The sequence below is a fragment of the Tasmannia lanceolata genome, unplaced genomic scaffold (assembly GCF_043159265.1).
Source record: "Tasmannia lanceolata isolate RefF3 unplaced genomic scaffold, GAP_Taslan_0.1 ptg000023l, whole genome shotgun sequence".
NCBI lineage: Eukaryota > Viridiplantae > Streptophyta > Magnoliopsida > Canellales > Winteraceae > Tasmannia > Tasmannia lanceolata.
The window spans coordinates 27,876,716-27,948,804 of NW_027518700.1; the positions used below are offsets into that span (position 1 = coordinate 27,876,716).

At 38.2% G+C, this 72,089-nt stretch overlaps 1 pseudogene across 1 annotated transcript; it reads right to left on the reverse strand.

The window, feature by feature from the left end:
• Positions 1–10,103: 10,103 nt before the first annotated feature.
• Positions 10,104–23,519, reverse strand: LOC143856526 (cucumisin-like; annotated as a pseudogene). The gene is made up of 9 exons (XR_013238258.1): positions 23,434–23,519; positions 22,949–23,040; positions 22,581–22,821; positions 21,387–21,900; positions 21,197–21,300; positions 11,592–11,810; positions 11,210–11,321; positions 10,902–11,115; positions 10,104–10,633 (listed from the first exon to the last, which is right to left on the reverse strand). The product of XR_013238258.1 is annotated as a cucumisin-like (transcript).
• Between the last annotated feature and the right edge of the window lie 48,570 nt (positions 23,520–72,089).

A 72,089-nucleotide genomic window follows, 5' to 3' on the forward strand; every position in this document is an offset into this window, starting at 1 on the left:
AAACCCCACATTTGTTGTGGAGCCGACTCGCGGTTGGTATGCCATCAAACATCCAAGCTGCCTACGTACCCAAGCCTCACTGGGATCAGAGTCGACGTAGTTCGGTGCACCTAAGCTAAGCTACTTATGCCTAACTCAACTAAGACACCGACCTAGACGCGATTGACTGTTTCAACAGTTTTAAGAGAAGTTATTTAATTCAAGTTGAGGATTTTATTATCTTAGGATTTCATCTAGGATGCTATATGATCTTATCTAAATGCAAATTGTTCCTTAGACTAATGCAGGTTAGCATACATCCTAGTTTACTAGGCTTGTCCTAGGGAAAGATTGGGTGACTAGTGTAACTAGACCTATGGCACGGTTGCTATCTATAGCAAACGTCCGTGATGAGGCTGGACTCCTAACTCTAGGACTCCCTAAAACCTAGGACTCCCTAAAACTTAAGACAAGACACGACACCAGTGTTCCTAATTTGGGCTCTAATGGTTCTTATATCGGAAACCATAATCCAATGGTTCCAAAAGACTCGAGACAAATCGATTCAAGCTCTTGAAGTTAATTAATTTCAGATTTCAAGGATTTTCGGTTTCTGGACATTCAAGGATTACCAATGGTTCTAGGGTTCACCAATTTTGGCTTTGAATGGCATCTAAGGGAGGAAATCGTGTGTTATTTCCTTGTGCAATTTAGTACTTAGGTTATAGCATCTTATTGCCTGACATATCTCAGGATTTCCGTGGACAGTAACCTCGGAGCCAATAACGTGCTATAACTTAAATATTCAAATTGTCAAAGATCGGTTGCAATTGGGATACAATTATGGATGCACTGGCCATTTTTCCAGGGAAATCTAAAGATCCTTAGATTTCTGTTTCAATGGATTAAGGAATTAATATGTGACAGAAATTTAAGGTTCTTTAGAAACTTTATGGTGATTTTTAATTAAATTCAATTTTTAAATGGATTTTATCAATTTTAAACCGCAGGAGTGATTTTACAAGTGAAATTATTGCGAACGAATTCGAAATTAATTGAAACTTCTACAGAAACAAGACGTGATGAGATGTAGCTTATTGAAAGAGTTTTATAGATTTTTACATTAAGCTCATATTTAATTTTGATTTAACAATATTAAGACCAGATTATAAAAATAACACAGAAACTACTAGAAATAGAAATCTAAATTCATTGAAATTTCTACAGTAGTAAACGCTAAGTGAAAATAGCATGCTGTGAGAGTTTCATGAATTTTAGAAACTATTTACTATTAATTTCGGATTTTTCAATTTTCAGACCAGATTATGAATTAACACTACATCCCATATGAAACAAGATCCAAATCAATTTAAAATTTTACAGAAACAAGAAATATGGAATAGAAGACTACTGTAAAAATTTTGTGAATTTTAAAGGTGAGCTGATGTCAGTAAAAATTCTCACAAAATCTGATAAGTTTCAAAGAAAGCATAAAATAATCTACCAAACAAGATCCAAAAATTCTCACAACTTCAAGGTAGAATGTATCAGCATCATATTATTTTCCCACGAAATTTCATTATTTTTGGAATCTGTTTAGTATATATTTTATTTTTCTTCGTCGAAAAGATATTTTTGAAGAGTTTTCCATTTTTAAAACACGATTTTCGAGAAAATTACGACTCCCGAAAACATCCTTTAATCTTGTTCTGATATGATGAACACAAGAAAAATTTTAAATTCCAAAAAATAGATCATCCTGAGATGGCTATTTTTTCGAATTTCGTAATTTCTCAGCCATTATTTTAAATAAAATTCCACTCTTCACTCAAATTCTAAAAAACCTTTGATCCAATGTCCGATCCGATCCGATGATTATTTTAGTCTATCTAAATGGATCAATGTATTAAATTTCGAGACGAAACGGAATTGAAACACTCATACAGATCATGATTTTGAGCACACACATTTAATATTGAATTAAATTCATTTAAATGCTTAAAAATCATGCAAAATACATAAAAAGTGCCAAATAATCCTGGAAAAATCTGAGAATAGTGCACCTACCTGTAGTCGATATCCTTCCTGAATCCAAGAGCCGAAGAATCCAAAAAAAAAGCTCGCCGACGTGAAATCCGATCCCTTTTCTTTCTCTTTTTCTTTCTTTGTTTTTTCTTCACCACTCTCCCGTTGTTTGATGTCGATCCTCTCTCCTTTGCCTCTTAAAAAAGTGATAGAGATTTTGGGTATCCTTTGAATAGGACAAAATTTGAAGGTGGGGATATGGAGGATTTCTCTGGTAGTTTTCTTTGAGTCTTATTCCTCCTCTTTTTTTCTCCTTTTTTGAAAGAAGAGAGCATGGGTATTTATAGGTGAGGGATGAATCAGGTTGCCATCTTTAGGGCCTAGAGGTGTAGGGTGGAGATTGAGTGATGGAAAAAGGAAGGGGAAAGAATGGGAAAGAATGGCCAAGATCGAATTTTTCTAGAATATTCTCCATCTTCTTTGGCATCTTCCATTTAAGCCATGGCTATGTTAAAAATGGCAGGCACTTATGCGCCCAGGATCAAGTACTAAAGATTTAGGAACAATTCAAGGTCCAAGATGATGCCATTTGTCTTTGGAATCTTTGTAGATTTGGAAGCAAATTTCAAGGTAAGGGAAATGTCCAATTTGGTTGCCTTTGTAGAGAATGGCAACGATTTGGATGGTTGCGATTAACTGCAATCTCCATGTGATCGAAAGAACGGGCGAGATCGGGTCTCCAAATATCTTGAAATCTTTGCAATGATATGGAATAAGATTGGGTGGTTGAGATCAATTTGGATCCAAAGAATGGACGAGATAATGCCTCCAAATCTCCTAGAATCTTGTAAAAGATTTTTCAAATATTTTGAATGTAAAAATCAAAAAATGCGGTTTTCAGGAGATTTTGAAGTCCGATTTCGATAATTCTTTCGCCATTAAAATCGTTGATTTTTCCTCTTTCATTTAAGCCCAATGTTGCCATAGAAATATTATTTTTAGAATTTTTGACCAATGCGAGCCGTCGGTTTTTAACAGCGAATCGTTTTTCCAACCGTTGATCAAATTGACGATTCGATTGATCCAACCAACTTAATCAATTTTTTATGAATGATCCTAACCTTTGAAATATGAATTTTGACAACAATTAAAGTACTGAAAGCACTGTTGTTGATAATTTGGTTAAATTATTTCGACGGCTCTCATTCACCCACATTGATCCGTGATTTTTCACTGGGTTTTTGCTCAATTAAGTGACACAATGTTTAATCTGAATTTGAGATTAACCTTGATCGATCCTATTTTGACTAAATGATCACAAATTCTTAGTAAGGAAAGACACCCAGGTTAAGATCTGCCCTTGATCTAACGATTTACGGAAATCGGGTCTTGGAATGGAATCAGGTCCCGGGCTGTGAAGTGACCCTGGCTTATTTTGTCCCGATTGATGATCCGTAAAGTCAGATCGAGATATTAATGACCTAAAACATATAAATCCATGATAGAGTGGCTCTCACATGGATTTAACACACTAAATTCACAAAATAGGGTATTTTTCAATTTTTCGGATCTAATCATCTCACCAGGTACATCTCTTTATCATTTCGGTTTTCAGAAAATTTGAGGATGCATACTTTACCAATGAAATTCCACGGATCAATATATTAGGTTATTGTTGGTTAAAGTGTAGCAAAATGAGGGTGTCTACAGAAAGTTACAATCATCATTGTGTATGTTTGATTAGGCATCCGTTGCGTAAAAGAAAAAACTTACATCGCAAACCAAACCATGCCATCCATCACATGAAAAGCAAATCAACAAACCATGGAAATAAAAACACATCATCCATGAAACCCAATTTGGCATCTTGGATCATAGGGACGACTCTCCTACTAATCTAATTTGAATAAGGGAATCCCTACAACACCATCTTGCAAAATTGAGGGTGAATTATGGGCAACTTTGTGCAACGACACAAGGGGAACTTCGCTGGCCTCAAAGTGAATTCCCAAATGAGTGTAATCTGATTTACCTCACTATATGAAGCACAATAACATCAGCAACATCAGGAAGTTCGTCCCTCTTTGGTTGGATCGAATCCGCCTCATCTGTCAGTCAATCTGGATCATCACCATGCTGTAATATCCACGATCCATCGATTAAGTATCAAGAGAATGATCTCATCTTCAATTAGTCTTGGACAAACAAATATAAACTACCCTAGTGTCCTACACTAACCTAAGTAATCTATACATCGTAATATATCTCCATGGGAAACCAGTTGTCCGCCCAACTGCCCAGAGGGAGTAATTAAAAACTAAAATAATTAAATTATATTGCGGACTTTAATATTACAAACCATGAAATAAATCATCATATCAGATCATAACATCCGTAAAAAGGTCATGTATCTCATGCATGAATTGAGGTCGAAGCTCTTTTTTGCCCATCTTTCACCAATACCGATCAATTCGCACAAAACCGGGTTAATTCAATTTTGATTAACACACAACCATTCTGATTTTAATTAGAAACCTCATAAAACCTTTTTATATGGTCTAATAAATCAGCGTACAAAATTTTGCATAAAAACAAGATCATGTGATTTGTGAAAAATAAAATTGTTCTATACCGGGAACACAATCCGGATAGCATGACCTTTCGAGTAACCTTGACTGGGATATAGTTACTCGAATGCTTTCTCAAGGATTTGATCATGCTACGTACACCTCAAGACATTATTAGAAAAGTCTATGCTTGGGTTATAAGTTTTTCAAATCTTTGGGGTGAAGAAACAAAATTCTAAATCAATTTTCGGAATTAATTTTCTGAATTCCAGCAACTTTTTCCAAACTTTGTAAAATCATATCTCCTAAACCGCTCGTCGGAATTTGATAAATCTTGATGCGTTGGATTCTTATTCGAGTCTACTTTCCAACCATGTAGGACAATTAGTCCAGAAATCCACCATGCGGTTCAGTTTTGTTATTTTCTGACGAGCAGCCCTTTGTTTATTAAAACACACAAAGACTAGGAACCTCGGATAGCCGAGATAAACGTCCGGACTCAGAGCGGATCACTGCATAATCTATCTTTGGTTTGTTAGCCTCCTAATCTATTCCCTAGTTAGCTCTGATACCACTTGTTAGATTGGTTGTAAACCCCCGAGCAACACGTTGTGGAAGAATAAACCACGTAGAACAAATTTTTTGCTCTAACCCAGGATTCCTAGGGACTAATTGATTTTAATGTGATTTAATAAACATAAATATAAATACCTTATTTTGCTGATGAGAATAAAAATGTCTGCTTAATCTACTCCTCGAAAATCCGCCAACGATCTAATCGATGCGAAATCGCAAGTTGAACCGATGGATTCCTTTATTTGCACAAATGATCTTATAAACAACTCTTTATTTACTTTATAACCTGATCTAAATCAGATTATAATGCGGGAATATGTATTTGGATCAATGGAGCTTCGTTGGATGTTTGTCTTTGACTTAGAAAAGACAAAACTAGTTGATGGAATTGAAGAAGAAGAAGAAGAGAGACTTTGGGATTGTCTCTACCAATTTCCAACACACGGAATTATTGAAGAGCTCTCTCAAACTCTATTCCTTTATCTTGTACTTATAAAGTTCTCACTTTCCATATACACAACCCAAAGCTTCTAGAGAAATCTCACAAAATATGAAAACTAGCTACAATTAGAAGCTCCAATTTGAAAACAAGCTAGTAGGCTTTTTCAAAATAGAAATCAAACAATGTGGGAGTATTTTTAAAAATTCTTGGACTTTTAGAAATCCCTAAATTGAGTTTTTTCCAAGTAAAAAACGTGGTTGCTTTGTTGGATAAAAACAATTCCAAAAATATCTCACATATTGTTTCCTTTCTCAACATTATCGCTATAAGGAAAAGTCATTTTTAGACAAGTAAATGGCTGAATTAGGAAAAGTCATTAAAACCAAAGTTGTAGATCTTTCAAAATCCTTCAAAACGAGTACTTACAGATTAAATTTTGATTAGCGATGAGTAAGTTATGACTTTTTTAGTAAAACTAGTCTATACGCTAAACTTACAATTAATTATTTAATTATTTTAATTAAATAAATATATTTTCTCACATCCAATGGGATAAAAAGCTCCATCCATATTTTTCTATAATTCTCAAAATACCCTTATGGTTTATACCTAACCATTTTGGTATTCTCAATGTATCACATAGTGCATATACACTATGAGAAAACAGTTTATACCCACAAGTGTAGATAAGTTATCTACACACTAGCTTAAAATACGGTGGAGGCCCACATTGTTTGGGTGATCCAAACCATTCATTTGTTGGCCCTCACATAGATAGGGTGTCCACAAAAAATCAGCTCCATAGGATCATCCGAACCCTTCGAACCGTGGAGGAAAAAACTGGACAGATTTGTGAAGGTTTATATACGTCCATTTTACCTCCACAAATCGTAGGGATGGGATGATCCTATGGAGCTGATTTTTTGTGGACACCCTATCTATGTGAGGACTAATCAAATGAACGGTTTGGATCACCCAAACAATATGCCCTCCACTGTATTTTAAGCTAGGGTGTAGATAACTTATCTACACTTGTGTGTAGAAACCGTTTTCTCATACACTTTATACATTGTATATATCCTTTCAATGCATCCAATGCCACATAATTAGTTCGTGTAAGCAATCAAATAAATGCGGGACCTCTATCTAATAGATAATAATAGGTCAATCGAGTAGTGAGTAGGATCGTAGCAGGGATTCAACGGTAGATCATGCAGAACCCACAAGTGCGCCCCACTGCGATTATTGCTCCTTAGCCAATGCTCCAATCGCATTGAGTTAGTGGCCTCCATCGAGACGTAACCCTGAAGATAACCGTGAAATCATCATACCCTTAATCACATCAAATGTGCAAGTCCTTTCTCCAAGTCCACATCTACTGAGTTGAGTCCTACAGGGGGTGGACATCAACTACCCCCTGAGCTCACTCACGGTATACCTTTCAGTCAAGCAATGTTGGCCCGCAAATGCATTTGCTGAAAATATTTCAAAACTTATTTAGTGAAAATCTTTTGATAAACATTTTATCAAATCCACCTGGCCAGGTATTTTTCTAGGCCTACTGCTCTGACCAAAACAGTAGATGTTATCCTATGAAATAGGTGGAGAATTCCATGTTGGGTATCACTATTGACCTTGAAGGTTTGTCCAACACTCCAGTACTACCCTCTAGTGAATCCAAGAGAATCACGGTTAGATAGACCAAGAATGAAAGACTTGCCAACAGACTAATATGACCCCTCAGGTCAAAGGACATGTAAAGGGTCATGTTTGGTAGAATAGCTCAACTGTCTCCTGTCCACAAGCTATTCTAATGTGATCATGTTCAGTACGCAAATCTCATTGTCATACCTATTCTATCTTGCTTAGGGTCTTCTACCCGAGTGATTGAGATAAGTCACACTACATCTCGTGCATGCCAAGTAGATGCTAGTTGTATACTGAAAGAGGTGTCCAACCTCAACCCCAACTAGGATCTATTAAGGTATGCAAAGAACCAGAATCCCATATCTCCTTGTTCCCTAGGATTTGGGAATCCATGAGCATGGGTTTTCTATTTTGCTACCTAAGAACAAATACGTGTCAATAACAAGTTACATGTCACACATATTTAACTTATAGTTACTCATTAATTGTCATGAAAAGAAACTTTTATTGATTAACATGCGAAATATACTGAGTTTTAGGGCACCTACTCTAATAGTAAATTCCGAAAAATATGAACTTTCACCCTTGCACGAACTTAAAGTCACAAGTTACGTGAAAAAACCGCTGCTAATGTTCACCTCAGAGAGGTGAAACTTTACAAAGTCCATGCGTATTTTTGCGCAACCCTCTCGCAACCCTCATCTCTGCGAAAATGAACGAACCCTAATCTGCAGCAAAAAAGAACCGGTCTCTCTCTCTCTCTCTCTCTCTCTCTCTCTCTCTCTCTCTCTCTCTCCCCTCTATGGTTTTTCCATTTTTCGGCTTTCGAAAAGTTTTCTTTGTTCTCCTTCTCATTTTCCCCTCTCTGGAGAAGTATTTTCTGGGCGGAGGATTTACCAGGAGGAAAATGAGATTTAAAGCTTGGTCTTGAAAAAAGAAAGGAAGAAAGGGATTTGTTGTGGTTTTCCGCTTCTCTTTCTTCAATCTCTCATTTTTACACTCTTAGGTTTGAGGGATTTCCCTCCCTTTTTTTTTCTTTTTGCTTCTTTTTTTATCTCCACTGAACTTTCTGCTCTGCAATTTTTTCTTATTCTTTCTGCTATTTTTTTTCAATCATGGAAGGATATCAGAAATAATGTCGTTTCTACAACTTTTTGTGCTTGATGGATTTCTTCTAGGTTTGCTGAAATATAGGACTGGCTACATTGAACTTTATGCTCTCTTTAGGGTTGTTTATCTTAAAAAAAATAAGTTGTTTTTTTTTTTCAATTTTCTTGCACTCTGAGTTGAAAATAATCATATATGGCTCAGGTTCATATCTTAGTGAAACAGGGTCAGATTAGGAGAGCCTTTATAGCTGCAATTTTTCTTTTTTCTTTTTAATCTCTAGATCTTGATTGTCCTCTACAGTATAAAATTCCTAATGGGCTCAATTTCTCTTGAATCTCCTTGTATCCATTTATAAAAGGGTACTAAATCCAAATGGTCATGTTCTTATTTTTTCTAATTCAAGAGGACAGAGAACCCAATATTTCAATCATCTTACCAGAGAACCCTTATGTCAATCCAATTTGATGCATCCTACCTGTTTGTTTAATTGTATGGCTAAAAAACCTTGAGCCTCAGTTCAGTTTGCTTGAGTTTTCTGCACTGTCACAGGAACCAAGAGATATAAGATTGATTTTGGCGGTTTTCTGTATAACTGGATGTTGATGAATGTTTAATTGAAGTTGATACCCTCATAATTTTGTTGTTATAAGTTTGTCATAATGTTTGATTTCAGCACTAGAATTAGTAAACTTTGGCAACCAATTGAGATTAAATCAGAAAGGTGATGGTTTATGCTATGTGAGCTCTGTTGCTCTAAAATCACCCATTCATTTACTTTGAATCCTGTTGAGATTAAATTCCCTATTTTTGAAGGTTACTCTATAAATGTGATAGGACACTTTCACAAGGGTGTAGTGTGTCCCACCTTGGAATGATCCGGCTATCCATTTGATAAGTCTTGCTTTGGATCTCTTGTGGCCTCCACAGGAGATCTAAAGCAACCCTATCAAGTGGGCAGTTTTAGATTGCCGCCATATTTGGCTTGATTTTGGGGCTATAGGAGATCCAAACCAAGCCGTATCAAGTGGACGGTTCAGATCAATCTAACAAATAACTTAACATTGGCCTAGATAGATGAGCCTATAAGCCTATCCAAACTGAAATAACTACTTTAGTAGAACCCACAAATGCACAATATTACTTAGATATTTTAGGAGGCCCACAAATTCATGGGATCATAGTAAAAATTGATTATTAAAACTCTAGGACTTCAAAATCATGTATTTGTTGATGACTAACAGGTGATTTCAATGTCCGCATGACTCTAAAATGTCCCTGCCAGAGTCCCAAAAGTCCCAAGTGTCCGCACATTAAAGTCCAGGTCGCCAAAGAGTCATGGACAATATGGAGAAGTCCGCACATTAAATCCCGCGCGACTAACTCCCCCTTCGAGTCGCTCCGTGGAATCTCATACTTCATACGCTTAAAAACAAGAATTTGTGGAATCGGGCTTCCTGGGCCATTCATTCCGAACGGGATTTTCGCTAATTTTTTGCTATACTCATTCTCCCCACCTAAAAGGTCGGTAAAACTCATTTTATAATGGTTTCCAAACACGCCCTAAAGAGCCTCTTAAAAATTCAAAATGACCGAAAGAATGTCATAAATACCATCAAATTTCATGAACAGGCACTTTCAACTCATACCAAACCAACATCTCAAAGACCTGTTGTCAACTACAGTAGAGAACTTTATTAAATAAATAAAAAAAGCAAACTTTCACTTGATAAACATTTTATTGTTCCTCTCCTGGAATTTCAGTTAAAGGATGAATAATACACTACAATGGGACTTCGAACTTGGTGAACACCATCCTTCCACACCAATGAAGCTGATACCGTATTGTCCACAATTTCTCCTGTAACCTTTACAACAAAAGATTGCTTCTCCCCTAGGGACTTAAGCAACAGAACACTCGGCTCGACGCTTATATTTAGTCCAGACGGAGAGTTCACGGTCACTTCATAAGTAGATATCTGAGATCCAACATTGGTAACTGTTCTTTTGAAGTTAGCTGAGATAGATCTTTTGCTCACGGTAGAGAGAGCGATGGAAGGATAGTTAAGATCCCAGACAGATCCATTTGCCACATTTGAACAACTACTGTCATCTCCAGTCAGAAGTCTTAGAGTCGAAGTATTGTAGCCTACGCTACATAGCATTTCAACATAATCGGCCTCCCCTGCATCATATACTAAGCCGGGATTTAGAGCCTGAACTGGGTTTATGTGACCCGCACCGTATGCAAATTCTGCATCCGTGTTAGTGGCAACGCTCATGGGGTAGGCTGAAATACACAGGTATGAAAGTGGATTAGTTAAAACCAAAATTCTGCCAACACAAGCATGCACAACATTTTCCACGATTTTATTCATTGCTTCACAAGTCTTCCCTCCATTTGTTTCAATATTTGTTTTGTGGCTCAATGAGATTTTTGAATTGGATATGTGCCTTCTTTATGTACTAATTTGTCATAAACTAGAGGTAAGCCAGAAAATTAGGATAGTTTAACTGATTGACAGAATATCTTGGGTAAAGGTAAGTTATGTTATTACCTGTAGTCATTAGGGCAGACTTTATTGCTGCTGGAGACCATGTTGGATGAAACGATTTGACATAGGCGGCAACGCCACTTACGTGGGGGCAAGACATGGATGTTCCAGAGATTATGTTGTATGATACTGATCTTTTGTCTCCATCGTACATCGACATTGATGCAACTGGTGACCATGCAGCTAATATATCTACTCCAGGGGCAGTTAGGTCAGGCTGCACCAGATTAGGTGGTCGTAATCAAATTGAGTTACAAAAGAAGAAGAAAGGAGAGAAAAAAGTAAACAACAGACAAAAATATGGAGTTTACCTTTAGGATGTCTTTTGTGATTGGATTTGGCCCTCGTGAGGAGAAGGAAACTACAAACGGTGCCGTTGGGTCTTTAATCGCATCACTTTTGAAAATGATTGCTGTTGCATTACTGCTTAAATATCAAGAAACCAATTAATATCATAACAAATGTTCGAGGTTTGAGGAAATTTTCTAAATTTTCTCCTCCTACTGATGGGGAACGAGGCTTTTAACAAAAGTTGTATGCAAAACGGAGCAGCTTTCTCACATATCACTAATTAAATGGAGCTAATATAAATATATTAATCTACGGGCATAGTTACTTGCAATGTGATGACATATGTCATTTATAAAGTGAAAAATAAATTGGGAAATGAAGTGAGGAATTGAATAGAAATACCTTGTTGTGTTTATATAGTTGAAAACATCGCTGCCAGTGGATAGATTCAGAAGGCTCGCAGCGAGTGGATAAGAAAATGCCAAGTCACCATAGTTTGGATCTTGCATTATGGTGCCAAGAGCATTAGAAGTGAATTGGCCCTCTCCCGAAGATATGTCATCACAGAAAACTATATTTCCCTTGACCAAGTTCTCATCCAATGAGCCAAAGCCGCAATACCTTCATTGTTCGATACCCCACGAAAATTTTCAATTAAAACTTACTGCTTTTACCATTGACACTAAAGCTTCCAAAGAGAAAGAAAAATGACACAAAAATGAGTAATTTGATCATCATGTATTGAATAGTCTCTCTTTAGTTCTCATTGGCACAGTCTTGCTATCTACTTATGCAAAGAAACTGATTATTGAAGATTATAAGGTATAATTGAGGAATATTTTTTGTGGGTTTTGATCTTAAGTAGTTCACTTGACTTTACCTTGAAGCCGAGCATTCAAAACTACGAAGAATTCAATTAAAAACTCAATTTCTACAATTACCTTCGACAGTAGGGCTTCCAAAGAGAAAAGAAACAAGACTCATTAATATGGTAAACTTTGATCAGGTAGTGAAAATTAATTTTGGCTTAATACTTTTCAGTACATGATCAGTATATGCAGTAGAAGAAAATGATGTTTACACTTTGTTTTGACAGATTTTCAAAGAAGTTCTTATATACATATTACATTTCACCTTCCAGTAAAAAGAAGAAGTGATAGAACAAATAGAGAAAGATCAAACAATATATGCAATTTTCACAATGATAATACTCAATGTCAACAAGAGTCCTGTAATCCCCAACATTTCATACCTAGGCTTTCCATCGCTGTTGTTATGGATTCGTACTTGGAGGCTTTTCTGAAGAAAAGATGTCCAATGGAAGGAAAGCCTTGCAGAGAAATAGCGAACAGACGGATGAAGGTGGTGCTTGATGAGAAACGTCCTGAAAGGAGAAGACAATAGTTGGCAGGATGCGTCATAGGCCCATTAAGGCCTAATGAGAGATGAGACTCACGGTGGACTGGATTTCCATCCTATGGAAGATGGGTAGGGATTTATTCATCACTCATATCAGTTGTCATCAACTCTAGAATTAAAGAGGCGTGGAATAAGCGACTCGAGCATTAGGGGATCTTGATTTGGAGAATGAGTACCCAATTTGGTGAGGGGGATCAAGTGAGATTTTTGGAGGATGTGTACTTGTCTCAGAGGCCTTAAGCCACTGAGTGGTACTGAGTTCCCGAGTCTCTATTGGATTGTCCTAGATAAGGGTGTTAGAGTTTTCTATTACTAGTGATATTTGAGGGAACATTTTGGGGGGTGAGAATGTTGTTGCAACCTTACAGAGGAGGAGATGGAAGTCCTTGTCCGTCCTTCATAGGCTTCTTGTTCGTGTGGCCATTGCTATGTGCAGTGATGATCATAGGATTTGGACATCAGATCCTAAAGGTGAGTTCACTGTCCGTTCATTTTTCAATTGTTTTGATATGGGTCCTAATCATTCTTGGAATTGGTGGGGTTACTCAACCCTCGCCCTTCCCAATGTTTTGGATCGACAGTGGCCCATGGCAAGATTAGTACTTGTGACATCCTCAAGTGCAAGAGTTATTTCTTGTAAAATAGATGTATCCTTTGAAAAGTTCCTAATATTCAGACATTGTTTGGGGACAAGAGCTATTTGGAACCATATCCTAAAGTGGTTTGGAATACTATGGTTGTTTCCTTAAGCTTTTGTCAACACATTTGTAGGTTTAGGACTTGCAAACATCTTGGGGAGAAGGGTAGAATCCAGAAGAGTATGTCCTCTTTGCGGTTATTTAGTGGTTTTGGAGGGAAAGTGCTGGGAAAGTTGCCTTATTTCCCAAGACATGTGGGAAGGAAAGAATGGAAAAATAGAAAGTGCCTTTCTATTTTTTAAGAAAACCCAAAGTTGTAGAAGACGGAGAGTGTGATTTCTCTGGGTGTGGCAGAACGTGAGGAGAGAGAGAGAGAGGGAGGGAGGGAGAGAGAGAGAGAGAGAGAGAGAGAGAGAGAGAGTTTGTTCTTGGGTTTGTTTGTGCGTTTTATTCTTGGGTTTTCTCTTGGGGTTTCTCTTGGGTTATTCTCTTGGTCTTGGGTTGGGAAGCAAGGAAAGGTTTTCGGGTTTTGGGTTTGGGGTTAAATCCATTGTAATCTCTTGGCCTTGTTTTAGTGTTTTACTTTTCCATTTAATTTGGGCACGGTCGGATCGGATTTGCCTGACGGATTTTCTCAACAAGTGGTATCAATGCTATGTGGTTGGAGTGATCATCGAGACCGTGTGGAGTGATCGTGGGTGTTATGGTTAGATAGTAGCTAGAGCAATCTTTGGGACTAGAAAGATTGTCCAGGAAAGATTCTCGTTCGAGGCGGAGCGCTATACCAAGAAGTTAGGAGTAATCTGAGATGGCTATAAAATTGAGTTCTACACAATTCAATATCAGTAAGTTTGATGAAAAGAGCAGGTTCATCCTATGGTCGATAAGGGTGAAGGACATCCTAGTTCAATGGGGCCTAGCTATGGCATTGAAGGGAAAGGATGGGAAGCTAGAGAAGATGATCGATGCTGAGTAGGAAGACATTTGGTTGTTGACGGTCATCACGTTAACATTATGGATGAGTAAGATGGGCCTAAATTATGGGAGAAGTTGGAAAAGCTTTACATGTCAAAAAGCTTGGCCAACTGATTGTATCTTAAGCGACAGTTGTATGAGATGAAGATGAAAATCTTCTAGAACACATTACACTATTCAATAGGCTTGTGGATCAACTCCACAAGGTTGATGAAAAGTTGAAGGAAGAAGACAAGGCTCTTTTGATTCTTACTTCACTTCCTGATTAGTATGACAACTTGGTGACGACTTTATTGTATGGAAAGGATAAGATAAAGTTGGAGGAAGTCAAGGAGTTGTTCTTTGTCAAATGAGATTAAGAAGATACCTGTTCTTGGTGGAAGTGAAGGTCATGGGTTTGTTGTTCATGGTGGGAATCAATGAGGAAGGTCGTCTGATAGGGTATCAGGAAAAGGCATGTCAAGATCTAGGGTCGGTAGAAAGGGCATGCAATGTTACCGTTACAAAGAATATGGCAACATCAAGAGGGATTGTTCGAAGTGAGCTGGCCAAGCGGACAATGGATTCTAGATTCAGGGTGCTGTGTTCATGTATGCTCGAGGAGGGAATAATTGGATATGTTCCAGGAGACAAGGTTGGCTGCAATGTCCTTGGGTGATGGGCCTACTTGTGAAGTCACTGGAGTTGGAACGGTGAAGATCAAGATGTTCGATAGAGTGGTTCGTACTTTGGGTGGTGTGGCGTATGTCCCAAATATGCGAAGGAATCTAGTGTCACTTGACCGGTTGGACTCCAAGGGTTGACGGTTTTTAGTTGCAGGTGGAGCCACAAAAATCACTTGCGGTTGTATGATTATGATGAAAGGAGAGAACTGTGGCGGATTATAGTGTGGTAGGGGACATGGTGACTAGTGTTTCTAAGATCTCGATGGTTAGTTGGAACCATAGTGACTGTGTGTGCACACATAGGGTCTATTTTGCAGTTGGTGCAGAGATGGGTTTCCAAGTTGTAGACGATGGTGAGAAGGTAACAGTACCTGCGGGGAACGAGATCCCTCTCTAGGGTTGACTAGGTGAGTTAGAGGGTTGGCAGCTACACCTGTGCATTGGCCGTGTTGATCGAATGAGGAGGAGTCAGAAGTACAATGATTCGAGGGTGTGTAGTGGTACTTCGGAAGGCCAATGGTGGTTTCATGGCGATGGTGGACCGGTGGCGACATCAACGGAAAATCTTCAGGTGGATGGGAAATAAGCCAAGGTGGAGATTTTTGAGAAAGTTGCCTTATTTCTTCCCAAGACATGTGGGAAGGTAAGAATTAAAAAAATAGAAAGTGTGACTTTCTATTTTTTAGTAAAACCCAAGACAGAGAGAGAGTGATTTCTCTGGGTGTGGCAGAATGTGCAGAGAGGGAGAGAGGGAGAGAGGGAGAGAGGGAGAAGGAGAGAGAGAGAACATAGTGAACAGAGAGTTTGTTTTCTTTTTCTTCTTGGTTTTGCTTGTGGGTTTTCTTCTTGGTGTTTTCTATTAGGGTTTTCTCTTCGGTTATCTCTTGGGGTTTTTCTTAAGTTACTCTCTTGTACGGTCTTGGGTTGAGAAGAAAGGAAACGGTGACAGGTTTTGGGTTAAATCCATTGTAATCCTTGTATATTGTTTTCTCATAGTGCAAAATCGTGTTTCTTCCCATGGTAGTAGGCTTGGCCGAACCACGTAAATCTTGGTGTTCATCTTGTGGCAAGTTTTATTGTTTTACTCTTTCGTTTAATTGGTGCACGATCGGATTGGAATTGCTCGGCGGATTTTCTCAAAAGAAAGAAATCAAAAGAGTTTTTAAGACAAAGAATTGACCATTGATGGGTTGGTGCAAGCGGTTAAATGAATGATCATCTCTTCGTCGTGTGAAGGAGATTAGAGGGTAGTTGCATAGTAGCCTGAAACAGCTAGGGCAGGTGGGAAACTCGTTTCCCCTGAAACACGTTACAGAAAGGTGGGAAACTCATTTCTCCTAAAGCGTGGGAAACTCGTTTCCGAAATGCGTGAGAAATATATAAGAAACTTATACGAAACACATGAGAATCGTATGGAAAATCTGTAGAAAACGTATGTGAAACGTGTGGGAAATATGTGTGAAACTTATGAAAATCATTTTAAAAAAAAAAACACAAAAAAATTGTGGAATAGATATTAAAAAGGAAAGCAACAGCATGTACCATAGAAATTTGAACTTTACAAAATTTTAATCTACAAAACCATACATTTCATTTTTTTTCTTGTGTTTCACATGCATTTTCATTAACGATTCCCTATCATTTTTGAAACATTTCTAATGTGTTTCCCAAGACGTTTCTCGTACGATTTTTATTATTTTCCCATTTCTCGTTTCCCCTTTATTTTTTTTCACAAGTTTCACGTTTTCGTTTCACGTTTCGTTTCCCTTATTTGTTTCCCGACTTGGTAACTATGGATAGTTGTCTCTTAACTTGGTTCGTAGTTGGCATCCAATAATTATGGCCAATGTCCAAATAATATGGTGAGGGATGGGGGGTGGAGAGGCGGCTTTGTGGATCATTTGAGTGAGGTTTTGTGTGCCTATTCTGGTCTGATTGCGTGGTGTGACAAACCAGGCTGAGGTCCAACATATTCTTGTGGGAATTAGATTACGTGCGAGTAATCTTGCTAGCCTCTCGTTAGTGGCAAAGGGCGACTCAACAAATGCCTTGGCTAGGGCCAATGGAAAATCTTTAGGGCTGCAGTATTTTACAATCGTCATCTATGAGATCAGAGATTTCACTAAACCATAATCAATATTTTTTTCACCTTTCATCAATCAAATTGATGCACTGCCAACATGGCAGTCATGTCATGCCAGGTGGCTTTGGTGGTGTTCGAAGGTGTATTCACGCTACAATGTTTATACCTATTTTTAAAACAAACTTTCGGATTTGTAATTTGTAAATGGCAGAATCTTAAAAAGTGGTAAACTGTAAAGTTGAAGGTCTATTTTAGATGTTTCCAACAGGTATTTGTGCTCGAAAATTTGACAAGTGGTTACGAAGTTATGGCAGTGTTAGCGAATTGTGTCTGGAAGTTCCCAAGCTAGTCAAAGTTAGTGAGTTCTAATGCAATTAATATGATGTTAGTCCCTAAGTTAGCTTGTGGAGGAAGTTGGAAGAATTTTATCTTTTTGTATTTTATTTAAAAGGTTAGAAACCATCTTTAGAAGGGATTTTGGATTTAGAAAAACTTATGTAATTGATGGAATATCAGTTGGGTTGATCATTCCTCCCATTTTCTTCTTCTCTTAGATGTGTTCTTGTGTTCTTATTTCTCTTCTTCTTCCCTATTAACCACCCGCATTATTTGGTATCAGAGCCAACATTACTCTCTTTAGCTAGCTTCGATTTGATTTTATTTGAGAGATGATGAACTTTGAGCGCTTCCAAGACAAGTTGAGCAACTTACCATGCGACTTGAACGCCAAGAGGCTCATAGTGAGCATTGTAGATCAAGCCGTGGAGATTCTAGTAACGAATCCGATGTGAATCCCTTTGCCAATACTCGTGAGGAGGGTAGGTTGGGAAGGTTCTATCGTGATTTCGATACCATCAAGATTGATTTGCCGGAGTTCCATGGTCGTTTTCAACTTGAAGAGTTTCTTGAATGGATTAGTACCACTGAGAAGTTCTTTGATTACAAGGAGACACCCGAAAGTCAATATGTGAAACTTGTAGCTACAAGGTTCGTGGCTACGCTTCAACATGGTGGGACAAAGTTCAAGAATTAAGGATTCGCAAAGGAAAGCAAAAGATTTCTTCTTGGAAGAAAATGAAGTCAAGGCTTAAGGAGAAAATTCTTCCATTGGATTTTTTTCAAATTCTCTCTTCCCAATTCAAACACTTACACCAAGAATCCAAGAGTGTGTGGACAAGGCCGAAGAATTCTACAAACTCTGGCTCATAATAACATTCAAGAGAGTGAAGGTCAACTTGTGGCAAGGAATTTGAAGTTTTATACTCTTGATGAGGTTGAAATGCACCGACCATTGAGTATCAATGATGCATATCAACTAGCCTTGAAGGTGGAGGCTAAACTTGCTTGTTGTAGTGTCAAGAAGTTTGTGTATATTCGAAGTCTCTATCCTTCTTCCAAAGGTGAATCTTCACATGGTGGAGGTGCAAATTCAAAAGCCGTATATTCCAAAAAAAATTCTACAAAATCAGCCCCTACGTATCATGTTAGAAATCAGCCCAATCGTTCCAATAATCTAAATGCTTGTTTCAAGTGTGGTCAAGTTGTCCATCGTTACAAAGATTGTCCAAAGAGGCAAGTGGTAACCTTCGGTCATGAAGAAAATGACGAGGATCTTATTGATGATTCAAATCAGCTCATATATGATGAGAAAAATGACATACAACATGAAGAAATCAAATCCGAAGAAGGAAAAAGTTTGGTGATCCAAAGAGCATTTCCTACACCATTGGCTTCGATCCAATATTTTTAGGATTCGATGCAAATCTCATGACAAGGTTTGCACCATTGTGATCGATGGTGTGGGTTGTGACATCATTGTATCACCTGAAATAGTGAAAAAGCTCAAGCCCCAAACCGAACCCCATCCAAAGGCCTATCGGATTGCATGGTTCGAGAAAGGTAATGAGATTTGTTCACTTGAAGGCGGCCTGGCTAACGTCATTAGGGGAAATAGCGGTCTCTCCGTCAACATTCTGCAGATCAGTGACATAGTAGGGTGCACTATAGATTGGTTAATCTTTGATTGTGTTCTTGTGAATTCTTTCGTGGCATGAGATGTCTTTTCATGTCTTATGCAGGAGCCTTTCTAGTATTTACTTGTTATATGGACCATCCATGAAAGGACACTAGCTCTTCGTCTAAGACAATACAATTCAAATGGGCAGATTCAGCTAATCAATGATTGGAAATGTGCCTTCAGTCGAGCTAACATTTTTGTCTTCCCAAACTATGTGTTGCCGATGGCCTATTCAACATTTGATACTAGAAACTACTTTGTTATTCCAGGTTCTCCAGCCCAAGCCTGGGAAGCACATAACTTTATGGCCTTAAACGATGGACATTATCTAAGAGTTGACATGAGGGTGAATGGATTTCTTTTCCCAAAGGATAATAGTGGGCATGCTAATTCAGGTTCTATTCCAGGCAATTTTAAAAGGAAACCTATCTTTGTTGTCTCACAATATTGTAGTAATTGGAAAGGGGTATGATAGAAATCTAATGGTTTCAGAAACTGTTCAAGGCTATGCTTTATTGCCGAAAAATGTTATAAAGGCTTCCCTATTCAAGATTGCTAAAAGTGTTCTCTTAGAGGCCATCCAAGCACAGAGACATGGAGAACCCTAAACTTTTGGGTCCGTATGAACAAGGATCCAAGAAAGTCACTTCAACAAGACTTTTGGTTTTTCTGTGATGCTATTAATGCTGGAAATTGCAGGTTTTTTCTTTCTGAAGCACTTCGAAGGATGTTACGCATTTAACATGTTTGGGGTTCTGTGCCATTCATGCCCACATATGGGGGCTTGTGGTCTGCCATCCATAGGACCTATTATTTGGGTTTATCCAAAGATCGGCATTGTTACTCTCATGTACTTGAGCTTCTTGTGAAGCTGTGGGCGTACCACATTGCAAGGCGAATGGTGTATGTGGGCACTGACACCGGGGTGATGCAAGAACAGTACCAACTTAAGAGCCGAAGAGGTTGGGTGTGGTTCAGGTGGTTCTCCTTCACCACACTCAAGAGCATGGATGAGGAATTGGCAGAGGAGTTGGATTTCGACCGCCCTCACAGGCAGAGGTTGTGGCCAGTGGCTGGTGAATTCTTTTGGCAATGCATTTTCGAGAAGGGGCGGAGTCAATGCCACCGGCAGAAGGAAAGGAAGAAGCAACAGAGCAAGGATAAAATCCATAGGTGTGGGAAGCAGCAACACAAGAAAGCAATTTGGAAATTTGTGAAGCCACCGCCGGGAGAAATTGCAAGTTCAAACATGACAGTGCCCATGGAAAGTTTGATGAGAACTCGTGGGCGAGTTCTTTCTTACCCGGAGATGATGATGCAATGCCAACATGGCAGCCATGTCATGCCTAGGGGGCTCCAGTGGAGTTCCAAGGTGTATTCACGCTATATTGTTTCTGCCCGTTTTTAAATCTGATTTTTGGACTTCTAAATGGGATAATCTTGAAAACTGGTAAACTACAAAGTTGTATGCCTTTTGAGATGTTTCCAACAAGTACTTCTGCACAATAATTGGACAAGTGGTTAGAAAGTTACGGCAGTTTTAGTGGACTGTGTTTGAAGGTTCCCAAGCTAGTTAAAGTTAGTGAGTTCCAATGCAATTAATGTTATGTTAGTCCCTAAGTTAACTTGTGGAGGAAGTTGGATGAATTTTCTCTTGTTGAATTTTATTTAAAGGGTTAGAAACCATCTTTAGAAAGGATTTTGGATTTAGATAAACTTGTGTACTTGATGGAATATCAATTGGGTTGAGCATTGCTCCCATTTTCTTCTTCTTCTCTTAGATGTGTTCTTGTGTTCTTATTTCTCTTATTCTTCCGACTCAAGCACTTGCATTACAAACCCTTCAAAATGTAATTGGATTGGCTTATATTGTAGCCAAAAAAGGTTGTGATTAGATGCTTTTTTTTTGTAGGTATGCTGGGATTGAACCTACCTCATGGTTGAGGAACATAGCCTTTTACAAATGGAGCTAAGGGCTCGACCCCATGATTAGATACTTTGTAGGTGGGGAAAACTGTCCCCTTTGTAAAAAAATTTCCAATAGAATCGTTCTTCATTGTGTCAAAAAATGTAGTGAAAAGTATTCCTCTACTGATCAAAGGCAGCCTTCCAACGTACTAATACAAAAGAAACTGATTTCTTAAGATTGTAGTATATTTAAGGAAACTTTTTTTGTAGGTTTTTATCTTAAGGAGTTCATTTGACATTACCTTGATTCAGAGCCATCATAACCTGCTGATTTGTTAGGAGCATTTCCTCCATATATCAACTGGTACATGCCATCTTTGAGCTTAAAGGTATTAATCGCATTTCCCTATATCAAAACGAGTTTACTTTTAGAATTTATTTCTGAATCCTTTTCCTATATAAAAATAGAATTTATCACAGAAACTAACTCACCTCATAAGTCATACCATTACCCAACTGAACCTTGGCTACAAACCGCCGGTCAATTGTACTAGCGGCAACGGTTAGACTCCACGGTGAATAATTTGAAAGAGTGAATGGTCCAGGACCATCGTTGCCTGCGGAATTTGAGGTAAGGATCCCGATCTTCATTGCATGGAATGCTCCAATGGCAATGGAATCTTCAAAATAGTCTGCTTGGGGGCCACCTCCTACTGAAAGAGATATGATATCGACACCATCGGCAATTGCATCATCAAATGCGGCAAGGAGGTCAGCATCTTGGCATCCGTCCGACCAACAGACCTTGTAGACAGCAATCCAAGCTGAAGGTACCGCTCCTCGAGCTATCCCTTGGCCCAAGCCTAGCAGGCTCGCCCCATTGATTTGGGCCCCACCAACAGTAGACGCGGTGTGGGTCCCGTGACCCTCCGAATCTCGTGGAGAGTCAAAAATTACTTCCTGCACCTTTGCTTCACTGTGGTAGAATCTAGCTCCAATGATCTTACTGCAATTTCATTTCATATACAAAAAGTTAAATAATTGCAAGAGAAAATGTGCAATGGTGATTGATTCTGAGTAGAGGCGGTGTGGGTCTCGTGACCACATGATCAGGAAAAGATACACAAAGATGATTGATTCTGATTATAAACTATACACTAGAGCTCAAGGTAAAAACCATCTCTGTCATCTGAATCTACATCTCAACTGATTAGATTAGATTGACTTGATTAGATTTGAAAAACAAGCTACTAATTGAAGGGTTAGGCTCTCTGTTTAAAAACTCAGACTCAGACGAGAACCTGACCAAGGTAAGGAGGAGTCGACTCGGGCAAGACAATAATTGACTTGGTCATCTTTTCCTTAATTTGGGTGAATCAAAAGAGTTTATGATTTGACTTGGTTGGGCAAAGCTTGGACACTAGAGAGAACTCGGCCAATGTTGAAGGAAGTCAACTCAGTGAGTTCATGATTGACTCAGTGGATCTTTCGAACAAGTTAGAAACTTTCAATTGTAGTCATTTTCAAGTATGGACCCACATAAACAGCAGGGTACAAAATTGGTAGGACAATAGATATGGATTATAAACCAAGTTGATCAGTAGATAGTTTATATACCTGATTTATGAAAGCAATTGCTTAACTTTGTGATTTTCTTTGAAGTTATAGATGGAGGGTCTGACTTACTTATTGCATGTGAAATTGGCTGATGTGCAGCTTCCCTTTCATTTGCTCGGCGGCGGGCTGAGTCCTTTGTCGTTGAAGCTGTCAGACTCCGGCCAGACTCCGGTATCAAGCATTCCGATGATGACATCACTCTCAAACGCATTCCTACTCACTGTCTGAGAGAAGCCCATGAAGTCCCATGATCTTGTTGTGTGAAGCTTGTTCATTTTACTGGGGAAAACAGAGACTATCCCTTCCATGCCTGAATGTTCAAGTTCTTGCATTATCAGGTCACCTCTCATATATAATATATATACACTGAATGATATTATTTTGTTTATGTATATGATTGTTCCCTTCCAATTATTCTAAAACTTCGACATTCTTACCAGCAATTTTCTTCATTTCTCCCTCGGAGAGCCTCGCTGCAAATCCATTGAAGCTCCTCCTGTAACTGTAGACCAAAGATTCTGATGCCGCACTATAGCTTGCATTTGATAAAAGAATGTATGGTTAGACTATGTCCAGTTGATATTTATACAAAAATCATAACGATTTATCTAACTAGCAAGAATAATATCTTCAGGAAACTATCTAGTCTACAGTGCATGTACTGAAGATTCCATGTATACTTCATTCTCCACCATTTTTTGAGATCGAATGGTGAGAATAAGTGGGTCCCACTACTTTCTTACCGTACAAGCTTTCATTGATGGGCCCATCCTTACTTGAGTAGATGGGCCCCCACTCATCAACACTATACTCTATGTAAGAGATAAGAACTCTTCAAGGCTGATTTCATGTCAAAAGCTTCCTGAACAATTGGAGAAGAAGACTAAACTAAGAACTGAAGGAGGAAAAGTTGGGCTGAAACCTGCCAAGGACTTCTTCGAGCATGCCAAGGTGGAGTGGTTCTGCAGAGATATCACCTTTGGGCCGTTCACCCATGTACACAATGTAGACCTTAAAATCAATGAATTCTATATTAGTTTCCCTCCAAGCCCAATACACTCCAAAGGGTCTGATTTGTATCTATCTATTCGTCTTCACACTGCCTATGACTCATAACCCAAAAACCTTTATCGATCAAATCTTAGCTATTTGATCAATAGATATTTGATGTTATGGATTTTTTGGTCATATTCTTTTAATTAACCATCCATTTTATGCATCTAGAAAATTTTGGTGGTAGTAGTAAACTCCTTAGGTCCTTTTCACTCTTGATTGTGACAACTGATTGTGGCCTCCAAACCGATTGTTAGTCCAATAATGGGTTTGGGGCCCACAATCGGTTGTCACAATCTAAAACTAAAAGGACCTTAATCAAAGTGACACTAAACTCATTGCTGGTGCTGTTATCTGATCCTAATTAAACCCATATTGCGCACAAAATGCAAATGAGTAGCTCAAGCAAGACAAACCTTTAAATACAAAAACATAACGTGGTCGGTATAGACATCATTAAAATTCAATAGTTTAAAACCAAACCAATGATCGGACCAGAATACTGATTGAATCAGGATGTCGTTAATAAATTAATTTTTAAAATTTTTAAAACAACGATTAAAAAATAAGATAAATAACTACTTAAAATTAAAAATAAAGCAACTTATTGATGATCATATAAGAGATCTTTAAATTCAAATTAAAATTGTTAGAAGAAAATCATGAAATCAATCGCCTTGATTATTTTTACTATTAATTAATTAGATAACTTGCTAAATGATAAGTGTTAAGTTTTTAGCTTTTCATTATTTAAGATGCTATTTAAATGATCCACCTGATTTGCACAAAAATAGCCGATTAAAGCGGTTAACACTGCTTAATTGAAAAAATGGGGGTTTAATTGGTTTTTTGAAATTTACACCAGCTTGATCAAATTGAACAGGGAGAAATGGATGATTCAGGTCGAAGCGGATCCGGCCTGCATGATCTATCCAATTTTTAAAACATTGTTAAAACTAGTCATGGAACCCATGTTAGTTTGTCATGTATGTAAGAAAAAAAAAGGAAAACCAAATCTTATCAGAGAAGTTGACATTGTGCAATTTTCCCAACAATTTCCTGCAAATAAAAATTATACTACGGAATTGCCTTTCTATCCGATTCTGAATCTCCATGGGAAGTGTTTGGTAGTGCGAGGAAGAGTGTTATGAGGAGTGCAAGTAGCCATGAATGACACGAAGGTTCTATAGCCATTTGACAGATCCGAATAGTGAAGGTCATTAACTAGATTGCATGAAGATCTATATATGTAGTCAGAGGGAAAAGAAGCCAAAAAAGTTGGTTTCTCAGACCATCTAGCTATCACTAATTACAAACGAAATCATCCAAAAGGCCGGCTTATGGGCTTGACAGCTTCTCCATGTTTTATTTACGACACAGGGTTTTGTTAGTCAATAGACTCTTTGGTGTATCCAAGGACATCTTATTTTCTATATGTAGAAGTGATTAAGAGCCCTCTTTAATTACATCCTAAGGATCTGCTCGTTTTAGATTGTGACAACTCATTGGTTATATAAACATGGGCTTTTCAAAATAAAGGGGTTTCGAAAAATAGTACGTTTATTAAAATGAAAACATGTTTTGAAATATTTTATTGTGAATGCGCATGTCGATTGGTTTCGGCAGTACGACAGAAGTACCGGCCATGATATTTAATCCAACAGCAGCGATTTTAACAGTGAGCTGCAGTTGGATCAAATATCAAGGGCGCTACCACGTACACCGATCTACATGCACATTCACCATATAAACTCCGTTTTGAAAATGGGTGTTTATTCAAAGTAGTGATGAAATCTTGTGGGAAGAGTAAAAGTTTAGTCCACTACAAGAAACTTAATTTTTGTCAAAAAGTAAGATTAACTGGCAGGCAATTCTTTTCCGATACCATATGTCTGCCAACTATCTGATGCAGGTGTATCTCACAAGATTAAGAAGATCAACAGTCGGATCAGAAGATATAAGACAACTTCTCGATCAACGGCTCAAGTTGATTACTACTATTTCAGACTTTTAGAGTAATAGGAATTTTTAAATATTTAATTTATTTATTTGTTTTGGATGATTCTGAAAGAAGGTTATCCCCTTCCAGCAAGATCACGCAGCGGAGTAAAAACGCAAAGAACTTTAAATATTTCTTTTTGATCTTGCAATCATCCAAGATCCTAAAGTCTAAATTAATAATTATGTTAATCAAACATAAAGGAATACCTCTTTGAAGAAGAAATCAAGGAACCACGCTGCTTGATCTGCTCCTCGAATGGTTGCGATCGCTCTAAATGCTGCGAACCCCGCAAGTTGAACCGATGGATTCTTTTTCTTTGCTCAAACTATTGTGGATGTGAATAACTCTTATTCACCTCTTTAAGGTCTGACCTAATCAGTACCTTTGTTATAGTGAATAGAGAAATTGATTGAAAGCCTTTATCTTTGAAACTATTTCAATTGGAAGAGAGAGAGAGAGAGAGAGAGAGAGAGAGAGATGGAAAACAATTTTTCCATTGGGGGAAGCAAGGGAGAACGAATTGAGTATTACTTACCTAAATTTCTTTCAGCCCTCTCTCCTTTATATAAAGTAGAGTTTTGGTTCGATAAATCCTTGTTTCTCTCTCCCAATTCCTTTCAATTGAGAAACCAACTTGAATTGAGACTCCCCGAGTGAATGGGACTCTCAAACCTCCAAAGTTGTGTGGGGACACTCAAGATTGATGGGAGAACGTGTATGGAGGCTTCTCTCCAGCCCTTGTGGCCTTATCTCAAAAGAGTTGGTGTTGGAAAAAAATTGTTTGCTTTGTAGATCCTACAATTTAGCAATTCTTATCCAACAAGGAGTTTGAGTGCAACTCAAAGTCCTTGAGCAATTAGGACTCTTCTCCCCAGCTCTCCAACAGATTTAGGAGTGTTGTGGGCCCCACAAACCTTATCCAAATGTGTAGTACTATCCCAATTCCCAATTCCGTTCCAATTTCGCAACTTTTACAAAACCGGTTTGGAAATAACTATTCTCATTTTGATTACACATTATTATGCTTATTATTAATAAAATTATTAATAAAATTAATAATACGTAATAATGTATAATAATTAAATAATTAATTAACAAATTAAATAATGAATAACTCACATCCAATGGGAGTTATTTCTGCTCCAATTTGTCTTCGAAAAATTCTCTTACTGTCTCTTGTTACTTACTTAACAAAGACATGTATATATACATATATCAACATATATAAATATATATATATATATATATATATATACTCAATTAATATCCACATTAATCTAATGGATCATATCTGTCCTTGCAATTATATAAAATGCGTAACCCTGATCCGTTTGGATGTTACCTGGTCATTCAAGTTACAAGTGGGATCGTCGCAGGGATCCGACGGTCGATTCTACAGAACTCTATGGTGGGATCCACTGCAATCTCGCTCTGTAGTTAAACTACACCCGTAATAGGTCAGTGGCCTCCATAGAGACGTAACCCTGAAGATGACCATCGGATCATCTTACCCCTAATCACATCATGTATGTGCAAGTCCTTTCTTTGTAACTATAGCTACTGAGTTGAGTCATAAGGGATGTGAACACCATTTACCCCCTTGGCCCACTCTTGGTATACCATTTTGATCAAGCGATGTTCGGCCTCCAAATGCATTTGTAAAATCCTTTGAAAACAATTCAATGTTTTATAAAACTTTTCCAATAAATATTTTATCAAATCCACCTGGCCAGGCTATTTAATAGACCTACCGTTCTGACAAAATTTTAGATGTCAATCCCTAAAATTTAGGGTGAAGAATTCCTTGTTGAGTATCACTATTGGTCTTTAGGGTTTGCTTTAGGATATAGCTCTATCCGAATGTAACTCTAAACTAGAATCACTACGAGATAGACTAACACCCTAGAACTGGCCGACTGACCAATAAGATCCCTCAGGTCTAAGGACATGTAAAGGGTCCTGTTTGGAAGACCAACTTCATACTTTCTCGTCCACAAGTTGTTCTTTATTTGATCCAGTTCGGTTGCGCGATCCAATCGTCGCATCCACTCTTCTTTCTTAGGGTCCACTACCCAGATGACCGAGATAAGTCACCTCACGACACATGCATATAGGCAAGACTGGTGCTAGTTGTATACAAAAGAGATGTCTAGTCTCTTTCCCAACCAGGAAATATTAAGGCTTGCATAGAACCGAGATGCCATACCTCCTTGCTCCCTTGGATCTGAATCCTTTGAGTTTGTCATTTCTACTATGCTACCTAAGGATGAGCATGTGTTAATAAACAAGCACATCACACACATTTATTATTATAATTACCCATTCATTTCATGAAATAAACCTGAAATTCCAAGGGTGGTCCCGAGTACGGCAACTTATGAGGAGGTAAAATTAGGTTACTAACAAGTTTTAGACTTTTGAAAACTTAAACCCAATTTTAGAAGATTAAGAGATCAAAAAGAAATTTAAGCATACAAGTTAAATCCTTAGTGCATTTGCAAAATAAAGAACAAGAGATAAGAGAGAATGCACCCGAGATTTAAAGTGGTTCGGTCCTCAAAACGCGAGGCCTACTCCACTCCACCAACAAAAACTCGTTGATGGCTTCACTATGTGATCTTCTTAACTTCGGCGAAGATCGGTGCCGATTACAAAATTTCAACCGCCTTTAACCTTGGTGGCGATCTTTACCACGGAGAGTGGGCTACACTTCTCCGAACACTCGCCCAAATACAATCTTGAATGAAGAAGGAAAGAACAAAAAAACAATCCCTCACAAGGGTTTACAAAATGTAGAAGATGTACAAATATAGCCTAAAGATCCAAATCTTAATCTTAGAGGATAAGAGGCATAATCAAGTTTGATTCACTCTTTGGATGTTCAAATGAAGTTTAAGAGTGTTAGGATTGATGGTTTGGAAGTTTAGAATGCCCATATATATAGGAAAACCAAAATATGACCGTTCAATGGCATTGTGGTAATTCCAGCAAAATTCCCAACGGCTCAAAATATGACCGTTACAGTGTTCTCGAAGTTCCGAGAATTCTCGGAGTTCCGAGAATTCTCGGAGTTCCGAGAAAAAATCTCGGAGTTCCGGGAATTCAAACAGAAGATGAAGAAATGTCTACTGGACCATTTCTCGGAGTTCCGAGAATAATTCTCGGAGTTCCGAGAAAAACTCTCGGAGTTCCGAGAAGCCTATGTCTGAGCAGATTTTCATTTCTGTTTTTGGGCTTCCAACTTAACACCAAGATGGGATTGCTATGAGGGTTCCAAGGTGTTGGAACTCCACAAATACAATCACTTATATTTTTAGGGTGTGTGTTTATTTACTTAATTATGCCTTTCAAAATCATAAACTAGGATTGGACCTAAATACAATCTAATATAACTTGATCTTCAATGGACTCTTCAAGTCTTCATTTATCTTGGACTTCGATGTCTTTGGCCTTCCGAATGTGGTCCAATGAGTGCTTCTTGGCCTCAATCCAAGCAATGTTGTCTTAGAACCAATGTGATCTACAACTTGGACAATCAAACACATTAGTGATCATAAATCACTTGTGTATTGGAATCATCAAAATAAGATGGGAATGCCAATGTGGAAACCATTGGGCTTACAATCTCCCCCTTTTTTATGATGACAAGCACAAGAGATTTTCCAATAAAAGCATACATATTTTCCTTACACTAGAATTCTCTCCCCCTTTGGCATCAATCAAAAAGATTGGGGTAAAAGAGAAACAAAGGGATGAAATATTCAATTTAAAGCTCCCCCTTTTTCAAGAAAAAAGACAAACCTAAAACTCCCCCTATTGAAAAAATAATTTCAATACAAGAGGGGATAACTATAAAAAGATATTCAATTTTAAGCAAAAACCCCTAATCTAAGCACATATGAAGATGATCATATGGGGGCTTTGGGAACCCAAGATTTCTTGGTTCCACCATAATCCCTAATCTTAGATGCACATTGGAATTGGTAATGACCATTTATTCCACAAAAATGGCATCTAACATGAGGGTTAGACAAGCTAGTCCTATCATATGCATGTTTAGGTCTTTGACTAGTCTTCCTCAAGATTATGTCAATAATTTTATCACCATTTAGGAAACCATGGAGACATAATCTTAATCTTTCATTTTCATTTTGAAGATGTGTTATTTGATTTAAGGAATCATTAAATTCATCTTCATAAGATTTGGAAGAGCTTGCCATATTTTCAATTTGGCAAGTTTTCTCATCCAAACAACCCTTAAGGGTTTCAATCTCAAGTTTAAAATTTTCAAGTTGTGCTTGAGATTTGGAAGAAAATTCATTTTTCAAAAAATTAAGTTCATTTTCTAATTTTGAAATGGATTTCTTTTGAACTTTATTTTTAGAAATTTGAGAGTGCAAGGTTGAGCACAATTCATCATATGACATTTTTTCACTATCACTACTAGATGAATAACATGAAGGATTAGAGTTTACCTCGTCTTAATGGGTGAGTGCCATGAAGCAAAGATCGTCTTTCTTTTCTTCCCCTTCGCTTGAACTCTTTCCCGAGGTGCTAGTAGCATCCCATCCGGCGGCAAGAGCTTTATGTTTCTTCCATTCCTTCTTTCCCTTGTATTTAGAGGAAGATGTCTTGAGAAGAGGACAATCCGGTCTTTTGTGTCCGGTCTTCTTGCAATTGTAGCACCTTATTCCTCCTTCTACTTCACTTTCTTCTTTCTTCTTCGTTTTCTCCTTTTTATGCTTCTTTCTCCATAAGCTTTTAAATTTTCTCAAAGCTTCTTCTTCATCGCTATTCGCCTCGCTAGAGGATGATGAGTTTGCTTTGAAGGCTTTTAGAGCTAGAGAACACTCTCTTTCTTTTTCTCTTTCAGCTTCTTCTCCTCTTGTCGGCTAGTGAGGAGCATCTCATGGGTGATGAGAGATCCTACAAGCTCCTCCATGGTTAGCGTCTTGAGATTCTTTGATTCTTGTATGGCGGTTACCTTTGGATCCCAATGTGGAGGAAGAGACCTAAGCAACTTACTCACAAGCTCATCAGTAGGATAAGATTTACCAAGATTTGCTAATTCATTAGAAATTTTAGAAAAACGGGTATACATTTCGGAAATGCTTTCGTTTTGATCCATTCTAAACATTTCATATTTGCTCTTTACTAAGTTTATTTTGGAATCCTTGACTTGTGATGTTCCCTCATGGGTAACGGCAAGTGTATCCCAAATAATCTTGGCGGAATCAAAAAGAGCAACTCTATTAAACTCCTCCGTAGATAAGGCGCAAAACAAAGAATTTATAGCTTTGTAATTTAAAGTTGCATGCCTTTTTTCTACCGTATTCCATTCTTCAAATGGTGTGGAAGGCAAAATGTATCCATTTTCAACAATATGCCAAAGTTCCACATCTATCGAAAGAAGATAGATGCGCATCCTTGTCTTCCAATGTCCATAGTTGGACCCATTAAAGAAGGGAGGTCTAGTTGTGGAATGGCCCTCCGGAAGTCCGGTTCCATTTCTATCCGCCATTTCACAATTAGAAAGTTGCCAAAGATCTTATGATCTTTCCCTTGTTGAAATTTTATAAAGAAAAATTTTTCAAAGATTTATAGAAAAGAAAATCTTTTAAGAGCCTTTGCTCTGATACCAAGTGAAATTCCAAGGGTGGTCCCGAGTACGGCAACTTATGAGGAGGTAAAATTAGGTTACTAACAAGTTTTAGACTTTTGAAAACTTAAACCCAATTTTAGAAGATTAAGAGATCAAAAAGGAATTCAAGCATACAAGTTAAATCCTTAGTGCATTTGCAAAATAAAGAACAAAAGATAAGAGAGAATGCACCCGAGATTTAAAGTGGTTCGGTCCTCAAAACGCGAGGCCTACTCCACTCCACCAACAAAAACCCGTTGATGGCTTCACTATGTGATCTTCTTAACTTCGGCGAAGATCGGTGCCGATTACAAAATTCCAACCGCCTTTAACCTTGGTGGCGATCTTCACCACGGAGAGTGGGCTACGCTTCTCCGAACACTCGCCCAAATACAATCTTGAATGAAGAAGGAAAGAACAAAAAAACAATCCCTCATAAGGGTTTACAAAATATAGAAGATGTACAAATATAGCCTAAAGATCCAAATCCTAATCTTAGAGGATGAGAGGCATAATCAAGTTTGATTCACTCTTTGGATGTTCAAATGAAGTTTAAGAGTGTTAGGATTGATGGTTTGGAAGTTTAGAATGCCCATATATATAGGAAAACCAAAATATGACCGTTCAATGGCATTGTGGTAATTCGAGCAAAATTTCCAACGGCTCAAAATATGACCGTTACAGTGTTCTCGGAGTTCCGAGAAAAAATCTCGGAGTTCCGGGAATTCAAACAGAAGATGAAAAAATGTCTACTGGACCATTTCTCGGAGTTCCGAGAATAATTCTCGGAGTTCCGAGAATTCTCGGAGTTCCGAGAAAAACTCTCGGAGTTCCGAGAAAAACTCTCGGAGTTCCGAGAAGCCTATGTCTGAGCAGATTTTCATTTCTATTTTTGGGCTTCCAACTTAACACCAAGATGGGATTGCTATGAGGGTTCCAAGGTGTTGAAACTCCACAAATACAATCACTTATATTTTTAGGGTGTGTGTTTATTTACTTAATTATGCCTTTCAAAATCCTAAACTAGGATTGGATCTAAATACAATCTAATATAACTTGATCTTCAATGGACTCTTCAAGTCTTCATTTATCTTGGACTTCGATGTCTTTGGCCTTCCGAATGTGGTCCAATGAGTGCTTCTTGGCCTCAATCCAAGCAATGTTGTCTTAGAACTAATGTGATCTACAACTTGGACAATCAAACACATTAGTGATCATAAATCACTTGTGTATTGGAATCATCAAAATAAGATGGAAATGCCAATGTGGAAACCATTGGGCTTACAAAACCTTTATTAATTAATAAATGTCATTCTACTGGCTTTTTGTGGCATATATCCTAACAATCTCCCACTTGCCCTCAAAGCCAATCATGCATGTATCTTAGATCCATTCCCTCCAGATGCTTGTTAAATATATTTTGACTATGGGACTTGGTCAAAGGATCTGTCACGTTGTCAACTGAAGCCACTTTAGCTACGGCCACATCCCCTCTGTCGATAATCGCTCTTATCACATGATATTTGCGAACGGACGTGCTTTGACTTCTGATGAGACCTTGGTTTCTTTGCTTGAGCAATCGCCCCACTGTTATCACAATAGAGCATAATAGGTCTCTCAACAGAGGGCACGACTCCGAGTTCGTCTATAAACTTCCGCAGCCATACCGCCTCTTTCGCGCATCACTCGCAGCGATGTATTCCGCCTCAGTCGTGGAGTCTGCCGTGGTGTATTGCTTGCAACTCCTCCTTGAAACTGCTCCATTAGCTAAGGTGAAGACAAAACTTGATGAGGATTTCATGTCATCGACATCTGACTGAAAATCTGCATCGGTATATCCAGAAACGACTAATTCTTCTCCTCCATATACTAAACAGTAGTGTTTAGTTCTTCAGAGGTACTTAAAGATATGCTTAACTACTCTCCAATGCTCTGGACCTGGGTATAATTGATATTTACTAACCACGCTTACAAAGAAAAAAATATCCGGCCTTGTACACAACATGACATACATCAAGCTTCCCACTGCAGAAGCGTAGGGAATCCTGTTCATTTCTTCCTTCTCTTCAGATGTCATAGGAGATATCTTCTTAGAAAGCTTGATTCCATGCCTAAAAGGTACTAACCCTTTCTTAGAATCTGTCATGTGATAGTTGGCCAATATCGTATCTATGTAAGCTTCCTGTGATAGTCCAAGTGTCATATTCCTATGGTCTCTAAACAATTTAAGGCCAAGGATATAAGACGCTTCACCTAAATCCTTCATAGCAAAGGTACCAGATAGCCATACTTTTGTATTAGATAACATTCCAGCCTCATTTCCAACGAGTAGAATGTCATCTACATACAAAATAAGAAATGTTACAGCGCTCCCACTTACATTTTTGTAAACACAAGCCTCATCTACGTTTTGAGTATAGCCAAACTCTTTGACCACTTGATGAAAATGAAAATTTCAATTGCGAAATGCTTGCTTTAATCCATAAATGGATCTTTGTAACTTGTACACTTTCTGACTTCCTTCTCTGGTAGCTTCAAAACCTTCTAGCTGGATCATATAAATCTCCTCTTGAATGTTTCCATTCAAGAAAGCGGTTTTGACACCCATCTGCCATATCTCGTAGTAATAGTGTGCTGAGATAGCTAAAAGAATCCTAATAGACTTTAGCATGGCTACCAGTGAGAAGGTTTCCTCAATTCCATCATTTTGACTATATCCATTCCACACTAACCGTGCTTTGTAGGTCTCTACCTTACCATCAGGGCCTCTCTTCCTCTTGAAGATCCATTTGCATCCAATGGGCTTAATACCCTCTGGTGAATCAGCTAAAGTCCAGACCTCGTTAGTGTACATGGGATCCATTTTGAATTTTATAACTTCCATCCATTTTCCCACATCGATTTCTAACATCGTTTCTTTGTAGTTAAGGGGATCATTATTATTTTTATCTGAAATCATATCATATTTTTCACCCAAGTAGACTAATCTATCAGGTTGTGTATCACCCTTCTACTACGTCAGAGTGTTTTTATAGGTATAGTGGGCTCTTGCTCAGTGTTTTCTCTTTCCATTGGAGTTTTAGGTTGCTCTTCCAAGGAAATCTTGTCCCTCTTGATAGTATCTTGGATGAACTCTTCTTCCAAAAATACCGCATTCCTTCTTACAAAATAGTTTTGCTCGCTTAAGTTATAGAATATATAACCCTTTGTTTCCATAGGATATCCAATGAAAATACAACTTTCGGTTTTTGTCTCTAACTTATCAGCACTTATCTTTTTAACATGTGCAGAACACCCCCATATCCTCATATGATTCAATGAGGGTTTTCTGCCTGTCCATATCTCATATGGAGTAGATGGCACTGATTTAGTTTGGGACATGATTTAAGACATAGAACGCCGTTTCTAAGGCATATCCCCATAGAAACAGAGGTGCTTCTACGAGACTCATCATAGACTGGACCATGTCTAACAAAGTTCTATTTCTACGTTACGAAACACCATTCAATTCTGGTGTTCCAGGTGGGGTCCATTGAGAGATGATTTCATTTTTCTTTAAGTAATCCCTAAAGTCATTCGTGAGATACTCTCCACCTTTATCAGAGCGAAGAGTCTTTATTCTTTTATTTAATTGATTCTCTACTTTATTCTTGAACTCTTTGAAATTTTCAAAGGTCTCAGACTTACATTGCATAAGGTAGAAATATCCATGCCTTGAATGGTCATCCGTAAAAGTCACGAAGTATATCAGCCCTCCTCTTACCGGATAAGAAATAGGACCACATACATCACTATGTATAATCTCCAACAAATCTTAGGATCTTCCACTCTTGCCCTTGAATGGAATTTTGGTCATTTTACCTTGAAGACAAGGTTCACAAGTTGGAGAAGGTTCCACTTGGATAGAATCCAATGGACCATCTTTTACCAATCTTGTAATCCTAGCTAGGTTAATATGGCCTAATCGAAGATGCCATAGATGTGTGGGTTGGTCGTATTCCTTTCCCTTTTGAGGTTTGGAATATTCTGATTAGGAATATCCTCGATGTTATTTGCATTTTCTAAAGCATTTACTATAAATAATCTGTCAACTAATGTACCTTCTATGATCAAGGAATTACCATGTTTGAGAAGAACACTACTTTTATTAAAACTTGTAGAATAACCATTAATCAATAGTTTAGATACTAAAATCAAATTCCTTCTAATGGAAGATACATAGAGACAATTATTTAAATGTAAATATCCTCCTGAAAATGCTAGTAGTAGATCACCCACAGCTTGGACTACAACCGTTGCATCCGTTCTAACCTGTAGGTAGAGTTCGCCCTTAGTCAACCTTCTGCCTCTCCTGAACTCCTGGAGAGGTCTTGGTTGACTTCTTCTTGAAAATCTCTTGTTCTTAACTTTGGAAATAGTTTTCTTAGAACCCTGGTCTTTAGTCTTTCTTTTTCCCTTGCCTTTCATTTTTGGAGTTGAGACTACATTAGCTTCAACTAAGAAAAAGGATTTTTTATTCTTTTTCTGAAGATCCTCAGTAGATTGAAGATGATTCAACAACCCTGTCAGCATCATTGACAGTTTGTTCATATGGTAATTCATGACAAAGTCATTGAATGGTGGTGGTAGGGATGCTAGCACCATGTCGACTTGCGACTCTCCATCTAACATGGCCCCTAAAACTTCGAGCTCATCTAAATTGCTCATCATCTTCAACATGTGATCTCTAACTGGGGTTCCTTCCACGATTTTAGTTGAAACCAGGCCCTTAATTGCCATTTGTCTGGCACTGCGATTTTGTTCTCCAAACATCTCCCTAAGATTTGTATAATATCTATTGATGAAACCATTCTGGCATGTTGTTGTTGCAACACGTTCGACATCAACCCAATGACATATCACTTAGTCATTTGGTCATCTTCATGCCATTTTGTAGCTCTGTCCCTCACATCCTGGGGAGTATCGGGACCAGGCAACTCAGATGCCTCCGTAGTCAATACCCAATAAACTTTTGCTGCTGTGAGCACTAGGGTTAAGTTCCTCTTGCAATCCACTTAGTTTGGACCCGTAACTTTGTTGTCCTCAAGAATCCTAGCTAATGGATTCAAGGATGTCATATCTAATGCAAATGAAATGAGGCATAAAATAAGCAAGACTAACCATTTTAGATTTATCATGACATGTAACTGTTAGATCTGTAATGGTATTGCCCATATCTTGTCTCATTTATGTGCCCCTCAAAGACATAAATCAAGAGAAATAGCAATATTTCTCCAATGGGCATCGGATGCTCATTAACAACAACTTTGTTAAATACGAGTGGATTCATCTAATCCATCATATTATAAATACGATTTTCGATTTAATTTTGGTCTCCAAGCATCGCAGTGTTATCTATGCTTTGGGCATCAACACTCTTTACTTGGTTAAGCTAACACCCACTGCTCGGAATGATTTTACAAAGAGTACTAGCTTCTGCTTTGGCATATGACTAATGTATTTTGCAAATATCCCTTATTCATATAGGAATCTATTAGTTTCTCTAGATAGAAAATCGAGATCGGCTTCTGCTTTGGCATATGACTGTCTTGTTCTCCAAACTAGCCAACCAACAGATGGCTATGGAAGGCCATAGAGATCAATCCTTTCGATTTAAATCTCCATTTACAACTTAATATTTTATAAAGTGGATTTCTTTTAAGTGGGAAAAACATATTCCTGTGCATGCATCTAAAACAAACCATCCAATGGAAATCCATACATAAGGAAAGGAAAATCCAATCATCCATAAAACATCCAAACCACGGAAAAGTAAAACAACAACATCCATAAGCTTAATATTGGCATCTTGGATTTATAGGGATTCTCCCACTAACCTTTTAAAAATTATTTAATCAATTTAGAGTCAGTTAATCCCCATAATTCCATATTAGCAAAATTAAGGGTAAAATTTGCGTAACTATTCGCTATTCGAAATAGGAAAATCCGCCGACCTCAAGGTGATTTTTCAAAGGTATTCGTACTGATATACTTCATCATATGAAGTATTTTAGACCAGTAAAAATAATGAAGAATGCGTTCACCCTCCATTGAATAGACAGAATTGAGGTTCGCCATCATCTATAGCCTTCTTGAAGCGTCGCCATGTCCAAGTTCTCATTGATTCTTTGATTGACCACCTCAAGAGTGATTTTCTTTCTTCATTAATTCTGATGTAAAATGAAAATAAACTACCCTAGTGTCCTACACTAGCCTAAATAATATGTACATCAAAAGAAATTCTCCATGAGAAACCAGTTGTCCACACAACTGCTCAGAGGGAGTACATAAACCAATAAAATCATCAATTATTACATTGCCGACTTTTAATTGCTACATTCCAGAAATATCAAACCATAAAAATAAATAACGAACATCCAAAAATATTATCCATATGCATCTCCTGCATGGATAGAGGTCGAATAATCATTTTTGCCCAATTTTCACCAATGGAGATCAAATCATGCTGAAATTATATTAAATAATTTTTAATTTAGCCATAATAACTACTAATAGCTAAAGAAAGTTGATATAATCAATTCTTATAATGGAAAAAGTCACCACAAAAAATTTCGCGTAAAAACAAAATTGTTTGAGCGAGAAAAGCTCAAAATAGTGGTTTTCGGGAACCCTTTCAGAATAGCATAATTTCTAAATATTTTAAGTGGGAGAAAAATTATTTGGACTACCATATTAGTTACTGATGTTAGAAAGGTTGGAAAAACCCCGAGCAAAATTGCTACACGTAGCGGAAAATTAAATCGTGTAAAACAAAAATTTTGCTTTAACCCAGGATTCTTTGGGACTAATTAATTTTATAGTAATTTAATAAACATAAATATAAATACCTTATTTTGCTGATGAGAAGAAATACGTTTGCGTGATCTACTCCTCAAAAATTCGCCAACGATCTAATCGATGCGAAACCGCAAGTTGAACCGATGGATTCCTTTCGTTGCACAAAGGATCTTGTAAACAACTATTTGTTTACTTTATAATCTGATCTAAATCAAATTATAATGTGGGAATATGTATTTAGATCAATGGAGCTTGGTTGGATGTTTGTCTTTGACTTAGAAAAGACAAAACTAGTTGATGGAATGAAAGAAGAAGAAGAATAGAAAGACTTTGGGGTGTCTCTACCAATTTCCAGCAAATGGAATTTTGGAAGAGCTGTTTAAAACTCTATTCATTTGTCTTATATTTATAGAGTTTCCAATTTTCATATGTACAATCCGAAGTTTCTAGAGAAATCCTAAAAAAATGGAAACTAGCCATAATTGGAAGCTCTAATTTGGAGACAAGCTAGTTTGCTTTTTCAAAAAAGAAACCAAACAATGTACGAATGTTATTAGAAATTCTTGGACTTTTAGAAATCCCTAAATTGAGTTTTTCCAAAGTAAAAATGTGGGTTGCTTTATTGGATAAAGATAATTCCAAAAATATCTCCTACACTCTTTCCTTTTTCTACTTTCCCACTACAATGTTGTAGATCAAATTTCAAACTCATTTTTGGACAAGTAAATGGCCGAATTAGACAAAATTAGAACTTAGAAAATTGTAGATATTTCAGAGTTCTTCGAAACGGGTACTTACACATTAATTTTGGCAAAGAGGTGAGTAAGTTATGACTGTTTTAGTAAAACGAGTCTGTATGCTAAACTTACAATTGTTTATTTAATTTTTTAATTAAATAAACATATTTTCACCCATCCAATGGAATAAAATCTCCATCCATATTTTTTTATAATTCCCAAAATACCCTTTAGTTAACATTTAACTAAATTGGTATTCCCATTGGTCCCATGGTGTGTACACACCATTAGAACTATGTAAATCTTTCCCTTTGCCTCAAAAGCCACAAAAATAATTCATGTGTGCGAAGCAGTAAATGCGGGACCCCTATCAAATATATATAAACAGGTCATTCTAGTTGTGAGTGGTATCGTAGCAGGGATTTAACGGTAGATCTTGCAGAACCCACAAGTGAGCCCCACTTCGATTATTGCTCCGTAGCCAATGCTGCAATTGCACTGAGTCAGTGGCCTCCATCGGGACGTAATCCTGAAGATAACCATCAAATCATCATACCCCTAATCACATCAAATGTCCAAGTCCTTTTTCCAAGTCCACATCTACCGAGTTGATTCCTACAGGGGGTGGACATCAACTATCCATTGGGCTCACTCACGGTATACCTTTTAGTCAAGCAGTTTTGGCCCGCAAATGCATTTGCTAAAACCATTTCAATACTTATTTTGTGAAATTCTTTTGATAAACACTTTATCAAATCCACCTGGCCAGGTATTTTTCTATGCCTACTGCTCTGACTAAAACTGTAGATGTTATCCTATAAAATAGGTGGAGAATTCCACGTCGGGTATCACTATTGACCTCTAAGGTTTGTCCAACACTCCAGTACTACCCTATGGTGACTCCTAGAGAATCACGGTTAGATAGACAAAAAATGAGAGATTCGCCAACAGACCAATATGACCCCTCTGGTCAAAGGACATGTAAAGGGTCCTGTCTGGTAGAATATCTCAACTATGTCCTGTCCACAAGCTATTCTAATGTGATCATTTCAATACACATTCTCATTTGTCATACCCATTCTATCTTGCTTAGGGTCCACTACCCGAGCGATTGAGATAAGTCACTTCAGATCTCGTGCATGTTGGCAAGATAGATGCTAGTTGTATACTGGAGGAAGTGTCCAACTTCAACCCCACTAGGAACTACTAAGGTCTGTAAAAACCCAGAATCCCATATATCCTTGCTCCCTAGGATCTATGAATCCATGAGCATGGGTTTCCTACTTTGCTACGTAAGGACAAATACGTGTCAATGATAAATAACATATCACACATATTTAACTTTTAGTTACCCATTAATTTGTCATGAAGAGAAACTTTTATTGATTAACATGCGAAATATACTAGGTTTTAGGGCACCGACTCTAACAGTCTCCCACTTGCACTCAAAGCCAGTTATGCATATATCTCAGACCCATCCCCTCAACATGCCTGTGAAACACCTTTGACTAAGAGGCTTGGTAAAAGGGTCCGCCACATTATCCGCTGAAGCAACCTTTACAATAGCCACATCCCCTCTATCAATGATCTCATGTCTCACATGATACTTTCGAAGTACATGCTTGGACTTCTGATGAGACCTCAGTTCCTTTGCTTGAGCAATCGCTCCACTGTTATCACAATACAGCGTAATGGGTCTCTCAATAGAGGGTACGACTCCAAGGTCGTCCAAAAACTTTCGTAGCCATTTGCCTCCTTCGCTGCTTCACTCACAGCGATGTACTTTGCCTCAGTCGTGGAATCTACCATAGTGTCTTACTTGCAACTTCTCCATGACACTGCCCCATTCGCCAAGGTGAACACAAAAACCGATGATGATTTCATGTCATCAACGTCAGACGGAAAGTCTGCATCGGTAAAATTAGAAATGACCAACTCGTCTGCACCGTAAACTAAACAATAATGTTTAGTTGTCCTAAGATATCCTAAGATACTTGATAATATGTTTAACTGATGTCCAATGCTCTAGACCTGGGTCCGACTGATATTTGCTAACCACACTTACAGAGTGACAGATATCTAGTCTTGCACATAACATAGCGTACATAAGACTGCCAAAGCGTAGGGAATGTTGTTCATAACCTGCTTATCCTCAAGTGTCTTGGGAGACATCTTCTTGGATAACCTGATTCCATGCCTGAAAAGAACTAATCCCTTCTTGGAATCTGCCATGTTGTACCTTGCCAATATCTTATCTATGTAATTTTCTTATGATAGCCCAAGCTCCTAGAATGTATGAAACTTCTTCCAGATCTTTCATAGCAAACGTGCTTGAAAGCCATAACTTTGTACTTGATAACATTCTTACATCATTCCCAATGAGTAGGATGTCATCTACATAAAGAACCAAGAATGTTATCACGCTCCCACTGACCTTCTTGTAAACACAAGCCTCATCCATGTTTCGAATGAAGCCTAAACCTTTGACTACTTGATCAAAACAAAGGTTCCAACTACGAGAAGCTTGTTTTAATCCATAAATGGACCTTTGCAACTTGCATACTCTTTTACTACCTTCTCCTGCAGCCTCAAAACCTGCCTGGACCAAAAAATATCTTCCTAAATGTTTCCATTCAAGAAGGCAGTTTTGACGTCCATCTGCCAGATTTCGTAATCATAGTGTGCAGAGATGGCTAGTAAAATCCTAATGGACTTTAGCATGCCTACTGGTGAGAAGGTTTCCTCAAAGTCAATACCAGCCTTTTGACTATAACCCTTCGCCACTTGCCTAGCCCTATAGGTCTCCACCTTTCCATCAGGGCCCTTCTTCCTCCTGAATATCTATTTGCATCCAATGGGTTTTATACCCTCAAGTGGATCAACCGGAGTCCAGACCTTGTTGTAATACATAGAGTCCATTTTCAGATTTCATAGCGTCCATCTATTTTTCTGCATCGATATCTAACATCGCCTCTTTGTAGTTAAGGGGATCCGTATCTTCTGTGTTTGCTTCACCCAAGTAGACAAGTCTATCGGGTTGTCTGACCTCCCTACTACTACGTCGGAGTGTTGTAATAGGTTTAGTGGGTACTTGCTCAACTTCCTTATATCTCTCTATTGGATTTTCAGGTTGGTCTTCTAAGGCAATCGTATGCTTTCCGCTCGCATCTTGAATGAACTCTTCTTCTAAGAATGCGCCATTCCTGCTCACAAAATAGTTTTGCTCACCAGGGTTATAAAACATATAACCCTTTGTTTCCTTAGGATATCCAATAAAGAGACACATATTGGTTCGTGACTCCAACTTTTAAACACCTATCTTTTTAACATGGGCGTCCTCAACCCCATATCCTCATTGTAGACACTCTCATTTTGCTACACTTTAGCCTACGATAATCTAATACTGATCCATGGAATTTTCCCTCTAAATCACTCAATCTCACACTCCCAAGGTCCAAAATGTACGACAAGATTTGCCCGATAAGACATAGTTGGCCTGAAACGTTGGAAAATACACTGTTTAATGAGTTAAGCGTACTAAAGCATGTGAGAAACCCTCTCTCGTGAATTTATATACTTAAGGTCGTCAAAACACTAATCCAACCCTACGGGTCATCAATTGGGGTAAAATTAGGTAGGGTTACTTCGCAGCCCGAACCTTGATTCCATTCCGAGATCCGATCATCAAATCGAGGGCTGAGATTAATTTGGGTGTCTTTCCAATAGATTAGGGTAATTTGGTAAAAATAAAATCAATCAGGGCCGGCCCCAATCCCGATCGAATATTGAGTCGCTCAATTGAAGAAAAAACCCTGCGAAAAGTCTCAGATCAATGCGAATAAATGAAGGCCGTCGAAATCATTCAATCCTATGATCAACAATAGACTTTAACTCATCAATTAGTGATTTGATGGGATCGGATCACCGATCCAAAGTTGATCAAGTTGGTTGGTCCAATAAGATCGCCAATTTGATCGATGGTTGGAAAAACAATCCGTCGTTAAAAACCCACGGCTCTCATTGAACGAAAAATATTAAATTTTGAATTTATATGGAAATATTGGGTTTAAAAGAATTATAAAGACTAAGGGAACAAGAATTGGTGAAAATATTTAAAACTAACTATAAAATCTCACCCAAATCTCAAAAATTCCAATATTTTCCTCATTTCTCTCTCCTCTCCTCTCTCCTCTTTCACACATTTTCCAACTTTGGAAAACGTGTATTGTATCTTTCCCCCTATTTTGTAGGGATTTGGGTATTATTTTGAGAGGTTTTAAGCTATTTTCATCAATTGGAGTAAAAAAGAAAAAGACTAGCTAGATTATTGCCAAATTAAATAAAGCTAGTTTATTTTTATGAAAAGACCATGCAAACTTACTATTCCCAGCAGCACACGTCCATATTGGGTTGCTTTCTTGGACTTGAAGACATTCCAATTTGAAAATAAGAATATTCCTTGATCACTATAATTGCCATTATCTCCAATTTTTTCATCTTTCAATCACAACCCTTGATCTCCAATGCTCTAAACGTAGGAACTCCTCCCATCCTAGATCTATAAATACAACCTACCCTCTTCCAATAGAGGAGACCAAAACATAACCTCTTTGTAAGCCCAAGGGTTCAACCTTTTCTATGTTTTGATGATCTACAAACTCAAATTGATTATATGATGCTAATGGTTTTGCTAGTGTTGTGATTTAGACATGTTTCATTCGTATCAACACTTGAAGCAAGAAGAACAAGGGCTAGTCTTGGAGAAAGTCAAGTCTTGGTGGTCAACCTTCAAGTCGTATAGTCTGTCGAAGAATCAAGGGAACCACAAGTGCAAGAACAACTTTGAAGACTATCTCAAGACAAGGAAAGGCTCATGCCAGCGCCCAAGAAGATTGAAGCTCGAGAAGAATCAAGGTCCTTTAGCTTTTAGAATGCATTGGAGTCCTCTTGGCATTTAGTGTTTGCATGAAATTTTGTTTCAAATCCCTTTGCAAATCACTTTTCATAATTCATAAAAGGATCGGAAAAACACATGTCTAAAGCCTAAAGCCCATCGTCCAAAGTCCCTTGAACAAAACTTTTAAAATCAACTTTTTAAAACAGGGCCGGTCTACTGGCCCATCCCAGGCGACCGCGGGATGATGGGTGGAAATCCTGCATCACTAGAACTTAGGCTAGCCGGTCGACTGAGGCTACCCGGTTGACCACGGATGGGTTTTCCGAAAAGTCAGAAACCATCCAGGAAGGTCTTGGCGAGCGACCGAGATGACCCGGTCGACCGCGGAATGTTTTTGAGCGAAATTTTCAAATCAAACAGATAGCCCTCGGCGGGCGACCGTGGCCACCCTAGTCAACCGTGGCAGTTTGAAATTTGAAAATAAAAAAGAGCGCCCGATAAGGACGGGCGACCGCCGTACGTCGGTCGACCTCCCCGGTCTGGCAAAAGAGCCATTGGGACCTGCGCAGGTTACTTTTTCTTAACCCAGAAATTGCCATATTACCTTAAAACGGTCATAAATGTGTTAGGGCTATATAAACCCATTAAAAACCTTCATTACAACCTCTTGAGACAATACTCTTCAAACCGTAGAGCTTTAACCTTTCAAAATCAAATGAAATCATCTTCAACCTCTTGAGCATTAAACTTGTGCATTCATTATTTTTTAAGAGGATCTCCATAAGCATTTAATTTCAATTATTTAGAGATTTAGTGAGCTTGAGAGTTGCATTTGCCTTTAAGAGGCTCGAAAGCATTTATTTCTTTCCTCCGTTCATTTGTAAAGATGGTTTTACGCTTCAACCCTTTAGAAGAAGAAGCTTGTTTGTAGAGAGGGTTTTATTCTTCGGCCCTTGAGAAAGGAGAAGATATTTGCAAGAGGGCTTTACGCTTCGGCCCTTAGGAAAGGAGAAGCTTGATTGTAAGGGGTCTTACGCTTCGGCCCAAGAAAGGAGAAGCTTGATGATTGTAATTGGCTCATTGATCCGTCAATTTGAAGGAGGATCAAGATAGTGGAACCCGCGTGCCAACGTGGAGTGTGGACGTAGCACTTGTTCCGAACCACATTAAATCTTGTGTTTATTACCTCTTTCCCTCTCATCTCCTTGTGCAATATTTGTGGTAATATCTTTTACTTATCTATCCATAAATCAACAAGGGCTAGTCGCATGTTTAATTTCTAGGGTTTAAACAAATTACAAATCATAGAGATTTTTAATTAGACCCAATTCACCCCCCCTCTTGGTTTGGCTATTGGGATTTCACTTGGTATCAGAGCAAAGGCTCTTATAGAGATTTTTGATCCAAAAATCTACAAGAGAAAGATCCATGGCAACTAATATTCCCTCTACATCCAAATCTTTTCTTGTAGCTTCCTCCGGATATGCCAAAGGTCAATCTTCAAATAGACCTCCATATTTTAATGGATCAAACTATGGATATTGGAAAATTAGAATGTCTTTTTATCTTAAATCCATTGATTTTGAAATGTGGGAACTAATTAAAGAAGGATATGTTAAACCTACCACGGAAAGGAAGACTTGAAGTGCCACGGATAAAAAGTAGGATACATTGGATGCTAAGGGAGTGACACAACTATTTTGTGCACTATCTCCCGAGGAATTCAATAGAATCTCAAATTGTAAGACGGGAAGGAAAATTTGGACCACTCTTGAGACAACCCATGAAGGGACAACTCAAGTTAAGAAATCCAAAGTTAATATGTTAATTAGTGACTTTGAATCTTTTGTTTACTCGTTTCACTAACATTGTTAATGAGTTGAGTGCTTTAGGAAAGACTTACACAAATTATGCGTTGGTCCAAAGGCTTCTTCGGTGCTTCCCAGACAATTGGGATCCAATGATCAAGACGATTGAGCAATCTAAAGATTTGGATACCGTTAGACTTGATGACCTTATGGGAAACGTCATTACCCATGATATGAAGATGAAGAAAAGGGAAGGCAAAAGACAAAGCAAGAAAGAAGAAACGAGAAAGAAAGGAGTGGCCTTTAAGGCAAAGGTTGATAGTGAGGAAGATGAGAGTGACCAAGAGTTAAGTCTCGAAGACTTGACTAAAGAAATGGATCTCCTCACCAAAAAGATGAACATGCTTGGGAGATTCACCCATAAGAATAGAAGTGCTAGAAGGAGCAAATCCCCAAGAAGAGAAGAAGATGATGATTCTGTCCAATGCTATGAATGTGGGAAAGCCGGACACATTCACCCGAAGTGCCCTTTGCTCAAGAAGGACAAAGATAGAAGAAAAGGGAAAGATGATAAGAGGAAGAAGAACTTTAACGCAAATTGGGATGGCTTCAGTGACTCATCCAAGAGCGATTCAAGTGAGGATGAGAAGTCCAACTATGTATGTTGCATGGCAAGTTATCCGTCCCAACTCAATGTAAGTCAAATTTTAGATTCATTTATTGAAAGTGATAGTAATAATGGTAGTGAAAATGATAGTGATATACAAAAACCTACCATGGAAGATTTAACTGAAATTTGTGAAAAAACTAAAGAATCTTTGCTTCTTGAAGTTTCCAAAAGCCAAAAATTCAAAAAGTCTCTTGAAAAGATAACCAAGGCTTTGGAAACTTGAAGAATGAACTTAATTTGAAAATCTCCTCAAATGATAAATTAGTTATGGAAAACAATTTATTGACTGGAAAATGTGAAAATCTTACTTGCAAATATAATCATTTGAAGGAAGAAAATGAAAAACTTTGTAGTGATATTGACAAGTTATGTTTGGAGAATAAGAGCTTGAAATGTAATTATGATAAGCTTGTTCTCTAACATTCTTGTGGAAAGAACAAACTTGATGAGATCTTAGAAAGCAAGATTTCTTTTGAAAAGAGTGGTCTAGGTTACCAAAATTCCCTAAAGAAAGTTGCTTACAAAAATAAGTTTGTTAAGTCCAAAACCTCATATGCTAGCTACTCTCATTCTCATACATAAGCTAGCTTTAGCCCCTTTACTCCTACATGTCATTATTGCGGATTAGTTAGACATTATAACTATGCATGTAGATTTAGAAGATCCTCTCACCATGTTGGGTGAGAAATGGCAAGTCTTGTGAAACTAACATTGATGGACCCAAAAAGGTTTGGGTACATAAAATCAAGACTTAAATATTTACCTATAGGGTGTGCTTCAATGTAATATCATTTGAAAACAAACTTTAGATGCATGTGTGTGCCAAATCATTCCATGATTTCATTTAGTCTATGGGAAGCATGCAATATTGTAGCCCAAGGGTTCCCTTTCACCTATTCCCATTGGTTTACCCTTGAGGACTATGGTTGGATAGCCCTTTAGATTCACTCATGGTGTGAGTCATTAATAAAGGAGAGTTTTAAAGCTATATCTGTCCAATCTTGGACTTATCTTATGGTACATCATGTGTTCATTATTCTCATATGATAAGTATTTTTGTTTAGAGCTTCATTGTTAAATCCGTTCATATCTATGATCTTGTCATGCCTTGCCCTTAATGTTTGATCTAAGGCCAATGACAAATCCTTAGGGGGAGAACTTTAGAGTCTCATTTCTCATGCTCATATGGACCATCCTAATATATTCACATTGCTATTTATCCCTCTAGTTGTGCTCAATAGGTAAATCACTTTAGTTCCAAAAAAAAAAAAATTTGGGGAGAGAACTACTTAAATTGTTATATCCTTTCCCCATCTTTTTTTATGTGAAAAAAGGGGGAGAAATAAGAGTAAATTGATTATGTTTAACATAGTATTCATGATATTTAGACTAACTTTGCTCGTATTTCTCATATCATGTTCATATGTCCCTTTATGATCACATAGCATGCATATTCTATGCTTATTGTGCTTTCATGTTAAAAACCTACTAAACATGCTTAATATCATCATTTGAAATGTTTAATATAAGCATAGATTGAGGGTGAGCTAGACTTACATTTTTCAATACTTAAGGGGGAGCTTCCACCTCATAATCAATTTGGTTTGTCATCATCAAAAAGGGGGAGAATGTAAGCACAAGGGTTCAACCCTATCCATGTTTTGATGATATTCAAACTCAAATTGATTATATGATACTAATGATTTTGCTAGTGTTGTGATTTAGACAGGTTTTATTCATATCAACACTTGAAGCAAGAAGAACAAGGGCTACTCATGGAGAAAGTCAAGTCTTGGTGGTCAACCTTCAAGCCGTATAGTCTATCAAAGAATCAAGGGAACCACAAGTGCAAGAACAAGTTTGAAGACTATCTCAAGACAAGGAAAGGCTCATCCAAGCGCCCAAGAAGATTGAAGCTCAAGAAGACTCAAGGTCCTTTAGCTTTTTAGAATGCATTGGAGTCCTCTTGGCATTTAGTGTTTGCATGAAATTTTGTTTTCAAATCCCTTTGAAAATCACTTTTCATAATTCATTAAAGGATTTGAAAAACACTTGTCTAAAGCCCAAAGACCATGGCCCAAAGTCCTTTGAACTAAACTTTTAAAATCAAGTTGTTAAAACAGGGCTAGTCTACCGAGACATCCCGGCAACCGCGGGATGATGGCTAGAAATCTAGCATCACCCGAACTTAGGCGGGCAGGTCGACCGCGGTTGACCTCGGATGGGTTTTCTGAGAAGTCAAAAACCATCCAGGAAGGTCTTGGCGGGCGACCGAGATGACCCGGTCGACCGCAGAATATTTTTGAGCAAAATTTTCAAATCAAACAGATAGCCCTTGGAGGGCGACCGCTACTACCTCGGTCGACCGCCCTGGTCTAGCAAAAGAGCCGTTAGGGCCTGCGCAGGTTACTTTTTCTTAACCCAAAAATTACCATATTGCCCTAAAATGGTCATAAATGTGTTAGGGCTATATAAACCCCATTAAAGACCATCATTACAACCTTTTGAGACATTACTTTTTAAAACCTAGAGCTTTAACCTTTAAAAATCAAAAGGAATCATCTTCAACCTCTTCAGCATTAAACTTGTGCATTCATTATTTGTCAAGAGGATCTCCATAAGCATTTAGTTTCAATCATTTGGAGATTTAGTGAGCTTGAGAGTTGTATTTGCCTTTTAGAGGCTCGAGAGCATTTATTTCTTTCCTCCGTTCATTTGTAAAGAGGGTTTTACGCTTCAACCATATAAAAGAAGAAGCTTGTTTATAGAGAGGGTTTTATTCTTCAGCCCTTGAGAAAGGAGAAGACATTTGCAAGAGGGTTTTATGCTTCGGCCCTTGAGAAAGGAGAAGCTTGATTGTAAGGGGTCTTACGCTTCGGCTCAAGAAAGGAAAAGCTTGATTATTGTAATTGGCTCATTGATCCGGCCATTTGAAGGAGGATCAAAATAGTGGAACCCGTGTGCGGACGTGGAGTGCGGACGTAGGACTTGCTCTGAACCACATTAAATCTTGTGTTCATTACCTCTTTTCCTCTCATCTCCTTCTGCAATATTTGTGGTAATATCTTTTACTTATCTATCCATAACTCAACAAGGGTTAGTTGCATGTTTAATTTCTAACGTTTAAACAAATTACAAATTATAGTGATTTTTAATTAGACACAATTCACCCCCCTCTTGATTTGCCTATTGGGATTTCACTCTCCCTCTCCATAGCTAGCTGAACTACCCTTCCTCCCACCATGCCATGGCCACCATGCCCATCATCCCATTAGCATCCTTAGCACTCCCATCATTTTAAGCCTAGAATATTATAACCATCCATTAATACCCTACCTCCCCAACGTATACAAACATACCCCATCCCATTGGCATCCGATTGCACTTTATTAGCTCTCCCTAATCCTCTAGCCAACAACCCTCTGCATCCTTTCATTGTTGAGCCTAGCTACCAACCCTTTCTATCGTCTCTATGCTTAGCCTAACCAATAGCAACCATCTCCATCCTCTCCTTGCTTATCCGACCCTCAACAGCAGCCCTCTTTTCCTTCATTGCTTTAAGCCGAACTCCAACAAATTTCTCTCAACCTGCTTTAATTCATCTTGGCTATGCTAAACCGAACCCAATATTCCAAGCTCATTCAAATTATTGGATTCCATTGTAATTCAAATTCCAGCGTCGGCGATACGTAACGACAAGGGAGTCTCGGAAATAGGACCAGCAGCAATCATCAAGGAAGAATTGAGGTGCTTGAATTAGGAATCAATCTTCATCAAATTCAATGTCAAAAGAAGGCACGAGGATCGACACCAAACGTTGGGAAAGGTAGGCCTTTGTTAGTTTTCTTTTTCAAATCCATGTTAGGGTAGGGATCATGCTAGTCTTAGAATCCTTATAAAATTCATCTTAGTTAAAATTTATGCATGCATATATATCATTCCTCTTCTTTATTTTTATTTTTGTTTGTCCTAAACCCACTTCCCATTCGGCCTACCCTTGTAGGACTTCCCTTGTGCAGCCGAACCCATTAGGTTACCATTGCCAAATCAAGCCTTCCCTTTGAATCTTTCGCAAACCAATTCAATCCCGAACCTGGAGCCGCAACTTGAACCATATTTGAGCCAACCCGGGTTCAGCCCCGACCCAACCCGGTGCAACCCATTCCCACCCAGGTCAGCCCCAACCCAACCTGGTGCAACCCATTCCCACCTGATTCAGCCCCGACCCGACCCGGTGCAACCCATTCCCACTCGGTTCAACCCAACCCAACCCAGACCAGCCCCTCAAACCCGATCCAATCCACCCAGTCCAACCCGGATCGAACCCGACCCAACTCGACTCAACCCGGTCAACCCAAACCCAACTCAACTCAACCCGGTTTAACCTGAACCCGACTCAACTCTGACCTTTTTGTTCAACCGAACTATAGCCCCACCTTACTTGCATCTAGCACAACTGAACACAACCCATTTAATACTACGGCTGACTACCCATATCCCATTAAACATGCATATTACCACCATGTGTTCACATCCTATCCGTCTTATCCCATTAACCGCTCACTACTCATCACTCGGCTACTGATCTCAACAACACAGCAATGCCATGCATACCCTTACCTCCCTAAAACTAAGCTCCTTATCACCATACAAACCAAGCAAACCTCCAGTAGCTCCATTCATAGAAGCCGCACCCCTAACTCGCACCTTAAGCCGCACCCCTAACTCACACCTTAACTCGCACCCCTAACTGGCACCTAAAGCCGCACCCTAACCCGCACCCTAAAGCCACACCCTAAGACGCACCCTTATCCATACTCCGACAAACAACCCGAATCCACAACCCGCACCCCAAACCCCAAACCCGCAACCCGATCCCATCCCCTACCCATAGCCCATCAGCCCCCGCCATTTAATGCATGCCCGTCAGCCAATGTTATTTAATACATAGCCATCAGCCCCCATGATATACTCCCATTAACATATACCCCATAGCCATTATCAAATACCCCCATACTCATTCAGACATTACTTTCTTATAATTTATAACCCACCCCATCACCGCACCCTATAGCCCAACATCACATCCTATTTCCTACACTCCATGGCCCAACAATCCAAAGTCCACCGAACCCATGTCTCACTAAATTCACACATAATAAACTCATACTCAATCGAACCTATGCACTATGTGCCATGCACCCAATGAACTGTCTGCATCTTAAATACCTTATTTGCTATGCATATGCATGAACAAAATCCCAAATCCATTAATCATATGTATTGCATCCAATGCATTGTGTGCATCGCATGTGCCGTGCCCATCTAAGAATAATTAAGCCCATGTGCTATGCAGGATTTGTAAGTCCTGTGTGAATCCATCCCATCCCTCCCTTCAACTTAACCAACTAGACTGCATCATCCGAGCCCACTCGTTAGGAACCTAAACTCATCAACCGGACTCCACCCATAATATACCTACTCAACCAAGCCAATTCAAACCCATTTGATTTTAATCATTAATTCAAGACCCATCCCACAATACACATACTGTGCATGTGTAAAGAATCACCGAATTCTACAGACCATGCACTGTGTTCACACCCAACCTATGTAACATCCAACCGAGTCACCTGAGTTGCGCCCTTATGACTCCAACCGAGTCATACCCTTATTCCCAAACTCAAGTTGTACCCTTATGACTCCAATCGAGCCGTATCCTTAGTCCTAAACCCGAGTTGCGCCCTTATGACTCCAATTGAGTCATACCCCCTTTTATCCGAACCGTGTTACCCTTTTGCCCTACCAAGTCATCCCTTTTGTCCAACAAAGTCACACACGCCTTTAATCTCACCAAGTCATGCCTTCACCCCCGACCAAGTCAAACTTTTTTTTACTTGACTCGGTCATGCACTCTTATCCCCAACGAAGTTGCGCTCCTTACCTTCAACCAACTTGCCCTCCTTTTCCCCAACCGAGTTGCATATCACTAACCAAGTCACACCTCAACAAAATCCAAGCCCCATGTCAGAATCTATTTGGCCGAATCTCATAACGCCAGCTCTTCTGAATTCCCAAAATTCAGACACTTGATTATTCCATTGTGTTCAATCCCTTCATGCTAATTCCCAATTCCAAAATGCCAATTCCTAACCCAAATTCAAACTCCTTAACGGAACTACGTGTGGCTTGATCCCTGCCATGGGGTACGTAGGCAACCTTGCACTCCCAAGTTCAGTTGCACCTTACTCCATTCGCTCCACTCATTTCTCCATCCTTCTCGTTCCCCTACACCCTTCTTCATACTTCCCATTCCCTAGTCACCATTCCAATCCCTTTCCCAAAACCCTTTCTTCTATTGCATGTTTAGTCATTTGTTCACATGTTTAGTGTAGTTTCTTTTCTTTGCATGCTAGAAATAATATGCTGCTTGCATTGTTATGCTTAGAATTCGCATGCTAGGTTGTTTGTTTCAGTTTCTTTCTTGATTAGAATAATTGTTTGTATGTTCAGTTATTTGTGGGAACTCTAAAAGAATTCAAAAATCTAAAAGAACTTAAGAACTCACATTCAATGGAAAATCACTAATTCAAAATTTTAAATTCCATAAACTTAAAGCTTTAGGTTCTAAAACTTAGGAACTTTACTCCAATAAAACTCTTAGAGCCAAAACTTCGCACAAATACTGAAGATGCAACTTAGGTCTACTGCATTAGTCTTAGGAGCATGTAACGTAGTTGAATCAATCTAATCCAACTCAAACTAAATCTCATCAATCTCATAAAACGTCAAAAAATAGGCATGTAGTTGCATGTAGGATGCACTCCTAGCCCGCATGAGATTAAACTATGAACGGCTAAATAATTAAAAATTCTTAGGTTAGTTCAAATAAATATTTAACCCCTTTAGTTAGAATTTAAATAATTAAAGTTTTTAAAAGGTAAACACCGACTTTCGTCTGGCAAGAAGTATGCCTAACACCTTCCCTTCTTGTAACCAGCTAACTTACCCAACTCGAAATCATAGACCAAACATACAGAGTTAATCATGGGTCCTAGGCCTTAACCTAGGTGGCGACTCTAGTCTTGGCTTCTTTCGTAAAGTTTGGATTTTCATCTCAACTTTATGAGAAAAGCAATCATACTCAAAATCAATGGACAAAGGCGCTATCCTAACACACACCCTAGTGGGTCACAGAAGGAGATGACCTCCGGATCGGATCCACAGATTGGCAACTCTGTTGGGGATGATTGATTACCTAACTTTACAACTTTTAAAAGCTTTAATCATTTAGGCGATAATTAAAGAGGATAGATGTGAACAAAAAAAAATCCAAAATAAAAATAAAAAAACTCAAAAATCCAAAAAAGAAGAAGCCAAGACGAGAACTAAAAGATGTCGTGTGCTTACTTGTATGGAAACAAAAAGTGGAACCAATTCTACATGATCATAAAATGTAATGAACAAAACGTAATCTTGTGTGAAAAGATAAACCTTGGTGTTGCTTCATTCATGAACAAAAAGGAAAAAGCGAGAACAATAATCCATGTTCATAAAATATAATCACTCAAACCTTCAAAAGATTAATTAAAGGACTTCAGGGCATTAGATGCGAATCCCCAAACAGCATACACTTACATCACTTGCATTTGCATATCACTTGCACACACGTCCTATTTTATCCCTCGGAGTTCGTATCTAGCACGGTGAGATGGGAGTGATGACCCAGTGGCTCCTTATTATAAAAACATTCCACTCTTAGCCTAATACCTTCATGGTGTGAAAACGGATCCGATGATTCACGTACTTCTGCTCGGACACTGGTGGAGTATATCAAACTTGGATTCGCGCTAAGGGAACTCTTGGCCTTACCCCTAGATTACCCCACACATTCATATAGATAGGACATGTGTACTTCACGCATGTGAGCCTAGACTAGGAAATCCTTTTCCATCTTTAGAATAGGAAGCCGATCTCTTGAGGCTGCATCCAATATCTTAGGAACATGAACAAAGTCATGAACCAAACCTCATTGCTTTTAGATTTAGGAAATCCCATCCTACAAATCATCTTTCTTTGATCATCGATTCATTCTCCATTGATCGTGGGTTGATATCTTATAGATTAGGGTTCCCTTTCAAAGACTTATCTCATAACCCTAGCTTAGGATTTCATCTCCCTTTAAACTATGGGATATTCGTTCCCATTTCATATGATTTTGCCCAAAACTCTTCAAAGTTAATTAATAAATGGCATAAGAGACCGAGTTCGCTTGGGCGAGTTGGATGCTCTCCGAACCTCACAAACTCGTAATCAGGCACGGACCCGATTGTTTCTGGTTATCCATTGAAAACAGAGCATATTTTTTTGGTTCCATGACCTATCCATGGATGACGACTTTGAGTTATTTTAGGTACGTCTTAGTTTCGAGCTCTGGCTCCGGATCAAGAGGTTTCTCATTTATATCGCCATATAGGTTATTTTATTTCGAGAGTTCCTTGGTAGAGCTCTCCTTCATGTGGAAGATCTAGAGACCGACGGAGGACCCGTTCCTCACCGCCTCCTCAGGATCGGGGTCCACAGGCTGGCGACTCTGCTGGGGAGTTCTTGAAACATTGCCTAACTCTGTAAAACTGTCATTTTTATTAAATTTGAAGAAATTTGGGGAAAAATCAAGTTAAATGAGAACTTAATCGCTTAGAAATCCAGGGGTACCGAATAGGTTCGTAAAACGAGGGATTCACACATTGCACAACATACATTATCATATTCTTTATTTCTTTCATTGTTTTCATTATTGGCCCCAGAGATAGATACGGTGCGTACCAGATGGGATGTCATTACCCTGATGGAACCGTTGAATTTATTTCCAAGCTATGCGCCAGTGCTGCCCCCGTACACACGAGGCGTACTTATATCTACAGCAGCCAGTTACCAATGAACATACTCTGTATAACGATAGACGTACTTGAGTTATACATCAAGAGTATGGTCATATGCATAGTGCCTGATAGATTGAGTCCGGGGCCATACTTTCATTTTATATATATTATGTACATAAATATATTTGCTAACTTTGTGAGACCCAACTAGGAGGTGCATGTGTTTATATATATATATATTGCATTCATATAGGGACGAACATGTGTTACTTACACATGTGGAGCCTAGAGTTAGGGGCCTTTGTGCTATTTATAGACTAGGGTAGCTCACTTTATGTGGCTACAACACAGTCTAGGACACTCACATGTTAGTCTTGAGTTAAGTGTCTTGACTCTGCTAGATTATATTACGGTCGGTGCCCCTGGTTAGGATATATGTATGTATATGTATATATATACTTATACTTATATGTATACATGTTATCTATTAGATTAGGGCTTACCTTCTAGTTAGGTTTTCTTTCATAATCTAATCAATTAATCATATCCATCCCTTCCGTCAAATATGATCAGGTCATTAGCTTTTAGCCATAATCTATCCTTTGGTTCTTTGATTATGAGTCTGTGTCTATCATGAATTTATCTTCCTTGTATCATATCATGACCATTAATGGATTGGTTATGTCCTGACCATCTATCTCATGAGTGCATGATTAGTGCTGGGATCGAAACCTACTTAGATTATGGGTGTTTATCATTCCTACTCTTTCATATCTGTAAGACTAAGGGTACATCCCTCTCTTGTTTTAATGATCAACAAACCCAAATTGATGGAAGTTTGCTAATGGCTTCTCTAGTGTTGTGATTTAGACAGGTTTCATTCATGTCAACACAAGAAGCTAGAAGATCAAGGGCTAGTCTTGGAGAAAGTCAAGTCTTGGTGGTCAACCTTCAAGCCATATGGTGTATCGAATAATCAAAGGAACTATAAGAGCAAGAACATGTTTAAAGACTATCTCAAGACAAAGAAAGGCTCATGCAAGCACCCAAGAAGATTGAAGATCAAGAAGACTCAAGGTCATATACTTAAGAATGCATGGGAGTTCTCTTGGCATTTAATGTTTGCATGTTTTGATATTTTCAAATCATCTTTAAAACTATTTTTCTAAGTGCATTAATGTATTTGAAAACACATGTGTAAAGCCCAAAGACCATGGCCCAAAGTCCCTCAGACCAAACTTTTAAACACAAATTTTTAACACAGGGCTAGTCGACCAGGTTAGGCCAGGTGACCGCGGGATGCTACCTTGAATTCCAGGGTATCTTAAATTTTATCGAGCCAGTCGACCGGGCCAATTTGGTCGACCGCGGAAAGATTTATCAATTTTGAGAAATCATCCAGGTTGGTCTCGGTGGACGACCGTGACCCCCTCGGTCGACCGCGATATTATTTTCGAGCCAAAATGTTTTTCGAACAGGTAGCCCTAGGAGGGCGACCGCGGTGACCCCGGTCGACCGCGGTGGTTTAGAATTCAAAAATAAAAAAGGTTGCCCGGTAAGGGCGGGCGACCGCTGTGGCTCGGTCGACCGCGCCGGTCTCGCGAAAGAGCCATTGGGGTCTTTAGGGGGTTGGTGCAACTACCTAGTTTTATTATAGTTTTTCCCTTGAACGTTCCCAAATGAACTATGGCTATTTATACCCCATCAAAGACCTTCATTTACACCTTTTGAACATTTATCAAACCCTAAGAGCTTTTCTTCTTGAAATCAAAAGCATTCTTCTTCAAATCTCTTGAGCATTTAAACTTGCATTCATTCCTTGCCAAGTGGTACTCCCCTAAGCATTTAGTTTCAATCCTTGGGAGTCTATTGTGAGCTTGAGAGTTGTATACGCCTACAAGAGGCTTGAGAGCTTTTCATTTTTCATTTTTCATTTTTCCTTCTTCATATTGTATTTGGAGTTGCAAAGAGGAGTTTCTTTCTTCAAGGCGGTGGTGCAAGGAAGAAGAACATCCTCGGAGGCGGATTGTATCCACGGGTGTGTCCCCTTGTTGAGGTGGTGATTGTTGTATACGCTTTGTGAGGCGGCGTTGAGGAGTTTCACCGTAGTGGAGAAAGCCCAAGGAAAGACCAAGTACTTGGGTAGTGGAGTAGGTCAAGGTTTGACCGAACCACTATAAAAATCATTGTGTGGTCTCCCTACTCTTCCTCCTCTCTCTCTTGTGGTGCTTGGTAATCTCTTTCCTTTCCTATTTGAATAAAATGTTCAACAAGGGTTAGAACTAACTAGGTTAATTTCAAAAGCCCTATCTTTTCGAGTAGAAAAATTTTAAAACACCCAATTCACCCCCTCCTGTGTGTTGCCCTTTGGGATTTCACTTGGTATCGAAGCAAAAGGCTCTTATAGAGATTTTTAATCCAAAAATCTACAAGAGAAATAATCGTGGCAATCGATCCTTCTCCATCCTCCTCATCCAATCCTCTTTCGATAGCTCCCTTTGGGTACATTGAGGGTCACGCCTCAAATAGACCTCCATATTTCAATGGACTAAACTACGGATATTAGAAAATTAGAATGGCTTTTTATTTAAAGTCCGTAGACTTTGAAATTTGGAAGCTAGTCCAAGATGGGTATATTGAACCCACAACGAACAAGAAGGAATGGAGTCCCGCCGACAAAAGAAAGGCTACATTGGATGCCAAAGGAGTGACACTACTATTTTGTGCTCTCTCTCCCGAGGAATTCAATAGAGTCTCAACTTGTAAGACGCTAGAGAGATTTGGACCACACTTGAGACAACCCATGAAGGGACAACTCAAGTGAAGAAATCTAAAGTTAATATGCTTATTGCAAGCCCAAGGGTCTACTCTCCTATCTTGTTTTGATGATTCTAAACATAATTGATTATGTTATTGACTACTAATCAATTTGCCTTGAAGTGTTGTGTTTAAGATAGGATTGATCATTGAAGAAACCAACACACTACATGGTCATGCTTGAAGATGTACCAAACAAGAGTCAAAGGAGCTAAGTGGAGCTCACATCATCTCTCAAGCAAGCATACACAAGATGGAAGATCAATTGAAGACCAAGACTAAAGAGAAGTTGAAGGTTACATAGATATCATTGTACATCCTTTCTCTTTAGATTTCTAAGTCAAGGCAAAGTGTTTTAAAATAGTTTTTCAAAAAACAACTTAAGAACTTAAATGGTTTAGTGAATGGTTATGTGGCGGACCAACATGTTGGGACCCTCATAAACATTCCAAAATTATCATAGGAGTTGAGTTCCAAAAGCCCAAAATCAAATAAGCAATAAAAATTTTAAAAAAATCTGCTTATTTTAGGCTTCTCGGAACTCCGAGAGTTCCCTCGGAGCTCCGAGAAATGGTCCAGTAGTATCTGGTCATTTTCTCGGAACTCCGAGAAATGGTCCAGTAGAATTTTCCATCTTCTAGCCGTTCTCTCGGAAGTCCGAGAATTTGTCTCGGAACTCCGAGAATTTCTCGGAGCTCCGAGAATGGTTCTCGGAACTCCGAGAACGTCGCGACAGCTTAGAAAATAGCCGTTGGGATTTGAATTAAATTTTAGTTTTTGATAACAACACCCTCAAACGGTCATATTTTGTCAAGAGGTTATATAAACACATTCAAGAGGATTATTTTCCTCTCTTGAACATTTGAAAAACCTCCTTAAGCTTTCAAACAAACTTGCAACCCATTTGAGCTTAAGAATTTATTTTCTCCCCAAACTTGCCTTGCACTTGCAAATCAATTGAGTTTGGATTTAGGCTTTCAACTTGCAACCTACTTTGGAGAAGCATTCAAGAGACTACAACGAGCATCAAGCTTTCAAGAGAAGCCAAGCTATTCATCTTCTTATCTTGTAAAGGTGGCTAGGGCATCCTATCTTAATACCCTAGGGATCATCGCTTAGAACTCGGCGAAGAAGGAGAGTCGGTGTAAAGGTGTAAGGGCATCCTTATTTAATATCCCTTAGAAGTGTAATCGCCTCGGAGCCGGGCATCGTGGAGGTCTCGCATAGTGGAAAACCTTAAGGACGATCTTAAGAAGAGTGGAGTAGGGCTTTGCCCGAACCACTATATATCGATGTGTTCTTTCTTTTTCTTGCACTTTCATTCTTGATTTTGGTTTGGTATTTCATTTTATTTTGATTTCATTTGAACTAACCAAAATCCAATCAAGAGAAGAAAATTCAAATTAGGTTTCATAATTAATTTTCAAAAGGCATAATTTAGTGTTAAAATCAATTCACCCCCCCTCTTGTTTATTTCAATTGGTATCAGAGCCTCATCTCTAATTTATTTAAAAACCCTAACCGGTCTAGAGAAAAGATTCTAAAAATGGCAAACTATCCTCAACACCATGAAGGTTACTCAAACACTAGGCCACCCTATTTTGATGGAACCAATTATGAATTTTGAAAAACCAAAATGAAAATCTTTTTAACCCAAGATTACCAAATGTGGAGAGCCATTAATAATGAATATACATTACCCACTAGAAATCTAAATGATTGGACCGAAGCCGAACAACAAGCCTCAAATTACAATGCTAAAGCCATGAATTCCCTAATTTGTGCCTTGTCACCCGGTGAATTCAATAGAGTGTCAAATTTGAATTCGGCTAAGGAAATTTGGGACACCTTAGAAGTCACCCATGAGGGAACCAACCAAGTTAAAGAATCTAAAATGGACCATCTATTTAGGCAATATGAACTCTTTCAAATGACACCCGATGAAACTATTGCCGACATGTACACTAGATTCACTAACCTTATAAAAGGATTAAGGGGACTTGGAAAATAATTTTCAAATAGAGATTTAGTAACCAAAATCCTTAGATCCCTACGTTTGTCATGGGAATCCAAAACCTCCGCAATCACCGAAGCCAAGGACATGAATACATTGAACCCAGATGAACTAATAGGGTCCTTGATAACCCATGAGATGATCTTCAAAATAAAAGCACCCGAAATTGAAAATAAAATTGAAAAAGGAAAAGGTATTGCTTTTGCTTGTAATATAGGTGATAACGGAGAGGCAAAGGAAGACATGGAAGATGAAGTTGCCCTCCTAACAAGAAGGATCAAGTTTTTGCAAAGGAATATGGGAGGCATGAAAAATAGAAGAACCAATCCTCCATTCAAGAAGAAAGAAGAGCTCAGTGACAGATCTTCTCAACCCCGATGCTACAGTTGCAAGAAGCTTGGACACATTCGCCCGGATTGTCCACTCAACAATGAGCCTACCTCAAATAATCGCTTCAAGAGAAGAGAAGGGAAGAAAGGAATGACCGCCACATGGGATGAGCAAATTGAAAGTGAAGGCGAACAAAATGATGAGAAGATTACTTGATAGCAAAAAACGTTTGCTTCATGGCCTCAACAAACGACAATCAAGAGGTAAATACTTTAAATGATGTCATTGTTTTAAAAGAAGTTCTAGATTCCTTGCAAAATGCACATGATGAACTTGAGATTGAATTTGATAAAAATGCATCACTTGAAAATTCTGTCTCTAACATGACAAAAGTGGTTGGTTAAAGAAAGACCATGAATTTTTAGATGATAAAAATGAAAAATATAAAGTTGAAATTCATGATTTAAATGCTACCATCAAAATCTTAAATGAAAATCGATAAGAACTATCTATTGAAAACAACAAGCTAAAGCATGAAAATAGTAAACTGTCTTATGAATATGATGAACTAAAGAAACTTTTTGAAAAATTTGAACATAGTTCATTGAAATTGGATAGGCTTGTTAGTATTCAAAGAATGTCACATGATAAAAGTGGACTTGGACATAAATGGAATACTACAATATCAAACTATAAAAACAAATTTGTAAAGGCTTCTTCTAGTGGTACCAAAACTTGTTTTTATTGTGGTGTAGAAGGACATTATAAAGTTGCTTGCATGTATGCTAAACAAGATAAAATCAAATTGAACTCCAAAGTGAAAACAAATGAACTTAGCAAGATTAGAAAGATTTGGGTACCTAAAGGATCTCACTTGCCTATTCATATGTAGGTATGCCTTAAAAGCCATAACAAGAAGAACACATGGTACCTTGATAGTGGATGCTCTAGACACATGACAGGAGACCTCACTCAATTCGCATCCCTATCACTCAAGGATGGTGGAGACGTTACCTTTGGAGATGATAAGAAAGGAAAGGACAAAGGAGAAGGCACCATATGTAACTCTACCTCTCCCATACATGATGTACTTTATGTTGATGGTTTGTCCCATAATCTTATTAGCATTAGTCAATTGTGTGACAATGGTTTGAAGTAGTTTTCAACCTTGACAAATGCATTGTTAAAAATAAGATAGATGGAAAAGTGAAATTCATAGGTTCTAGAGACAATAACATTTACACTATTGGACTAGATGATCTTAGACTCCAAAATGTGACTTGTCTTAATATCATTAGTGAAGATTCTTGGTTGTGGCATAGGAGGTTGGGTCATGCCGGAATGGATCTCATTTCAACCCTCTCCTCAAAAGACATTGTTAGAGGATTGCCTAAGTTCAAATACACCAAAGATCACATTTGTAGAACTTGTCAATTAGGCAAACAATTGAAGAGGTCATTTGCTCCTAAAAATATGATTTCAACTACCTACTCCTTGCAACTACTTCATATGGATCTTTTTGGACCAATGAAGACAAGTAGCTTAGGTGGAAAGAGGTACGTGTTTGTCATCATGGATGACTACTCACGATTTACATGGGTCATATTTTTAGCACATAAAGATGAAACCTATGAAAATTTTCTTAAGTTGTGTAATCAAATTCAAAATGAAAAAGGTATTGCCATATCTTACATTAGAAGTGACCATGGAACGGAATTTAAAAATGTACTCTTTGACACTTACTATAATGAACATGGCATCAAACACAACTTTTCAGCACCTAGGACACCTCAACAAAATGGGGTTGTAGAAAGAAAGAACCGAACCCTCCAAGAAATGGCTAGAACTATGTTGCATGAAAATGATCTCCCTAGATACTTTTGGGCGGAGGCGGTTAGCACCGCTTGCTATATCATAAATAGGGTATATATAAGGCCAATTTCTAAGAAAACACCTTATGAGCTTTGAAAAAACTTGAAACCAAATATAAGCTATTTTAGAGTGTTTGGTTGTAAATGCTATATCTTGAACATTAAAGATAATCTACACAAATTTGATAAGAAGTCGGATGATGGCATATTCTTAGGGTATTATACACATAGCAAGGCATATAGAGTATTTAATAGAAGAACCCTAGTTGTAGAAGAATCCATGCATGTTACATTTGATGAGAGAGAGCCAACACCTCAAGAAATGCCACATGATGAGGATGAACCTATTAAATACCTCTTACCTAAGACAAATGCTCCTCCCCATGCATCTACAAGTAATACATCACCTAGTGAGGAAGTAGAGAATGAAGATGATGACTCATTACCTAGGGATAGGAGAATATTGGTAGATCATCCTGAATCCCAAATCTTAGGTGATGCCACATCGCCAGTAAGAACTAGATCATACTATCGTAGTGTGAGTAACAACTTGGCGTTCCGATTCGAATTAGAACCAAAGTCTTCAATAGCTCCCTTTGGGTACAATGAGGCTCACGCCTCAAATAGACCTCCATATTTCAATGGACTAAACTACGGATATTAGAAAATTAGAATGGCTTTTTATTTAAAGTCCGTAGACTTTGAAATTTGGAAGCTAGTCCAAGATGGGTACATTGAACCCACAACGAATAAGAAGGAATGGAGTCCCGCCGACAAAAGAAAGGCTACATTGGATGCCAAAGGAGTGACACTACTATTTTGTGCTCTCTCTCCCGAGGAATTCAATAGAGTCTCAACTTGTAAGACGGCTAGAGAGATTTGGACTACACTAGAGACAACCCATGAAGGGACAACTCAAGTGAAGAAATCTAAAGTTAATATGCTTATTGTAAGCCCAAGGGTCTACTCTCCTATCTTGTTTTGATGATTCTAAACATAATTGATTATGTTATTGAATACTAATCAATTTGCCTTGAAGTGTTGTGTTTAAGATAGGATTGATCATTGAAGAAACCAACACACTACATGGTCATGCTTGAAGATATACCAAACAAGAGTCAAAGGAGCTAAGTGGAGCTCACATCATCTCTCAAGCAAGCATACACAAGATGGAAGATCAATTGAAGACCAAGACTAAAGAGAAGTTGAAGGTTACATAGATATCATTGTACATCGTTTCTCTTTAGATTTCTAAGTCAAGGCAAAGTGTTTTAAAATAGTTTTTCAAAAAACAACTTAAGAACTTAAAAGGTTTAGTGAATGGTTATGTGGTGGACCAACATGTTGGGACCCTCATAAACATTCCAAAATTATCATAGGAGTTGAGTTCCAAAAGCCCAAAATCAAATTAGCAATAAAAATTTTAAAAAAATCTGCTTATTTTAGGCTTCTCGGAACTTCGAGATTTTTCTTGGAGCTCCGAGCTCGGAACTCCGAGAAATGGTCCAGTAGTATCTGGTCATTTCCTCGGAACTCCGAGAAATGGTCCAGTATAATTTTCCATCTTCTGGTCGTTATCTCATAACTCCGAGAATTTGTCTCGGAACTCCGAGAACGTTGCGACAGCTTAGAAAATAGCCGTTGGGATTTGAATTAAATTTTGGTTTATGATAACAACACCCCCAAACGGTCATATTTTGTCAAGAGGTTATATAAACACATTCAAGAGGATTATTTTCCTCTCTTGAACGTTTGAAAAACCTCCTTAAGCTTTCAAACAAACTTGCAACCCATTTGAACTTAAGAATTTGTTTTCTCCCCAAACTTGCCTTCCACTTGCAAATCAATTGAGTTTGGATTTAGGCTTTCAACTTGCAACCTACTTTGGAGAACCATTCAAGAGACTACAATGAGCATCAAGCTTTCAAGAGAAGCCAAGCTATTCATCTTCTTATCTTGTAAAGGTGGTTAGGGCATCCTATCTTAATACCCTAGGGAGCATCGCTTAGAACTCGATGAAGAAGGAGAGTCGGTGTCAAGGTGTAAGGGCATCCTTATTTAATATCCCTTAGAAGTGTAATCGCCTCGGAGCCGGGCATCGTGGAGGTCTCGCATAGTGGAAAACCTTAAGGACGATCTTAAGAAGAGTGGAGTAGGGCTTTGCCCGAACCACTATATATTGGTGTGTTCTTTCTTTTTCTTGCACTTTAATTCTTGATTTTAGTTTGGTATTTCATTTTATTTTGATTTCATTTGAACTAACCAAAATCCAATCAAGAGAAGAAAATTCAAATTAGGTTTCATAATTAATTTTCAAAAGACATAATTTAGTGTTAAAATTAATTCACCCCCTCCCTCTTGTTTATTTCACTGATAAGTGATTTTGAGGCCTTTGAGATGAATGAAGGAGAGTCTATCTGCAACATGTTCACAAGGTTTACTAATATTGTAAATGGGTTGAATGCTTTAGGAAAGACATATAGGAATTGAATTGGTTCAAAGACTCCTGAGATGCTTCCCGGACTCTTGGGATCCAACGATCACTGCGGTTGAGCAATCAAAGGATTTGGATACCCTTCAACTTGACGACCTCTTGGGGAACCTAATCACTCATGAGATGTAGATGAAGAAGAGGCAAAGCAAAAGGAAAGGAAATAAGGAAGAATCAAAGAAGAAGGATGTGGCTTTCAAAGCCAAGGTTGACAGTGAAGAAGAAGACAGTGAGGGAGAGTTAAGTATGGAAAACTTAACCTCGGAAATGGCTCTCTTCTCCAAAAGGATCTCCAGGTTTAGGAGATTCAATCGGAAAAATAGAAACTCAAGAAGGAGCACCTCCCCAAAGAAGGATAGAGATAGAAGAAGAAAAGATAGTGATGATGATCCGATCCGAAGTTTTGAATGTGGAAAAAAAGGGCACACCCATCCCAAGTGTCCATTACTCAAAAAGGACTAGGATAAAAGGAAGAGAAAAGACGACAACAACAAGAAGCGTTTCAGCGCCAACTGGGATGGCTTAAGCGACACATCACGGAGCAACTCGAGTGGAGATGAGAAATCCAATTTTGTATGCTACATGGCAAGCAATCCATCTCAACTCAATGTAAGCCAAATTCTAGACTCTTTTCTTCCTAATAGTGACAGTGATAGTAGTAATGGTAGTGAAAGTGATAATGAAAATGAAAAGCCTACCATTGAAGAACTAATTGAAACATGTGAACAAGTTAAGGAAGCACTACTTGAAGTTTCTAAGAACCAAAAATTAAAGAAGTCACTTGAAAATATAACCAAGGACTTTGGAATCTTGAAGAGTGAACTCAATGAAAGATCTTCCTTAAATGATAAACTTTTCTTGGAAAACACCTTACTTAAAGGGAAGCATGAAAATTTAAGGTGTAAGTTTGATCATTTAAAAGAAGAAAATGAAAAATTGTCTATTGATATTGAAAAACTATGTGATGAGAACAAAAAACTTAAAAGTGAAAATGATAAACTTGTTCTTAGACATGCATATGAAAAAGACAAACTTGATGAGATTTTAGCAAGCAAGGCCTCTATTGGGATACAAGGTCTTGGTTACCAAGATTCCCAAAAGAAAGTTGCTCATAAAACCAAGTTTGTTAAGTCCAAAACCCCTTACAAGAATTTTAACACTTATTCTCCTTCATGTTATTACTGTGAAAAACTAGGACATTATAATTATAAATGTAGATTGAGAAAATCATCTAACCTTGTTTGGGTAAGAAAGGATTACTCTTTTGATACTAACAATGGAGGACCCAACATAGCTTGGGTACCTAAGGGCAAGACTTAAATTCTTTTTTGTAGGGTGCTTGAGCTCAAGAGCCACAACGGATAGATGGTACTTGATAGTGGATGCTCAAGGCACATGACGGGAGACCCCACCAAATTCTCAAGCATTGTCATGGGAGACCAAGGACATGTTACTTTTGGAGACAATGGTAAAGGAAAAATCATTGGGGAAGGTACTATTAAATTTAAAGGCCTTAGTATAAAAAATATTTTTCTTGTTGAATGCCTATATCAAAACTTGCTAATTATTAGCCAACTATGCGATGTTGATTGTGAAGTTTTATTTAAAAACAACAAATGCATAGTTAAGAAAGAAAATGAAAGTAAAATTAAATTTGTAGCGGCTAAAGACGGAAGTCTATATTCTTTGGTCCTAGAAGAGCTAGATGACCAAGACGTGAAATATCTTTCCACCTTGGAAGACAATTCATGGTTTTGGTACAAAAGGCTAGGCTATGCGAATATGGATTTAATGTCGAGGCTTGCTTCAAAGGAGATTGTGAAAGGTTTACCTAAGTTGAAATTTGAAAATTATCTTTTATGTAGAGGTTGTCAACTTGGTAAACAACATAAAGATTCTTTTAAACCCAAGCATGTCATATCTACTGCTAGACCATTACAATTATTGCATATGGATTTATTAGGTCCCATGAAAATATGTAGTCTTAATGGTAGAAGATATGTATTTGTGATTGTTGATGATTTACTTGGGTTTCTTTTCTTGCATCCAAAGATGAAACGTTTGAAAATTTTTATACTTTATGCAATAGATTACAAGTTGAAAAAGGTTACAAGATTTAAAAAATTAGGAGTCATCATGGAACCGAATTTGAAAACATTCACTTTAGTTCATATTGCAAAGAGCATAGAATTGATCACAACTTTTCAACACCTAGAACACCACAACCAAATGGTATAGTGGAGAGGAAAAATAGGGTTCTTCAGGAAATAGCTAGGTCTATGCTTCATGACAAAAATGTTCCTAGAATCTTTTGGGCGGAAGCCGTTAATACGACTTGCTACGTCATAAATAGAGTCATGATTAGGCCTCACACTCACAAAATATCTTATGAGATTTCAAATGATAGAAAGCCAAATATTAAATACTTTAAGGTGTTTGGATGTAAGTGTTATATCTTGAATATAAAAGATAACCTTCACAAATTTGATGCCAAATCCGATGAAGGTATTTTCTTTGGATACTCTACTAGAAGTAAATCATATAGAGTATTCAATAGAAGAACACTATGTGTTGAAAAAGTCATCTATGTGAAATTCGATGAACTTAGTGAAGAAATGAAAAGATCACATGATGAAGAAGATTATGAAGTTACCCCCCGAAACACAAACCAAAACGAAAATGACAATGAAGTGCATGTTTATAATATTAGTGAAACCTTAGAGACACTAGAGCTAGAAAGTCCTCCTAAAGAGGTTGATGATCAAGGGAAAGGGAAATAGATTTTATCCGGTCACCTACGTACCCAAATCATCGGTGAAACCTCTCAAGGAGTCAAAACAAGGTCTCATTATAGAAATATGTGTGAGTTTGCTGCATTTTTGTCACATATAGAGCCTAAGAGTATAGATGAGGTGAAGAAAGATGATTTTTGGATTATTGCCATGCAAGAGGAACTAAATCAATTGGAAAGAAACAAAGTTTGAAAATTTGTTCCTAGACCTAAAGACCATCCCGTGATTGGCACTAGATGGGTCTATAGAAATAAGTTGGATGAACAATGGGAGATTCAAAGGAACAAAGCTCGATTAGTAGCCTAAGGTTACAATTAAGAAGAAGGAATCGACTATGATGAAACCTTTGCACCCGTAGCCCGGTTAGAGGCCATTAGGATGCTTCTTGCATTTGCTTGCCATAGAGGATTCAAGCTATATCAAATGGATGTCAAGAGTGCATTCCTAAATGGATACATAATGGAGGAAGTTTATGTTGAACAACCTCCCGGATTCGAAGATTCCAAATTCCCTAACCTTGTCTATAAATTGGACAAAGCCTTGTATGGATTAAAGCAAGCTCCTAGAGCTTAGTATGATAGGCTTAGTTCATTCTTATTGAACAAGGGCTTTGATATGGGTAAGGTTGATAAAATCCCTTTCATCAAACATCAAGGAAATGACATACTCATTGTACAAGTATATGTTGATGATATCATCTTTGGATCAACAAATGAGAGTATGTGTAAAGAGTTTGCTTAATGCATGCAAGATAAATTTGAAATGGGCATGATGGGAGAACTCAAATATTTCCTAGGTCTACAAATTTATCAATTGAAAAATGGCATATTCATTAATCAAGAAAAATATACAAGAGAATTGCTTAGAAAGTTTGGGATAGATAGCTCTCCAACGAAGCCTACTCCTATGAGTACATCCACTAAACTAAGCAAAGATTATCTTAGCCCATCTATTGATCAAAAGAAGTATAGGGGTATGATAGGGAGTCTACTATATTTGACTGCTAGCCGACCGGACATTATGTTTAGTGTTTGTTAACGTGCTAGATTTCTGTCAGACCCTAAGGAATTCCATTTGCGAGGTGTCAAGAGAATATTCAAATATCTCAAGGGGACTCCTAGTTTAGGTTTATGGTATGAAAATTCCAATGATTTTAACCTAGTAGGGTATTCTGATGCTAACTTTGCCAGATGTAGAGTGGATCGAAAAAGTACCAGTAGCATTTGTCAGTTTCTGGGTAGATCCCTTGTATCTTGGTTTAGTAAGAAGTAAAATTCAGTTGCCCTTTCTACTACTGAAGCTGAATATATTGCAGCAGGAGCTTGTTGCACACAAATCCTTTGGATGAAGAACACCTTAGAAGACTATAGTCTCAAATTTGATTGTGTTCCAATCCACTGTGATAACACAAGTGCGATAAATCTAACCAAGAACCCTATTCAACACTCTAGGATAAAGCATATAGAAATAAGGCATCATTTTCTTAGAGATCATTCACATAAAGGTGACATATCAATTGAGTATATTCACACTGATCCTCAACTTGCTGACTTATTCACTAAACCCCTAAGTGAAGAGAGATTTTGTGATCTTATGAGTGGTTTGAATATGTGGTCACTTCAACAGGTCAAAGAATTTTAAACTAGCATGCATATATATATATATATTCTATGTACTTGAATGGTTGTGTCTTATAGAATGCATGGTCATGATGTCAATTTAACTTTAAAATCTACTCAATTGGTACTCTTAAATGTCTTACCTATTAAGATGGAGAGTGTACACTCACCTTTTAATCAAGACATCTAATCATTAGGCTTATTGCCTCATCAAGACCATGATCATGTCTATTTGCTTGATTAATACTATATGTATGTAGGCATGTATTCTATAAAACAGGGAGAGAAAAGGTTCTCTACAAAAGTTTTCTTTTTACGCAAAAAAAGGGGGGGGATTTCAAGTGTTTTATCTTTCCCCATTCTTTTTGATGTGACGAAAGGGGGAGAAGAATGGTAAATTAATTATGTATGCATGTACGCCCACACTTGTTTCTGTTTTGTGTTCTATGCATATGATTTCCCTAGTCACCATATTAGCTCTACCTATGCTTATCTTGTGCCCATTGTCATTTGTTCAAAATGGTTTCATAAATCTTTTAATCTTCATATTTATGATAAGCAAATATTGAGAGGGAGGAAAATTTTGCATAAATGTTTTATTAAGGGGGAGCCTCCAACCCCATAATCAATTTAGGTTTGTCATCATAAAAAAGGGGCAGAATGTAAGCTCAAGGGTACATCCCTCTCTTGTTTGAATGATCAACAAACTCAAACTGATGGTAGTTTGCTAATGGCTTCTCTAGTGTTGTTATTTAGACAGGTTTCATTCATGTCAACACTAGAAGCTAGAAGAACAAGGGCTAGTCTTGGAGAAAGTCAAGTCTTGGTGGTCAACCTTCAAGCCATATGGTGTATCGAAGAATCAAATGAACCACAAGCGCAAGAACATGTTCAAAGACTATCTCAAGACAAAGGAAGGCTCATGCAAGCACCCAAGAAGATTGAAGATCAAGAAGACTCAAGGTCATATACTTTACAATGCATGGGAGTCCTCTTGGCATTTAATTTTTGCATGTTTTGATGTTTTCGAATCATCTTTAAAACTATTTTTCTAAGTGCATTAATGTATTTGAAAACACATGTGTAAAGCCCAAAGACCATGGCCCAAAGTCCCTCAGACCAAACTTTTAAAATCAAGTTTTTAACACAGGGCCGGTCGACCTGGCTAGGCCGGGCGACCGCGGGATGGTACCTGGAATTCCAAGGCATCTCGAATTTTATCGGGCCGGTCGACCGGGTCAATCAGGTCGACCGCGTAATGATTTCTCAATTTTGAGAAATCTTCCAGGTTAGTCTCGTCGGACGACCGCGATCCCCCCGGTCGACCGCGATATTATTTTCGAGCCAAAATGTTTTTCAAAGAGGTAGCCCTCGAAGGGCGACCGCGGCGGTTTACAATTTTAATAATAAAAAAGGTTGCCCGATAAGGGCGGACAACCGCTGTGGCTCTGTCGACCTCGCCGGTCTCGCGAAAGAGCCGTTGGGGTCTGTAGTGGCTAGGTGCAACTACCCACTTTTATTATAGTTTTGCCCTTGAACATTCCCAAATGAACTAGGGCTATTTATACTCCATCAAAGACTTTCATTTACACGTTTTGAATATTTATCAAGCCCTAAGAGCTTTTCTGCTTGAAATTAAAAGGATTCTTCTTCAAATCTCTTGAGCATTTAAACTTGCATTCATTCCTTGCCAAGAGGTACTCCCCTAAACATTTAGTTTCAATCCTTGGGAGTCTATTGTGAGCTTGAGAGTTGTATACACCTACAAGAGGCTTGAGAGCTTTTCATTTTTCTTTCTTCCTTCTTCTATTGTATTTGGAGTTGCAAAGAGGAGTTTCTTTCTTCAGGGCGGTAGTGCAACGAAGAAGAACGTCCTCGGAGGCAAATTGTATCCAAGGGTGTGTCCCCTTGTTGAGGTGGTGATTGTTGTATACAATTTGTGAGGCGGCATTGAGGAGTCTCACCATAGCTGAGAAAATCCCAAGGAAAGACCAAGTACTTGCGTAGTGGAGTAGGCCAAGGTTTGACCAAACCACTATAAAAATCATTGTGTCTATTTGAATATAGTGTTGAACAAGGGTAGAACTAACTAGGTTAAGTTCACTAGCCCTATCTTTTCGAGTAGAAAAATTTTAAAAGACCTAATTCACCCCCTCTTGTGTGTTGCCCTTTGGGATTTCAATATCCAAAAGGAACAGTCATATCCTAAGAAAACTAAAAGAGTGGATTGGGGATTCTGTGAGACCCTGTTGGTGTGGTCCTATTATCATTGTCTATCTTCCTTTGACTTTCATAAACAGTCTCTTTTTGACATTCCAACTCAGAATACCAATAGATATGTTCAATGTTGCTCTTATCTCCATTTGTTTAGAATCTTTATCCCATGACTATTGATCTAGTGTGTGTGCTTCCAATTGAAGAGTCTGTGTCCAGCTAAAGACCATTTTTCCGAAAGACTGATCATTCCCAAAGTCATTTGATTTAGGCAGTCTATTGCTTGACCCACATTGTCAGCATTAGCCTTTTGTTGCCTTATTTGATTTAGACCTTGTGGAGTTGCCTTTTCTGATATTCCTACTCTGGGATCGAACTCTATAGTCATTATTGTTATGGAGGAAGGCACGCTACCTGTGAACCTTCAGATCCAGTTCATTACTTTTGAAGAAGTGTCTTGTGTTTTGAGAGTCTGTCTTTTGTTGAGTATATGCCACTTCTCATTTCAAAGTTGGCAAGTCAAGTTATGTCAATATTAGTCTTGAGTGTATTGAGTCCGTTAGTCCTTTTTGTGAGGTTCGTTCAAAAAAATGTGTCATGTCAATCAGTCTTTCTCATTCAGAGTCAATGTTTAGCTCTTTGTTAAAATTCAATGTACAGCCCATTGAGGCGCGTAAAAAATCATCAATGTACTTACAATTTTCAATTCAATAAAGCATTCGGTTTCGTATCTTTGATACTCTATGATTCACTCTTAGATCTAATGTTTAAATAACTAAAGGCACCCTTCTCGGATGAGAATGCAGACGAAATTTCCCTCGAGATCTGAAAAATGGTCAAACAAGAGGAGGAGCGTCGAGCATAGCCACTTGAAGAAGAAATCGAAGCTATAGATAGTGGTAT